Below are 71,912 nucleotides of genomic sequence, written 5' to 3'. Positions count from 1 at the left end.
CCTTACCCCTACTATCTCTTTATAAATATAGTAGACCTTCCCCTTTATACTCTATATATCCTACCTTTATATTTACGTTACGCCCTTATTTTTGCCTACTTACCTTACCTCTACTATTATATCCTATATTTCCTACCTCGTCTTAATTTTATATCCTTCTTTACTATAAAACGATAATATAACTATAAGTATAAATAGCCTCTCTACGTATAAGTATAATATTAGGCTTTATAAAATATCCTTTATAAGTCCGCCGTAGCTCTTATAGTATATACCTACTACCTTTTAATACGCTACCTTATACTCTTATAAAATTACCTTATCTATTATAGGAATAGTATACTAGCTATATAGTTCGGCCTTTACTAGCCTACTTATATTATAAACGTATTTAAGATACTATACTTATACTTAAGCTTTAAAGCCTTAAATTTATACTAAAGCTTTATAAAAATATTATAAGTAGCTATACTATAGTTATTTTCCTAACTACTTAATTAGTAGCTAAGGTAAACGCTTTTACTCTTATTCTCCTATTTATACCTTAGTACTCCTTTTATACTCCTTTCCTCTTACTTACCCTATAATCGTTATTACCGCTTTACTTACCTTCTTACTTTTTCTACCTCTTCCTTACTATAGGATAGTGCCTAAATAGCTACTTTCTTTACCTACCTTTTTTATATATTTTAGTTCCTAGCGCTACTACTTACTTACGTTCTTTCTCTCGCCCTATCTTTATCTTATTTATCTCTTTAATCTTTAGCCTTTATTCCTTAAGGCTTTTTATATAACCTATAAGGGGTTGCCTTACTTATTACGTTATTAAAGGCCTTTTTTCTACTAGTAGAATTACTCTTATATATACTTAGATATTTTCTACTAGTAGATTAAAAGCAGTATATTATAGTAGAAATTACTACTAGTAGAATTACTAAGTACTCTTATATGTATTTAGATATTTTCTACTAGTAGAATTAAAGCGGTATATAGTAGTAAGAATTATAGGTAAGGTAACCGCTTATAGGTTACGTAAAGAGCCTTAAGGGATAAAGCTAAAAGTTAGAATAATAAATAGTAGGTAGGTAGTAGCGTTAGAAACTAAAAGTATACTAGAAGGTAAGTAAAGAAAGCGGCTATTTATATATTATTTTCTATTATAGACTTATAAAGGGAATTAAGAAAAAGAAAAGGTAAGAACGTAGCTAAAGTAGCGCTAAAGATTATAGGGTAAGAGATAAGGAAGGGAATATAATACTAGGCTACGGCGACGATAGCGCGACCCTAGTCCCGGCCGTCTTTATCTTATAGACGTTATCCCTAACTAAGTATTCCCTAGCTACTTAATCTTAGCGGAGCTTACGATATACTTTAAGCCGCCGGCGGGTATCGTGCTAGTCTTAAAGATAACTAAGGACTTTTACTTTATTAGATGCCGGCTAGGACGATCCTACTAACGCCTATTAACGTTAAGATCTAAGCGTAGCGGAAGCGGCTATAGTAGTATAGTAACGTTAGCCGCGAGGGCCTACCGTACGCCGCGGCCTTTACCTATACCGACTATAAGGTATAGGGCTAAAAGCTAAAGGGCATAGCGCTAGAGCTCTAGGGCCCTAGGAGGGGGGACTATAGTAGAAGAGAGGGCGGTGCCGTCGCCGTATAACCTATATAGTCTATACGTATAGCTATCGCGGTGCCTAACGCTCTATAATATTAAAGGTATAAGAGCGGGACCTAGTAAGGAGCTAGGTCTTTAAGGAGATAACGATAGTATAAGCCTATATTATTAAGGTTCTACTATTTACTAAGAATTATTAATAATATTTACGTTACTTTTACTTATTATAATAGATATATTAGTTATGACTAAATCCTAGTTAAGGGTATTAAACGATATTTTACTTTAGTTAAAGAGGTATCCCGACCTATATAGGCACCGTTCTTATATATATAACTAAGACCTTTATCCCCTTAACTTAGGTAGTAGTTAAGGCTAAGAGACTCTTTATAACTATTATATATATAGTATCTCTTATTTCCTTTTAATAAAAGGGACTAACCCCCTTAGCCGCGACCTTATTATAACGACTAAGACGCGTAACGAATCCCTTACTATAGCTAATACGCCTTAAATAGAAAGCTTAGAGAATTAAAAATAAGGTATATATAAAGTAGACCTAGTATATAGTACTAATATATAGCGCCTAGGGTAAAATAGAGATAAAATATAAGATAAGATTATATATTATTAAAGGTATAACGGTTAATAGCCTCCCTTATTAATTTAAGGGTAACGTAAACTATTTTTCCTAAAAGTCCTTTTAAATCGAGGTAAGAATTAAGCTATAACTATTCTATTTACTACTTTCTCTTATATATTATTTAATAGCGCTTAGCTTTTCTTTATTATTTATACCTAACCTACTCTAATAATCTAAGCGGGACCTTATAGACTAACTAGATTTAGTTCCGAAAATAATCTAAATACTTAAAAGTCTCTTTCTTATATTTAGGATAGTTATATTTAATTATCTTACTACGCTACTTAGTATATTTCTATTTTACTAAGTACTAGTCGTTAAAGTAGTTATTCCTTATAGTTAAACGATACTATTAAAACGTCCGCTCTCTAAGAGGTAATTACTTATCGCTAATATAGTCTAGATACTAGGTCGCTTCTATAAAAAGTAAGAAGGGATTAAGTCTAAGCTCTAGCTCGGAACTAGCGTATAGCTTAGGTAACTCTTACTTAATAAACTACCTAACTTAGGCTCTTAGCTAGGTCTAGCTATTCTTTCTTATCTCTTTCTTATTATATAGAGCTACTATAAGTTTAATAGCCTTGATTCTATACTAAGAGATCTCTTTCTTAGTCTAGCTCCTAGGCTAATAGTAGAAAATCTTAGCTAATCTAGCGCGCTTAGGCACGATAGGATCGATAGCTAGCTCCTTATATTCCTCTTTTACCTCTCCTTAAGCTTATACCTTAACGTCTTAAGTTAAACGGTAGTAAAAGTAATACTCGCGATATCCTTTTACGATCCTCCTCTTACGCTTTACCTACTTAGTCTTAATCTTATTTATAAGTTTTTAAATATCCTTCTTATCCTTATAGCTATTAATTCGATACTATCTTTACTTAAGAGTCGCTTACTTCTCTTTTAATATTACTATCTCTAGGTCTAGCGGCGTATTAGCTTATACCTTATTAAGCACTATATCCTTAACAGCCTAAGGGTCGCGGGTAAGGCTAACGTATATAAATATCTAGAATAGTTTATTTTACTTCTCCTTTTTTAAGAAAGCATTCTAGATATTAAACTAAGCAATCTTATTTAAATATATACTATAGAAAGTAGTAAACCTAAGGTTATAGCGTATTATTTAGTTATAGACTATATTTAGTAGAGCTAAACTAGTTAGTATTACCGCTTATTTTAAAAGACCCTCTTTACTAGCTAGTTTATAAGGTAGGGCTTAATATACTATTAATAGCGTTTATAGCGCCTCTCTAAGTAAATCTTAGCGTTTAAAGCTTCTTATATCCTAAATTAAGGCTCTACTAACCTATATTATAATTTAGCTTAGAGTATAGTATAGCTTTATTAGTAGAAAGGGTAGTACTATAAACCCGCTAGAAAACTAATACCTTAAGTATTAACTCCTTTTACTAGAGTAGTATAGATTATATTAGGCCCTAGACCTTCGTCTTAAATATTTAAGATATATTTATTAAGCTTTATATATTAAATATATAGTTATATAGCGCTAAGGTAATAAGAACTATAATAAGGTAGAATATTAGCTTCTTAGTAAGGGTAAAGAAAAAGATAGTTTTAACTTATAATAATTAGTATATACTATAAGGCTAATTAACTAAGGCAGCCTAAGGTATATAGTTTAAGCCTATTATCTACTCCTTTATAGTTAATAAACTTAATAGCTATAACTAAGATAGAATTCTTAGTAGTAGGGTAATAGACGATTATTATAAAGATATCCTTATAGTAGAGAGCTTTAAGACGACTACGCTTAGTCGTCTCTTATATAAGTAGCTTAGCTAGCTAATAAGATACTTTATTTATCGCCCTATTTAACTCTTTCTTACTATTAATTAACTAAACGACTTTCGAGCTAAAAAGCTCCTTAATAGAACTATCCTTTAGATTCTTCCTCTAACTATCTAGTAACTTAGTAGGCCGTGCCTTAGTATAGCATAGAATCTAATAGTAGCCCGCTAGCTAGATATAATAGCGCTTAAGGGTAAAGGTACTAGTATTATATACTATATTAAAGGTTAAGATAACCTAGAGGCTATTTATATTTAGGACTAGCTTACTATTAACGTTAGGCGCCTAGAGGTAAAACTAAGGAACTAAGACGTTATAGTAATACTAATAGTACGTTAATAGACTTAGGAATTAGATATAATATAAGGTAGTACGTTAGGTATACCTTATAGACCTCTTTACTATTATTCCGGTCTATATATCGTCCGGTAATAGTTATATAGAGCTACTAAAACTAATATATATACTCTTTTAATATACCTTATAACTTAACCTTATAATTTCTATAGATAAAGAAGAAGAAGTCTATTATAGTTTTATAAGCTAGGTTTTAGATTATCGCCTTTTAGTTACTAATTTAATTATTAGTATAGTACCTATATTATTAAGTTTAGCCCTTAGTCCGAATACTTAATAGGGATAGTATAATATACTATATTTATTTTCTAAAGATACTAGTAACGTTAATCTTTATTTTAACTAAGTACTTTAGCTTAATAAAATAAATAATATATAGCTACTTTCGGTTACTAGTATACTCCTCTACTAATAATAGCGCTAGCTTTATAACTCTCTTACGCTCTTTAGTAGTAAAACGCTAAAGGAAGTTAAGGTAATACTCTAAGGGAGCGTACGTAAAAGGGTATTAAGCGATCGCGGTTAATATAATTATAAGTAGGTTTAGTAGGAAAGTATAACTACTAGTATTAAGCATTTAAATAAGGGCGTATCTACTATTTATAGTAGATAATAGCTATACTAGCTAGCTAGTAACACGGTATTCTACCTAGGCGGCTATAGTTAGACTCCTTAGATAAGGTAGGCTAAGGGAGTAAGCTAGGATTAGTAGCTCCCTAGTAAAGGGATTATAGGCCGGCGTAGTATATAGCGCTTAGAGGTAAATAGTACTTAGTAAGGCCCTGCTTCTAGCTAGTATACCTTATTACTAAAGCTACTTAAAATAGCGGTATAAACCTTTAGATTAGGCCGCTTTAATAGCGCTTCTTATATTTATATAGTAAATTAACTAAATAATTACTATTAATATATATAACTATAAAGGTTATTATTAATATATATAACTATAAAGGTTACTATTAATACCGTAGGTATACTACTATTAGTTAAAAAGGAGATCTTTTTAATAGTTTTATAAAAATTAAGAATATTTATAAAAGTAAGAATTACTTTTAATTTAATATACTAAGGGTTAAATATAAAGGTTAAGAAAGGAATAAATTATATTAAGAAGAACTACTATAAGCGCTATTTTTATATATAGTACTTTAAGGGTCTAGGCTATTTAATATCTATAATCCTTAGTAGTAGCTATAGTATATTCCTTACTATAGCTAATATTAATAGTATTAAGCTAGTTTTTAATATAAAGTAAGTAAAGGTATATATATAGGTACCGTCTATAGGATAATATTAATAAGCTATATAGAGCTCTTTTATATACGGCTAGCTTATATATATAAATATAGGATCTAGCCCTCTATATATAACTTATATAGCTTAGGCTATAGCCTAAGCCTATAACCTATAATAGTTAAAGACTCTTATATAATACCCTCCTTTAAGTATAGTATAGCGCTACCTTATTAATAGCTTCTATACTATTACGCCTATACCGCTAGCTCTACCCTACCCTTTTCCTATTAATTATACTAGCCCTACTAGCCCTATTATCCCTACGCTTATTAGCCTAGGTAGCTATAACCTAGCTCTATACTTATTAGCCGGCTAGCTATTTAAATAAGGGCGTAACCTATTATATACGCCCCTAGGTAGCTAGCGGCCGGCCCGGACCTATATAAGCCTTAGGTTACCTATCCCCTCGGCCTTAAGTAGCTTCCTTTACTAAGGGGTATATAAGGCTATATCCCCCTTTCCTCCTTTCCTTCCTTTTCTTCCTTCTTTAACTATAGTAGTAGTAGTAATAAGTAAGTTCTACTTTACTTAAAGCGTTAGTTTATTCTTAGCTATATATACCGCTCTATTAATATATACTTATATTAATACCTATAGTAGTAATAATAGCCCTAATAATAATAATAACTTTAACTAGTAAGTTCCCCGCCTTATAAAGCGGGAGGCCGTAATCTATAATACTAACTTCTATACTAAATATATCTACCTCTTCCTCCTCCGCCTCCTCTTTCTTAGAGCGTATAAAGTTATTCGTTAACGCTATACTAAGCACGGCCGACGATAGCTCCGCCGCTACCGCTGCTCCCGCCTATACCCTTACTACCGCGCCTACTACCGCCGCTACTACCTCCGCTACGCTAGCTACCCTTATATCGCCCTTTAAGGTAACGAGGCCGTCCCCGCCGCTACTTATAACGCCTAGCCTTTTAGCCCTTACCTCTATCTCTACTACCCCTATAAGTCTATAGTCGAGCACGCGTAATAGGCGTTTTCCGCTAACCTCTTATAGTATAAGGGCTAAGTATAGGCTAGCGCCGCCCGCTTAGCCCCCTATATATATTATATATCGTAGGAGCTTAACTACTTTAACTAGGTAGGGCGCCGCCGCGGCGGTAGCTACTACTAGTGCGCGCGCGCCGGCCGCGCCTATAAAGCGGCGCCTCCCGTCCTACTCGCTACGGCGTTAGCTTAAAAGGCCGGATTATATAGGTAGGCGTAGGGGGCTACTAAGAAGCGCCTTACCGCCGCCGCTACTATATACCGTAACCTCCGCGCCCTTAAGTAATAGGGCCTTATACCTAAGTAAGTCCTTACTCCTCTACTCCCTTACTTCTGCCTTTAACGTACCTAGCGCTAGGGATACTACCTTTATCGCCTTATTAGCGGTCCCTTTAGCCGTGCCCGCCTCTACTACCGCTACCGCCCTTACCGCCGCTACTAATACTAGCCGCTGCCCCTTTGCCCTTAGAGCCGCCGCTGCTACCGACTAGCTTATAGGCTTAGAGGGCCGCCTTAGCGCCTTAGAGAGCGCCGCCGCCGCTAATAAGAAGGAGGAGGCTAACGAGGATAAGGATAATAATAATAATAATAAAGGTAACGATAATAATAAGGAATAAGCCTAGGTAGTTTAAGGGCTCTACTTTATAATAAACGCTATTTTTATCTTTACTTATACTATTATACTTATATTACTATAACTACCCCTTTTACTTTACTTACTTTATAGTCTTAGCTTAAGCTACTATTAATAGTTTATTAGTCTATTATTTTTATTTATTAGTCTATATAAAGCCTTAAACTTATTAAGGGCTATAGCTCTTATAAACTTATATATAGGTTCCTACGTTAGGTCGAGGTACCTACGCTACCTTATAAGAACCTCTTAGCGTTTTCCTTAGCCAACCTTCTTTTAGCGTATAGCCTATATCTCCTTAACCTTTAATTTATTATCCCCCTTTACCTTAATAGTAAGTAGTTAAGCGTCCGCTACTTCCTATCTAAGTAGCGGGTTAAAGGAAGCTCGGTAAAAGAGGTTAACTTTAATTTTATTATAGACCCCTATTAAAAGATTATCGAGCTTTACTACTTATAGGCTAATAACCCTCTATACTATAAACTTTATATATAGTTAATTTAGCTTTTTTTTCGGCCGCGCTAACCTATAGTTATAGAGGTTAAGCTATACCTTATCTCTTACTATAAACCTATTCGCTAGGGCCCTAGTCTTATTAGCGTGCCGCTCTTAATCTTATACTAAGGCGGCTATCGTAGATTAATAGTATTCTATAGTTTCCTATAGCTTTTATATAAACGTAGAGGCGCGGCTTTTTAAGAATAAACTACTATATTACTCCGCTACTATATCTCTAGTAAATAAGATTAGGTAGGGCGGCTTAAAGCTATACGTAGTAAAGAAAGGGGCTATCTTAATAAAGGCCTATAGTCTATTATTTAACGCGAGCTAGGCTATAGGGAGCTAGCGGTCTTAGTCTACTTAGTTATAGGCTACTACTACTTATAAATATACCTACGCTTCTTAGTTAACCCTCTTAGGTCCCTTATTAGTCTATAAGTAATAGGCCGTACTAAGTAGCTATATAATCTAAAATAGCTAGTATAAATACTATTAAAAGCGGCTAGTTTAGTTTAATCCTTTATTACTTATAATAAAGGTCGGCTAGCTAGTTAAGCGGGCTTAGTACTATAAGAAGCGCTTTATATAAGCTTTTATATTTATAGATAGTATTAGCTTTAGTACTATTAATTTACTAAGCCGGTCCTTAATTACCTATATATAGCGGTTACTACCTTTTATAAGTAAAAGGTCTATTATAAAGTCTATTTATATATATATAGAACTAGTTAAGTACTAGAAGCTACTTAAGTAGCCCTTTAAGCTATGCCCTTTAAATCTTAGTATAGCTATAAATATTATAGTTATAGAGAAAACGGCGAACGTAGTATTATAGGAAGGGCTAGTAAAAATCCCTTATAAGGCCTACTACTATACCTTACCGGCCTAGGTAGCCTACGATACTAAAGTTATAAACGAGCTAGACTAGCTTCCCTTAGAGCTCGTTCTATTTATCTAGCTTTAGTAGTCTATCCTTCTCCTTAGCTATTATAGTATACGGCGCGCCCGGTACTTATAGTCTCCCCCGCTAACGTAAATACCCCTATAGGTCGATATAATAGTTAGCTACTTATACCTTTAGCTTTAGCTTTAGATCGAGGCATCGAGCGCTAGACTTAATAGCGCGGCGTACGCTCTTATAGGTATAGTCTAGAGACGATATCCTATCTTATAAGTATTAAAGGACCTCGTCTTAAAATACCCGCGCTATATATACCCTTAAGCTAGTCTATCCCTCCTCGCTAGGCAAGGTAAAGGTATAAGGGAAAGCTTATCTATTAGTACCGCGCCTCCCTTTACTAGGGAAGCTTTAATATAAGTCTATAGCGCCTTTTATAGGATAAGCTATAGATCCTAGGCCTTAATATCTACTCTTATTAGCTGGTCTTAATCCTACTAAGAAAGCGCGTCTAGGACTATAAAGTCCTACCCTAGCTAATACTTAATTAAGAAGTTAAAGTATAAGAGATACTCTACTTAATAGGCTTACTACTCTAAGAAGTACTAGCGGGTTATAAAGTACTTAAGGTTCCTATAGTCTATAAGAACCTTAAAGCTCTTATAGCTCTAGAGCTCCGCTTACTATTATTTAAAGTAGCTAATAATCGCTAGTATCTCTTTATCGTAAATAGCGTAATTCCGCTTTACTAAGGTTAGCTTATAAGAGTAGAACGCTATTAGTTACTTCTACCTATTTACCTCCTAAGAGAGCGTTCCTTTAAGTACCTAGCCGCTATAGTCTACTTTAACAATATAGACTAGTTAAAGTCCTACTAGAGTAGTACTAGGGCTTATAAGAATAGGTCCTTAAGTATATAAAACGCTCCTTCCTATATAGGCCCTTAATAAAAAGCGGTCTACTTCCTAGTAATCTCGTTTAAGGGTATTATAATATTATAGAAGCCCTTAATAAATATCTTATAATAGTTCGCGAACCTAAGGAAGCTTTATATACCTATTTATATAGTTAGGGCCGCTTAGTCTTAAATCGCTTAAATCTTTATAAGATCCGCCTATATACCTATGCCTATATAAATAATAAAGCCTAGGTACTTAACCCTCTTAACCCTAAATTTATACTTATCTAAGTTAAGGTAAAGCCTATAAAGTTAAAAGCGCTTTAAGACCTTTTATACTTTCCTTATATAGTCCTCGTAAGAGCCGCTTATATAGATAAGGATATTATCTATATATATAGAGGTAAACTTATCGAGGAAGTCTTAAAGTACGTTATTAATATAACGTTAAAAGGTAGAGGGCGCTCTTAAAAGGCCGAAGGGCGTTATAAGCTACTTAAATAAGCTATAGCGTATATAGAACGCTATCTTCTACTTATTACCCTTTAAGATTTATACCTTATAGAACGCTTATTTTATATCTAGCTTCGTAAACTACTTTACCTTTAAAAGGTTATAGAGTATATCTAAGATTAAAGGTAATAGTTAGCGGTCTAGCCTTATAATTACGTTTAAAGACTTATAGTCGTAATAAAACTATATCCCGCCCCTTAGTTTATATATAAATAAGACCGGCGCTCCTACCTTAGAGCTACTTACTCGAATAAAACCCTTATTTAAGAGGTCCCTTAGTATCTTCTTTAGTACTAGTAGCTCTATATATAATATATTATATAGCGGTCCGAACGGTATAGGCAGTTCCTACCCTTTCTTATTAATATAAAGTATAATCTTATAGTTTACCTTTAGTTTATATAAGTTAAGCTTATCTACTTCCTAGGACTTAAATAGCGGTAAGAGGTCGTAAAAGTACTTTAGTATTTTAATAGGGACGAGGGTATATACTTAAAGTATATATAGCACGTAGCTAAGGATTAATAAAGTAATTAACTATATAATTATCTAATTATTAGTCCTATATATAGCTCTAAGGGCCTTAGGTTATAAATATAAGTCTTAGAGATTTCTTTACTTTATACCTTTTTATCTTTACTAGAGTCGCGTAACTAGCGGTCTTTACTTTAAAAGGGAAAAATAAAAATTTAAATTAACTATAATTAAGGAAGATAGTTAATTAAATAATCGAGGTCTTTATAATACTTTTAAGTATACTTAAAAGTAAGTTAAAAGGAGAGTGCTAGGGGTCTTATCCCTTTAATAGGCTAATATCTATAAGGGTATAATCTTACTTATTAAACTCCTCCTTAGCGACTTTCTAACCTAAGATACTAATAAAAAAGGCGCGATAATAATAAGTAAGGCTCTCTTCCTAGGTATATAAGTAAGTAAATAAACTATTAACGGAACTTTTCTCTTTTACTATAATCTTTTCCCTTTATATTATTTATTCCTCCCTTTACCTATAAGCTACTTATTTAGCTCTTTCCTATCTTTACTTATATACTTCCTTCTTTAGATAATTATCTAGTACCCCTTATATATATTCTTAAGTATTCGCGCTTATTATTCTTAGGGGCGTTAAGGAAATAAAGTAGTTAGTATCTTTACTAGTCTATAGCTTTAGGTATAGCTAGATTAAATAAGCTATAAAGTCTTATAAACTAGTTATTATCGCGTTGCTAGTAGTCCTATATAAATATATAGAATTATAGTCGTTAATATCCTAGCGGTAGTTTTAATATATTCCTAGGTTTTTAACTCCTTTAACTTAAGAGGGTTTAAAACCTAGTATAAACCTTATAAGGACTATAGCTAAAAAGGCTATTACTATACTTTATTTCTAAGGAGTAATAGGGCGCGCTATAGGCGTTACTAAGTCTTTAGCCTTAGCGTAATTAACTAAGCGCCTAGTAATTTTAAAGTCTTAAGGCGAGTTAATAGCCGCGCTATCTACCTTTCTTCCTTACTAGCTTCTTATTAAGCTATTAGCGGGGGTACGGTTATAAGTCTTTTACTCCTCTATATATTTAAAGGGGTCGTTAGTAATAGGTAAGGAGTAAGCCTAATTAGCTATATATTTAAAGGGGAAAATAAAGGTATTATTTTTATATAAATAAAGGGACTAGTAAGGGCGCTTAGCTCTCTCCTTTATAGATTCTAGGGTAGGGATCTTATCTTAAGGTTACTTAAGGAAAGGCTACTTAGTTTAGATAAGGAGCTTAATTTAGTTAATACTTAAGGTAACGAAGGTTTAAGCTTATTCTCGATTCCTATTAGCGCGATTAAATAGTTAGCGGTCTTTTTAAGGAGGAGTTTCGTAAAGAAACTATATATAGCTTAAGCGATTAGGTTAAGTTACTCTATAAAAGTAGCTAGCGTAGTTAGCTCTTTTCTCGCTCTCCTTACTATATAAGCTAGTTCTATATCTCTTTAAAGCAGTAGTTTTTATCCGCTAGGCCTATCTTAAAGGTTAACTACCTCTAGGACTTCTTAAAGGTCTTATTCTTCTTAATCTCCTAAAATTATATAGTTATATTAGTAAATCCGTTTATACCTAAGAATCCTTATAAGAAAGACTCTATTAAAAGTTATTAAACCCTAATTAAATAGTATCCTTTATAGTCGTTTAACCCTACTATTAAACTACTAAGAAACTCCGCTACCTTATAATATCGCTTATATATAATTAAGTTTATTCGCCGCGATAGCTTAGATTCTATATATTAGCTTATCGATATAGCCTTTTATACTTATCCTCTTATCTAGCTTAAAGAAATACTAGTCTTAGTATAAGATTTTATCTATCTATAAGGCTTCTTATATTACCTTATACCTTTAATTTAAAATTACTTTAACCTTTAAGTATTACTACTTAATTATCTTAAGATATAGCCCGACTATACTTTTAACCTAGTATTAGATTATTATTAAGGCTAAGTAGCTATATTCTTACCCTTCCTATTAAGCGGTATAAGGGACTAGTATATAGGTAAAGTTATAAGGAACTTAGAGGATATAAAGAAACTACTATTATACTTATTGGAATATATAGAGTCTAGTATACTATCCCTCTTTCTAAGTATTAAAAACGACTAAGTTTCCTTCCCTATAGTTTTAAAGGAACGCTCCTTAGTAAAGTCCCTCTTTATTTAATCCTACTAAAAAGTTAATAACTTTAGTTATATACCTTTATTTATATATAAAGCGACTAAGGTTAAAGGTAGGAGCGGTAAACTTAATTAGATACTCCTTATCGTTTAAGTATTTATAGTACTTTATATATTTATCTTTTATATCTTCGATAGGTTCCCTTTAATAGTTAGTATAAACTAATAGTAAGTAAGGTAAGGGGTATACTACGTTCTTAATACTTTTTATTAAGATCTTAATTATCGCGCTAAGGCTAAAGCTTATAGCCTATTATTTATCGATAGCTTTATAGAGAAAGTTATATATATTAACGATATACTCTTCCTAGTAAGCCTTATTCCTAGTAAATCCGTTTATCTTTTTAATGCCTTTATATATTATCTAAGCGTCTTTAAGGGTAATATCCTACTATTTAATAGGGCCTATTAGTATTAAGTACTAACGATCTCTATAGATATACTAAGGAGGTTACTTCTACCTATAAACGTCTTATTAGTCTTAGTCTATAAACTTTTCCTTATCTTTAGCGTAAAAGCGCCTTTTACTGCCTTTTACTTTAACTTCGCTATAGTAAGTAGGTAAAATAAAGCTCCTACTTTTAAATAGTAGTATACTAAAGAAGATAGTAGTATTCTTAGGGAGGTCTATAGCTAGGCCTAAGATACTATTTAGGTTCGCTACTATATCTTAGAAAAGGGTAGAGTAAGTAAAAGAAAGGGAGAAGATAAGATTAAATAGTTAAGGTAAGTAGTTCTAAGTTATAACGCTAAGAGGCTAAAAGAGTATTATATATATATATAAGAGTTATATTAGTAAAGGGGATTATTATAAGTAAGGAAGCGTATAGAGTATATATATATATATATATATAAAAGGAAGAAGAAGGAAGGAAAAGGGAAGGTATAGTAAGAGGAATAAATAGTTATTAAAGTATATAGTTATTAGTTACTTTAGCTAGCCTCTATAGCGGTAAGGTCTTAGGCGTATTTAAGGGTTACGCTTAAATAGCTTCTTTTATTAGTTATCGATTAAAGAGCTATTTAATCTCCGCCCTTTTCTTTTCCTCTTTACTCTTTCTATTCCTTTTCTTTCTCTTTTCTTCTTTATCTTCTTTATTTTTTTAGACCGCTACCTCTTATCTTTTCCTTTTATAACTACCTCTTTTTCCTTATTATATCTTATAAGACCGCTAAACTTAAAACTAAAGAGCTACTAAATATCGTTAACCTCTCTTTAACTACTCTTCTATAACCTTCCCTTATTACTACTACTCTTTTTACTTAGAATTATTATACTAGGGTCTTTCTTCTTTATATAAAGTACTTTTAAGTAATAACTATCTAACTTATTTAATCTCGCTTAGCTTATTTTAACTATCTTCTTTTATAAATCTATAATTACTTTAAGACCTAGGTCTATAGTAGAAATAATATTAATTACTAAGGGTTTTTAATTTATATAGAAATTGCCTTTTAGTTATAGGTTTTATTAAAAGCTCCTATTATCGTTAAGATTAAAGCGCGTAGTCGCTCTCCTCTCTCTTACTTTCTTAAGAGCACGCTAGGTTAGTATAATTAAATCGTTTTTTATACCCTTTATTATAGATATCGGCTAGTAACCTATATCCTTATAAAAATCGCTTATCTATATAAATACTTCTTTTCTTAGCTTAGTTTAGGGCGGTAAGAATACTCTTAAGTAGTCTTAATTACTTTATAAAGAACTTATAATACTCGCCTTTATTAAGGGTATATTTAAACTTATTAAATAACTATAACTTCTACTTATAAGTATATTATATTTCCTTTTTATAAGTATATCTCTCTTTTAAGTACTATTAGCGGCTCTTACGCTAACTATATTTAGGATTCGACTAAGGCGCTTATTTATAAATAGCGGCACTTCCCTAAATACTATAGGGCTACTTATAACCTTAATAAAGTCGCTAACTATATATATAGTTATAATTTCTATACCGACCTTAAGACTAATAAGTTTTATAATAAGTATATTAGTAATAAGACCGCCCTTTATCTTATTTATAATATCCTTAATCCCTTTAATCTTACTAAGGATTTAAAGAAAGGGAAGGAAATTAACCTTACGCCTATTTTACCTAGAAAGAGATTATATAGGTTTAACGAGCTCTTTCTTAAGTAATAATTAAATAGTCTTTAAGTTCGCTTTATAGTAGTCTATAATAGGTTTACTAGGAGTAGGTAGCCTTATTTAGTCGCTATCTTTAATAGTAAAAGTTTTTCTCTTAAGGTTATATATATTTAATTTAGTAAGTCGAAAATATATTAAAATTTATCTTATAAGCGCGTTTATTTTTACTATAGTAGGTCTCCTTCTTTATAATAAAGAATAAACGTCCTTATTTATAAAGTAAAAAATCCTATTTTTAAAGGAAGTAAGTAGTAAGAATATTTATTTTCTTACTTTATTATTTAATTATATCTTTATTTATCTTCTTTAAGGTAGTAAAAGGTAGGTTATTACTAAGGAAAGGTAGGAAATATTATCTTTATTTACTTAGGAAGCTTTAAGTAAAAAATTTAAAATAATAAGGTAGTAGGTAAGGCGCTTATAAATATCTTAGCTACTATAGTCGTCTTTTAATTAAATAGTTAGATAGTGCCTTAGTTACTAGTTAGATTCTAGCGTGCTTCTTACGATAGTTATAGATTTTTATCTTTATTACCTTTTCCTCCCTAGCTCCTTTTTACCTCCTCCTTTTCTTATTAAATTAGCGTCTTTAGGGCTCCTATATAAAGATCTTTTTTTACTTTACTAAGTTATAGTAGCTAAACCTCGATTATATACCTTAGGCCTTTCTTAGGTATCTATAGTTACTCTTTTTCCTCTTCCTAGCTTTAATCTTACTAAGGTTTATTAAGGAGTCGTTATAACTATAGTACTATTTAATCTAAGGCTTCTTTACTTAGTAGGAGTAGTAAATTATCTACTTTATTTATTATTTCTTCCTTCTTCCTTTTATCGAGAGTAATCTTATCTTAGAGTAACTAGTTATCCTTAGTAAAGTACTACTAACCTTCCTTATCCTTTTTAAACTTCTTTAAATACTCTCTTAGGATTATCTTATTAAGTATAATTCTATTTAAAGTCTTAATCCTATATACCTTAGACTACTCTAAGCGTAATACTACTTAAAAGGGACTATTCTACCTTATTTAATACTTAGCTTACCTCCTTAAATTATTTAATTATCTTATATTAAATAGTAAGATAAGGTCTTTAAGTTATAAGCTTTCTTTCCTTATTATATACTTATTAGCTTTATCTATCCTTTCTATTAATCGATTTTAATATCTTATTACTCTTTTCTTAGCTTCTTTTATATCTTTTTCTTTCTTTTCTAAAACTTATACTTATACTTTAAATAATTCTTCTCTTATCTTTACTTTATCTTAGTTAATTAGTCGCTAAGTTAGGTATTCTACCTTAAGAGGTAGTACTAGTTCCTATTTATATAGTAAGTAGAAAGCTAATATTCTATAAGACTCTTTAACTACTATTTAGTCTATAAGGATTACTTAGTTAAGGTATTTAATCTACTTACCTTTTTTCTTTACTATTTTTATAAGTACTATTATTAACCTTTAGTACCTTTATTCTACTACCGCGTTTACCTTTAGATTATATACCGAAGTTTAAATAACTTTAACGCCTATATCCTTTAGGATATACTTAAAGTCTTTCTTTATTTCCGGCCCTCTATTAATTATAGTATATAGTATTACGCTATACCTATAAATAATAAAGAGTATAAATTTAGTTATAGCTCCTATAGTAATTTCTTTAACTAGGGTTACTTCTACTTATTTAATAAGGTCGTTTTATAATTCTATAAGGTATAAATACCTATAATTAAATAGTATATACTAGCTATTAAAGTAAATCTTACTTATAAGGTAGCTAGGCGCGGTCGCGGTTATAACTTCCTAGGGTCTCTTAGTTATAAAGTATTAGTATTTTTTATAGGAAGAGATTACGCTATAAATATCGTTTTAAAGGCTAGCCTACTAATACTTATTCTTTATAAATATATATATAACTTATTATCCTTTATATCCTATTTACGTATAGTACTTTATAATAATCCTTTTCTATTCTTTTAAGTTATCTATAACTAGTATAGGTCCCTTTTCTTCCTTCTTAGGAAGTTACTAAAGCTTTTAATCTTTAATATAGAAATTTAGACTCTTTAAATATAGCTTCCTATAGTCTTATTTAAAAAGGCCCTCCGGCCGTTTTAACGTTTAAAGGAAGTCTATAATTATCCTCGATTCCTTTAAGTAGTCCCCTTATAGCTTAGTCCCTTATACTATATTTAAGTAAAAGTCTATAAATTCTTTAATATCGCTTTTTATTTCCCTATCTAATATATTAAAAGGTCCTTTAAGCTTTCTTAACAGTCTATCGGCTATACTATTCTTCTTACCTTCGATGTATTATATAGTAAAGTTAAAGAGGAAAATATAGCTTATTTAATAAGTTACTATAGCTTTAAGGACGACTTTAAGGGTACCTTTTAGTTAATCGACTAAGACCTATATATTAGTTTCTAAGATAAAATATACGCTATATAGGTATATTCTTAGTCTCTTAAGCGTACTTAATATAGCCCTATACTCCCTCTTTATTATATTATATTTAGTTTCTATTAGGAACTATATTTTACTTTTAAACTTTATAGGGCGCTTCTTTTTATTAATAATTTATATTAAGACTACCCCTTAGCTAAGTAAACTAGTATTATATATTAAAATAATATCTTCTCTTTTTAAGCTAACGTTAAGAGATACTAGAAAGACTAGATTAATAATAGCTTCCTTAAAGGTAGCTATCGCTTTTACTTATTTATCTCCTTATTCCTAATAAACTTCTTTCTTTAATAGGTCTATAAGGGGTTTTACTAAGATAGCGAACTATTTAATTTAGATTTAATAGTATCTTATAATACTAAGGAAAGCTTTAATATATATTATATTAAGGTATCTTATCTATTCCTTAATTTTAATAAATTTAGCTTTTATAAGGCACCTTTTATTTATTTTATAGATATAACTAATAACTTTAGTTACTTACTAGTAGAATTTCGATTTAGCTCTTATAATTATATAACTAAGGAGTTCGACGTTAACTAAGACTTTATTAAGGTTAATAAGGTATTTAAAGATAAATCTCCTTACTCTTAGCGCTACCTTTTTATTATTATACGTTATATTAGGCCCTTTAATACCTATATTATTAAGGAAATTCCTATAAATATTTAGTATAAGGTCTTATAAGATTCTTTATATTATCTTTATAAATTAGCCGACTAAGTTCGTAGCCCCTTAAGGGAGTATATATATAAATAAGAGGCTAATAAGTATTGTAAATATCGTTAAGTTATAGCTTTTAATATTAAGAGGGATCTAATTATAGCCTAAAAAAGGTCTAGGAGGGAAAGGATCTTATATATTAAGAAGTAGTCGCTAAACTTATCTATATTTAATAGTAGGTTTATATCTCTTATTATAACGGTATTTATATATATAGCAGAATTAATTAAGCGTAGTCCTCTATCTTTCTTTACTACTAAGAAAAAAGGGTTCTTATAGGGCCTATGCCCTTTTTTAAGGAGTCCTATTTTAAGTTTAATTTTAAGGATATCGATAACTTTCTACTCTATTACTTTTAGGATCGGGATTAAAGCTACTTACTACGCCTTATATTCTATTATCCTAATAACCTATAAGGGAGCTATAGCTAGGTCGACTTTGCCTTTTTTTATAAAGTCCTAGGATAATACTACTTCCTTATTAAATAAAATACTATCGAAGATCCGGATTTCTACCTTTATAAGAAAGCCCTTAAATTATTTATAAATTACTTTAAGTCTTTCTTATATTAGCCGCTTTCCTTTCTATATACTTAAAAACTTTCTTATTAAGTATTCTAAGTAAGGTCTAGGCTATATCTTATCTTTAACGGTATTTTATTTAGTCTTCTTTTAGTTAAGGTCCCTTTTTAGTATCGAGCTATTTAATAAAGTATTATTAATAGGGTTAATCTTATTCACTTTTCTTTTAAAGAGAGTATTAACTTTTAGATTATATAATTTAATAGGTCGTTTCCTCCTTATCTTAACTTTAACCTTCTAGATCTTTCTAAACTTCTTTCTAGCTTTAATAATATTTTTCTTAAATTCTCTTATAGCCTCTATAACTATAACTTTAATAATCTCTTTTACTATTTTAAATCTAATAGCTAGAATCGCCTTATCTCCTTTATTTATAATTAATTACTATTATACTAATACTATTAAGGGCTTATTTACGCTAGCGTAGGCTAGGTTAAGGACTTAGTTAGCGCCCCTTCTATAACTAAGGATCTTACCTCTTAGTAAGAGAATCTCGGCCGTTAGGGTATCTATAAGGGGTTCTCTCTATAATTATTAGGTAGCTCCTAGGTTATCTTCTTTAACTTCTATTACTAAAGCCTAAAACTTTTTTCTTAGGAGCTAGGTAGCTATTTCTTATATAGTTTCCTCGAGCTTTAGTCTTTTATATATATCTTTATTAACTATTAAGGTCGTAGTTTAAGAGGATTTTACTATATTAACCTTATCTAGAAGCTCTTATTTAATAGCTCCTACTGCTAGCGTAACTACCTAGATAGTACCGATTTAATATTTAACCTATATATTACTATTCCTTAAGGAATAATTAAATAATATACGCTCGGCTCTAATAAATAATATACCTAAGATAAAGGGGACTAAGACTCTATCTAGTATAATATAAAGACGGATTAGTATCTAGGCTATACCTAGATAGAGATTAGTCTCTACCTCCTTAACTATATTTATAGGGGACCTAGTATACGCCGTCGTTAATACTCTTATTAGTAGGATTTTAAGCCTATATATATTTATATATCTTTTAGTAATAAGGTTTCCTTTAAACCTAGTATTAATTAGGGCGCTTAGAACTTTAGCTTTCTAGCTACTAAGCTATACTTAAATATAAGGTAGGTCTTATATATACTTAAGCGAGCGGAAAGGTATAAGGGCTATATTTATATATATTATAGGAATCGCTATAAGGTCCTCTAGAGTTATCTCTTAGTATTTTATTAAGAGTACTACTTCCTATATAATAAATTTATCTTTTTTTAGTCTTATTACCTCTAAAGTTTATTAATTAAATAGTCTTTAAGCTAGTTACGTTATATTAATCGTATTAATTATAAACCTAACTTCCTTTAGTACTTATTAAACTTTAAGGTACTTATTATCTAATTCTTTATAAGTAAGGTAAGTAAGCTTAATCGGTTCGACCTAATATTCTTCGTCCTATTCTTTAACTTATACTAAAGCTACCGCGAGTTTTCCTTATAGATATTTAAGGAGGAGTAAACTACTTTCTATATTATCTTTAGCTACTTTTATAACTATTATCGTAGCTTTATAGGGTCTTATATTACTCTCTACTTTCTCTAAGGTCTAGAATTTAGTGTTTTCTATACCTTAGGCTATATCTATATATCTTATACTAAGTTTCTTACTTAGTTAAGGAATAAAGTTAATTAAGTAATTTAAAGGGATCGGGATTCTTTTATATATAATTTCTCTAATAATTTTATCTATAAGTTTATTAAACTTCTTATCTAGATCTACTCTATATCTATAATATATAGGGATAATCTTTAAGCTAGTTTTTACTATTCTTATTATCTCGATTTCCTCTATATCCTCTTTAACTCTTTATCTTTTCCCCTTATAAGTATTAATCCCTATCGTAGTTATATAGATTATTTAATTATATATATCGCTTTATTATATATTATTTATAATTATAATAACTAATATCCTTCTTACTTCTTTTCTTATATCGCTTACTTTTAGATTCCTTAGCTTTTATTTATATAGGCTACTATATCTTTAAAACTAGTTTAGGAAACCGGATTCTCTTTTACTAATAGCCTAACTTAAGTAAGATAGTATAACTATAGCTTTAACCTATTTTATAAGTAGTAATATAAAGGAGTTTAGCTATATATCTACTTAGTATATAATAAGCCTTTAAATATATATACCTATTTAAGAAAACCTATTAGTAAGTACCGGGGGAATTACGCTTTTATTATCTTTTCTTCTAAGGTAAAGAGTCCTATTTACTACTTTATATATTATAAATCCGATCTTATAGTCCTAAGAGTATAGCTCGTACTTATTAAGGTAGTATCCTTCTTTACTATAATAGAAGTATCTCCTAGGCCGGTTAAAAGTATTAACCTAAAACTATATATATTAATTAGATAGGTAGTAAAATCCGATAGTATTTACGCTACCTCATTATCTACGACTTAAAGAGTAGCCTTTACTACTAACGCGTTTTTATTCCTCTTAACGTATATAAGCAAAAGTAGAATTTTAGGAAATTAAGGAATCACGTAAAACTACGTAATAGAGGGGAAGACGGGGTATAAGGTAGGATTTTTAATAGAATTTATTAGTAATATATTAGTATATAGAAGAGGTATTAAAGTTAATTATTATTTTTCTATCTACTAGCGGACATACTATCTTATATAGATAATTATAGCTAAACGGAAGAACCTTTTAGGACTAGATTTAGGCTGCTATATAGCCCTAAGACTAAGGAATTTAGTAATACCTCGAGTATATTAGGAAGTGTCTTAGTTCTACTAATATTCGCGTTTAAAGGAGGTTAGTCGTGCTAGTATTCTTAAGAGGTCTTAGCTAGCATTCTAAGCTAGCTCTATTTCTTCGATTCCCGATTATACGATAACCGGCAACCCGTTTAATATATAATGATATATAGAATAACGGGCGATTCTTGCTTTATAATATAGGATTTTATCTATAATTAATATACTACTTATTAGCTTATATAATCGGGAGAGTATATTATAGCTGCTTTATTTATAGTAGGAACACCGTTCCTTATAGCCTCCCTTAAAGAGTAGATTTATATACTCTTTACTAATTTATTTATAGTAGTATATATATAGGGTAAAAACCTAATTTAGGAAAACTATTCTTATACCTTAATAGGATATATAAAAACCTATTCTTTCTTAGGAAAAATAATTTCCTTAGGTATAGACTAATAGAAAAACCTATAGTAGGAAAAATCTATAGTTATAATAATTATATATAGGATAACCTTATATAAGGTAAAACCTATTATTACTAGGAAAATCTTAAGAGATAAAAACCTAGTAAATATTTCTCTAGGAAACCTAAAAAGGAAAAACCTAGTAAAGGAAAGATATAAAAAGTATAAGAAATATCTAAAAACCCTTTTTAATTGCTTAGGAACTTATATTAAGGATAGACCGTCTCTAAATTTATAGAGTAATCTAGGTCTTAATTCCTTCGTAAAATATCAGCTATATTATCTTCTAGTTTAATATAAAAGACTTTAATTTCCCTTTCTCTTATACTAGTTTTAATATAGTAATAGGCTAATCTTATATACTTAGACCTTTTATAAAATTCCGGATTTTCTACTAATTTAATAATAGTAGTATTATCCGTTAAAATTCTCGCGAAGAGAGATACGAGAAGTGTATATAAAATGCACGAAGGTAAAAGTAGAAGTAAGGGGTCGGATAGGCAGGGCAGAGAGATTTAATTCTTATAGGAGCAGCAATTACGGCAGGGGAGTAATTATTATATTGCCTTAATTATCCTTCTTTCCTCTATCTAACGCCCCTCTTTATACCCGTCTAGCATCTTAATTAACAAAGAAGATCCTGCTTAAAGAAGCTACTAATGTCCTTTTAACTACCGAGCTTTTTGCCGGTTTTTCCCCTCCTTTCTAGCCGTTGCCGGCACATCCGTCTTATCTCTCACTACCTCTATAGGAAGCTATCGCTACTTCTACTTCCCCTTATACCCCTACCCTCCTTTCTACACCTCTTTTTAGCTCCTTCTTCCTTCTTCTATACCGGGTGTTTTTAGCTTCCTTAGTCCCTCTTACTAAGGGATATCTCCGAGAACTACGAAATCAGGCTACGCTTCGCGATAAAAATAAGAGGTATAGTATTAGGAATCTTAATAGATAGATCCTTAGTAATATTTTTAAAAAGCATATTTAAATAAATAGCTTCTTTATTTACCTCCCTAAGGCTAATATACTCTACTTTATAGGTAGAAAGGGCAACGGCTTTCTACTTAGAGCAAGCCTAGCTTATTATATTATTATATATATAAAAACAGTAACTAGAAAAGGATTTTCTGTCTATTAAATCCGACGCTTAGCTAGAGTCGGGAAAACCCTTTATATATAGATAGGTAAAAGGGATATTGCAATTATATTTAATCTTTAGGCTAGGGAATTTATTTAAATATTTCTAAATTATATTTAAAGCCTTAAAATACGTTTAGTTAGGCTTAGCTGCGAATCTAATATAGGAAATTATAGAATATAAGATATCTAGCCTAGTAAATAAGGCTAAGTATAATAGAGGTCTTATTTCTTTCTAAAATTATAATATATCTTCCTTAGAAGGTAATTCCTTTGCTTTTATAAGCTTAAAGCCTACTATAGCGGGTAAATTCGAAGTTCCTAAACCTTCTTTATTAAATTCCTTTAATTTATTTAATGTATAAGTTTCTTAGGATATATATAGGTCTTTATTTTCTCGGTTTATTATAATATTTAGACCTAAGAAGTCTTTTATATCTCCTAAGATAGTAAAATCTAGGAATTTAGATAATTCTTTAAATAATCTTTCTTTTATTATAGATTTAGAGGTTTTATATAGGTCTAGGAATTTAGTTAATTTAATTCCTTTAGCTCTATAAGCTAATCTATATTTTAAATAATATTCTTTAAGAGCATATTCTTCGTAGCCTATAGGAAGATCGATATATACTTTACTATCTATATCGGTATATATAAAGGCATTTATTATATCTATTTACAAAGCTTTAAATTTATAGATAATAGCTAAAATAAGTAGAATTCTAATAGATTTAGGTCTAGCCGTAGTTAAGAAGGTATCTAGGAAATCTAAGCTATAGATCTACCTAAATCCATATATTACGAAACGGGCTTTATATTTTATTATATTATTTTAACTATCCTTCTTAATAGTATAGACCTAGCGGCCTCCTATAGCCTCCTTATCCCTAGGGAGGTAGGAAAATTCCTAAGTTTTATATTTAATAAGCTAGATAATTTCCTTAATTATAGCTTCTTTCTAAAATACTACTTCGGAGCTATTTATTGCCTATTTATAGGTCTTTAGAATTTTTAGATCCTAATTTTCTATACTAGCTAGAATTAACTCTATAAAATAATAGTTTAGAAATAAATTAACGTTAGGGTATTTAATATAGTTAGAATCGAACCCTTCTAGCTTCTTAGGTAATTCTACTACTATTTTACTAGTAGTAGGAATAGGATCGTTATTTAAAGACTCTTCTTTTATAAAGGGCGAGGGACTTTTATCTCTAGGTTCTCTAGTAGCTTCCTCTATAAGGATATAGCTTTCTAGCTTATCTTTATTTAGAATAGAATTAAAATCAAAGGTATTATTACTACTAAAAATTTCTAGATTTTTTATAAATTTATTTTCTAGTATAGTTATCGCGAAGCATAGCCTGATTTCGTAGTTCTTAGAGATATCTCTTAGTATAAGGGACTAAGGAAGCTAAAAACACCCGGTATAAAAGAAGGAAGAAGGAGCTAAAAAGAGGTATAGAAAGGAGGGTAGGGGTATAAGGGGAAGCAGAAGTAGCGATAGCTTCCTATAGAGGTAGCGAGAGATAAGACGGATATGCCGGCAACGGTTAGAAAGGAGGGGAAAAACCGGCAAAAAGCTTAGTAGTTAAAAGGATATTAATAGCTTCTTTAAGCAGGATCTTCTTTATTAATTAAGATGCTAGACGGGTATAAAGAGGGGCGTTAGATAGAGAAAAAAGAAGGATAATTAAGGCAATATAATAATCACTCCCCTACCGCAATTACTACTCCCGTAAGAATTAAATATCTCTGCCCTACCTATCTGACCCCTTACTTCTACTTTTACCTTCGTATATTTTATATGTACTTCTCGTATCTCTCTTCGTAAGAGTTATAAGCCCGGGAGGAATAGAATTCCTATACCTTCCGGCTACTATAAAAGGCACCTTTCTTATATCCCTCGTAGCTTCCTTTTACCCCTCTTACTAGAAAAGCCGATTTTTACCCGACTTTTCTACCCTTCCCCGTAATAATAACGAAAACCGACTCCTCTGCCGTCCCTACGGTCCGTAGGACGATTCTTATAGAGCCCTAAGATTAGGATAAGTAGGTAAAGGAGTTACGGGCTCGTATAGATAGAACTATCTACAATTTAGTCTTCTCTAATAAGTAGGACCCTCTCGAGCCCCCTCTTCGTCCTAGGGCAACGGAATTTATAGAAGGAGCTTCCCTCTTCTCCGAGCTAACCTCCGTATAATAGAGAGCTTTTTCTGCTGCCTTAGGTGACTACGAGAGTCACCGTAAGGAATACCTTTACGAGACGAAGCTGCTAACTGCCCTACGCACGGCAATAACGGAATCCGTTAGTGCCGTAAAGCTAATATCTCTTCGAGAGGAAGAGACTCCTAGGCAGTAGCTTTTAAAGCTCGAGACCTCGATAGCTCCCTCGAGGGGCTATATAACTAACCGTATTAGGAAGACCTATACGGCCTACCTAGGAGCTTTTTCTGCTAGGAACCTGCTAGCTTCCTCGTGGCTAGCTAAGTAGGAAGAAATCCTCGAAGAAGCTAACTAATACTTCCTTATAGAAGCTCTTTCCGGCTAGTAGCTACGGGATATATCTCTACTAATAAAGCCTATTAGTAACGGTTACTCGACTATCTTTCGAGAAGCTAGCTAGGAATTAGACGAAGAGGCTGCTAGAGTACAACAGCAAGTAGTCTTATTCCTTCGTGGCTAGCACTCGACCTAGACGGCTCGACCTGCTGCCCCTGCAGCTGCTGCAGCCCCTGTTGCTGCGGCTCCTGCTGCTGCTGCTGCGGCTGTTGCTCCTTCGGCTCCTCCTCCCTCGAGAGCCTCGACCCCGTCTTCAACGGCTGCCCTAGTCCCGGCCCCGGCTCCGCCTTTTGCTCCGGGCCCGGTCCCGTTAGTTAGACCGGCCCGACTAGTCCCCTAATAGACCTTTTAGTCCGTTAGTCGAAAAATCAGGGAACTAGTCGAAATCGAACCTCTTCGTCAAAATCAGCAATAAGGGGTAAAAAGGGGAGGTTTTTAAGCAGACCTTCCGGATCGGGACAAGGATTCCTTAAAGAAATAGAAGACTAGACGACGAAACGGCTGCCTAGCATGCAAATCCCTAGGTTATCGATTATTACAATGCTAGCAGGTCTTTGAGGAAAACCGACCTAAAGGATTTAACCCTTTAAAGAGGCTATAAGAAACGATATAATAGTCTCTTAAGGAGGACCCCTCGTTATAGAAGAAGATAGACGAGATTCGGGTTGCTAAGAAATAGTAACTAACGCCGCTGCCCTTATTCGAGCCGCAAATTCTAGGAAAAATCGTTAGTATACTAAATCCGGCCTTCGTCTTCCCTACGGATTAATAAGGCTAAGACTAACCGTTAGAGCCCTCCGATTATCCCCTACGAAAATCAGCTATCCTTAACTCTAGTGCTTCCCTCGATATCTATAATATACTCTTACGATTCCGGTCCTTTAAGAAGGCACGGAGGGAATATCTTATTGCCGGGGAATTAACTATACGGATAGAGGGATATAGAAGGGTAAATTTTACGATGAAATTACCTAACGGGTCTATATGAATTCTTCGACGAAAAAGGGTAGCTTTTTGCCCTCGATTTTTAATAAGCCTAATTTCCTTCCGCCTTCTTCGAAAGGAAGGGATCTTCTAAGATACAACGTCTAAGCCTACGAGGCTAGTCTAGAAGAATTAGACTATTAGGCTTATCGAGGAGAAATTCGGTTAATTTATTCTCGAATTCCGACCTATCCTTAGGAAGGAATCTCTCGAGAAGTTAGCTTTCCCTGCTCGAAGGAGGGTAGGTTTAAAGGACCCTCTTCCGGCAGCCTAAGGAGACGGTCTTCTTTAGCACGCACGACTTAGTTACACCCCCTAGCTTTATATAAGCTAGGACAATAATAGGGCGTACGAATAAGGGGCCTAAAGACCGTCGAATGCGAACACTATAGCTAAGGAAAGACTAGGAGACGAATTTCTAGACGAATGCCTTTACGGCCGGACTAGCCGTATAAGGAAATTTAGGTCGACTAGACCGACGTCTCTAGGGATTAGGAAAGCTTCGTTAGGGTAATGTTTTTTATAGACGCCTTTTTAGGGATGGTTTTCCCCTATTTCTTACGGACCTACCTAAGTAAGCATAACTAGTCTACCCTCCGGGACTTCGTTAACTAGATAAATTCCTACTTTAGCTATAAGGTAAAGAAGATACGGTCTAACGGAGAGCTATTTATAAAGGATATCTTAAATTAGCTTCGAAAAAGGGGCATTTTACCCCTCCCGTTAGCACCGAATACCTAGGCCTAGAACGGAGGGGCAGAAAGATTAGGGGGTGCAATAATAGAAAGGGCCCGTATAATAAGACTTACTGCAAAGCTTCTATACGACCTTTAGAGGGAAGTCGTTAAGACCGCCTATTACCTACGGAACCGGACCCCTAGGGACCCTAAGGACCCTAGGGAACTAAACTAAGGAATAGACTAGAAATCCCCCCTCGAGCTCTTTACGAAGAAGAGGGCCTCGCTAGCCTACCTTCGTGCCTACGGCTGCAAGGCATACGCTATAACTGCCGATATATAGCTAAAAAGGAAGAAGAAAAGAAAGCTTAATCCGAGAGCCTTTATTAGTTACCCCGTTAGTTATAATTCTACGAATATCTTCCGGATCTAGATTCCTCTTCTATAGAAGGTTATTTCGACTAGGGATATGATTTTCGACGAATATAGCTTCTTCGATAGAAAGAGGGATTAATAGCCCCTCTTACTCTCTTAACGTTAGCTAATTTAGAAGATTTAAATCCCCCCTTCCTAATAGTTTTAAGAAGAGGTCCTAGACGAGGAAACGGAAGAAGAAACCGACGTCGAAGTAGTCGAGGATAACGCCGACTTCGAAGAAGAGGAAGAAGAGGAAGCTGCTAGATTAGATAATCTAGATAAAGAAGGAGACTATAGGAAAGCGGTAGAGCTAGAATACGCTTGCCTCCCTACGCCTCCTCTTACGGAATAAGAAGAAGATCTAGAAGCAGCTTTTTCGGTTAGTCTTCCCGTCTCGACCCCTAAGGGGGTAGGAAAGGCACCTCTCTTAAAGGATTACCCGGCTGCCTTTTTGTCCCTGCTTCGAGAAGCAAAGGAAGGTATAGGGCCCGATACGGATACTAAAGAAGACTAATTACTCCCCTATTTCGATCGTTTTTCCGACTTCTATCTAACGCTTATAGAAGACGGTTCCTACGGAGCATTTATAGCAGGCCGGCTTTTCAAGCCTCTATTAGCAAGGAAGGTATATAAAAGAGACCTCCCGGACCTACTAGCAAACTAAAAGCAGCTAGAAAAACACCCCTTAAGAGACTAGTTTTTCTAGGCCTAGAAAGACTACCTAGCCTTATACGAGGAGATAGGGTCTTTCGAAGAGGTCCTTAAGGAAAAGGCAAGAGGAAAATAGGTCCTTAGCTATAAGTAGGTCTTTATCTATAAGACTAATAAACACGGCTTCCTTTAAAAGTATAAAGCCCGGCTAGTTGTCTGCGGGAATTAATAGGAAAAGGGGGATCTACCTACTAGGGCAACCACCTTAGTAGGGATGTCTTTTTAGACCCTTATAGCTATAGTAGCAGAATTCGACCTCGAGCTCGATTAGATAGATATAGTTAACGCCTTCGTTAACTGCCCTCTCGAGGAAGAAGAAGTTATCTATATACGACTTCCTCTTAGTTTCTAATAACTAGGAAAGGTTCTATAGCTTAGGAAAGCTCTATACGGACTACGAAGATCACCCCTTCTTTAGTAATAGTATTTAATAGGTTCCCTTAAAGCCCTAGGCTTTACGAAAGTCCCTTAGGAACCGTATATAATATAGAAGGGTAAAATCACGGTCTTCTTCTACGTCGACGATATTATCTAGGCCTACCCGAAAGAGGAAGAAGCTACTACTAGGGAGGCTATATAAGGCCTATAATAAAGGTATAAGATAACTAGGCTTAGGGAGCTAAAGTGGTTCCTAGGAATACGAATCCTTTAGAATAGGTCCTAACGGACTATCTAGCTTACCTAAGACGCCTATATCGATAAGGTCGCTTATAAATTCCTCCCTAATTTCCTCGATAAGAAGCTTCCCTCTACGCCTATATTAAACGAAGAGCTTTTACCTAATCCGTCTATTTAAGCTAGGGAGTAAGAGAAACACTAATATTAATAGAAGGTAGGCTCCCTGCTTTTTTTAGCTATTTCTACTAGACCGGATATCTCTTTTACGGTCTCCCGGCTAGCTAGGTATAACTAGAATCCTAGCCCTAGGCATTAAGAAGTAGTAGATAGAGCTATCCTTTATCTCTATTTAACGAGATTATATAGTCTGCGCCTAGGAAGGTAGGAAAGGAAGAAATTAGCTGCCGAAATCTTCCTTTATTTAAGCGATTCGTCCTTTATAGATAATTCCTTAGATAGAAAGAGCTTATAGGGGTATATTATATCCCTTTTTAGAGGAACTATTGCTTAGAGAGCTTCGAAGTAAGCTACCGTTACGACTTTTAGTACGGAGGCAGAGCTACTAGCTCTTTTAGAAGCATTAAAAGAAGCGATTTTCCTTAGCCGGCTACTAATATCGTTACGACTATAAATTCCGACCCTATTAGCTATAGAATGCGATAATATATAGACTATACGAATTCTTACGGAAAAAATAGTAAGTTATTAACCCAGCTACGGTATATCGATATCTACTAGCATTAGTTACGCTAAGAGGTCTAAAGGGGACTTATTTCCGTCCGTTAGGTTCTAACGGTATTAATAAAAGCCGACGGTCTTACGAAGCCCTTACCGAAGTAGAAGCTAGCTGTCTTTTTATAGTAAATTAGGCTAGAAGACGTTCGAGAGAAGCTATCCTTAGAAGCCCGCCTTAAGAGTCTACGAGAGGAGCTAATAGCACGTAGGAGGGAGGAGACGTCTATAGCCGAAGAGAGGAATTAGGACTTATCCTAAAGGAGGGCCCCTAGCTTAATTAGGACTTATTCTTCTTAAAGGCCCCCTTTTTAGGGACTTGTCCTTAGAGAAGCCCCCCTTTCTTATAGGACTTAATATCCTCCTTAAGGCCCCTTTTCCTAAAGTAGGTCTAACAGAGCCCGGGGCTAAAACCCGGATTTCTTAAGTAGGGGATAAGTATAGACTAAGACCTCCTCTATACGCTTACCGGCCTAGGTATTTAGCTTTACCCTTTCTATAAGGGCAGGCTATAGCTAAGGGGGTATGTCGCGAAGCGTGGCCTAATTTCGTAGTTCTTAGAGATATCTCTTAGTATAAGGGACTAAGGAAGCTAAAAACACCCGGTATAGAAGAAGGAAGAAGGAGCTAAAAAGAGGTGTAGAAAGGAGGGTAGGGGCATAAGGGGAAGCAGAAGTAGCGATAGCTTCTTATAGAGGTAGCGAGAGATAAGACGGATATGCCGGCAACAGCTAGAAAGGAGGGGAAAAACCGGTAAAAAGCTCGGTAGTTAAAAGGATATTAGTAGCTTCTTTAAGTAGGATCTTCTTTATTAATTGAGATGCTAGACGGGTATAAAGAGGGGCGTTAGATAGAGAGAAAAGAAGGACAATTAAGGCAATATAATAATTACTCCCCTGCCGCAATTGCTGCTCCCGTAAGAATTAAACATCTCTGCCCTGCCTATCCGACCCCTTACTTCTACTTTTACCTTCGTGCATTTTATATGCACTTCTCGCATCTCTCTTTATAAGAATAGTAATATCTTTAGAGATAGTAATCTTTCTCTTAGTAAAATCCTAGATTTTATATATATTTTCTAAATAGCCTACTATTCTTCCCTTAAAAGCTTTATTATCTAGCTTATCTTTAGGGTCTTTATTCTTATAATATATAAGGCTTCTAAAGGTCTTAATTTTATTTAAGGTCTTAAAGGGTAGTATTATATTATCCCTCTTTTTTATAGGACTTTTATAAGGAACGGTGTTCCTACTATAAATAAAGCAGCTATAATATACTCTCCTAATTATATAAGCCAATAAGTAGTATATTAATTAGAGACAAAATCTCATCCTATAGAGCAAGAATCGCTCGTTATTTTGCATGTCATTATGCATTAAACGGGTTGCCGGTTATCGTATAATCGGGAATCGAAGGAACAGAGCTAGCTTGGAATGCTAGCTAAGACCTCTTAAGAACACCGGCACGACCAACCTCCTTTAAACACGAATATCAGTAGAACCAAGACACTTCTAGACTTACTCGAGGTATCACGGAATTCCCTAGTCTTAGGGCTATACGGCAGCCTAAATCTGGTCCCGAAAGGTTCTTCCGTTTAGCTACAATTGTCTATATAAGACAGCATGTCCGCTGGTAGGTAGATAGGAAAAAAAATTAACTTTAACACCTCTTCCACACACTAATTGTCGCGAAGCGTGGCCTGATTTCGCAGTTCTCGGAGATATCCCTTGGCACGAGGGACCTAGGAAGCTGAAAAACAGGTTTTGAGGAAGGAGCTGAAAGGAGGTGCAGAGAGGAGGGTGGGGGCAGAGGGAAGCAGAAGTGGCGATGGCTTCCTATGGAGGTAGCGAGAGATAAGACGGATGTGCCGGCAACGGCTAGAAAGGAGGGGAAAAAACCGGCAAAAAGCTCGGTAGTCGAAAGGACATTAGTGGCTTCTTTAAGCAGGATCTTCTTTGTTAATTAAGATGCTAGAAGGGTATAAAGAGGGGCGTTGGATAGAGGAAAGAAAGACAATCAAGGCAATACAACAATCACTCCCATGCCGCAATTGATGCTCCCGCAAGAATCAAATCCCTCTGCCCTGCCTGTCTGACCCCTTACTTCCAATTTCACCTTCGTGCATTTTCATGCACTTCTCGCATCTCTCTTCGCGAGAGTTATGAGCCCGGGAGGGGATGGCACACCACCCCTGCAACTTCCGGTAACTGCGCGCGGTGCGGGGTTCAATCCCCCGTAGACGACTACCTCTCTTGGATTTCCTTGGGTTATTGGCGTGGCGCTTGGTGTTCGACTCCCGCGTCTTGGGCTATAAGGTCCAGGGCTCCCGGCGGAGCCGCGATCCCTGAGGGGGTGTGTCGGAAGACGCGGTTGTCAGTCATATGTGTCAATTGCAGCGCACCTGTCGGAGCGCGCGTTCTACTTTTGCCTGCGTGGCGCAATGGTCTTCGCGACACTAATACACTACCAATAAATTCCGTTGAAAATCCTACCTTATACTCCTTCTTCCCCTCTATTACGTAGTCTTACGTGATTCCTTGATTTCCTAAAATTCCGCTTTTGCTCATATACCTTTAGAACTTTTTAATCCTATCGTAGAATACCGTAATCTATTATATTAATAGGTAGCTATTAAAATAGCTTCTCCCTATAGATATTTAGGAAGCCTAGTAGTAAATAAAAGAGCTCGTACTTTTTCTAATATAGTACGATTTATTCTTTCTATTCTACTATTAGATTCCGGCGTCCTAGGAGGACTAGAATTAAAGGTAATTCCTTCTTTCTCGTAATAAAGCTTTATTTTATATATAAATTCTTTAGTATTATAGAAAATGCTTCTTTAATCCTAGTATTTTTAGTGTTATTTTCTACCCTATTTTTAAATTCTAAGAACCTATCTAGAGCTTCCCCCTTTTTTTAAAGAAGGTATATTTCTAGATATTAGGTTCTTACGTCTAGGAAAGAAATATAATAGTAATATTTATTATAAGTAGGTACTTTAATTAGCCCCTAAATATCTAATACTATTTTTTCTAAATAGGTATAAGACTTATATAAAGGTTATTTATTAACCTTATTTATTACTTTAGCTCTAATATATATTTCGCATTATCTTATTTTATTTTCCTCTTTTAGAGGCATTTTTATATCCTTATTATATCTTTTTAATATTTCTAAAATAGCCCTACTATTTATATATCCTAAGCGTAAGTACTAGGTATAAAAATCTATATCCTTTGCCTTTAAAGACGTAATAAGGATTAATTAGCTTTCTAATAAAGGTTCTATAAGAATATAATATAATTTATTTCTAAGAAATCCTTTAGTAAGGACCTTAGCCTTATTATCTAATAAAAGGACTTTATTTCCTCCTATTAAGGCATAGATATTATTAAAATAAGATTAGGATAGTATATTTACCCTTAATTTAGGTATATAAAAGCAGTCTCGAAGGATATACCTTTTACTATTATATAGGAACTTAAATACTAAGTCCCCCTTTCCTTTTACTAATATAAAGGAAGCTTTTCCCTAGTAAACTTTAGACTTAATTTCTTTATAGTTAATAAGGAAATTCTTATTTAATACTATATACTTAGTAGCTCCGGTATTATAAATAAAATTAAAGATCCTTTTATTCTTATAACTAGGAAATCCTCCTTCTCTTACCTTTAAAACTAATTCCTTTATTCTAGGAATCGAGGCTTTTAAAGGTCCTAAAAGAGAGTCTTTATTAGCTTCTACTATAGGGGTATTTATAGAGGTTAAAATTACCTTTAAATCCTTAGACGTTTATATAGGGGTCGGAGCCCTAGAAAGGTCTATAAGGTTAATATCTAGGTTAATATTTTCTTGCGAAGCTATATTTAAGACCTTATTACTATCGTCCGAATTAGACTCTAGCTCTATAATTCGAGCCTTCCTTCTTTTATTAGTAGTAGAAACACTACTAGAAGGGGATTTCTTCCTAGAAGAAGAAGATAAAGAAGAAGATTTTCTCTTCTTAGAAATTCGAGTCCTATTATCGTTTTTTCCTTTATTTAAAACCTAATAAGTAGGAGCCTTATTCGGGTATAATTTATAGTAATTTACTATAAAATGCCTTAGTTTTTTATATTCCTTATAATAAGGAGTATCTATAGAATTTCTATAGGATTTCTAAGGCTTCCTTTATATTAAGAAGGCTTTCTCTAAAGATTTATCTATATCCTTTATTCTTCTAGCTTCGTCTAAAAGACTAGCTATTAGGGATTTAAGGGTAAACGCTATAGAATTATACTTAAGGCTCTACGTAATATTTATAATATAGCTTTTAAATTCCTTATTAAGGCAATTAAGAATCTATACTATAAGGATAACTTTTAGAATTTCTATCTTATAGGATTTTAAATCCTCGTAGATTTCCTTTACCTTATAAAGGTATTTCTTTAAATTAGAGCCTAAGGGACTAAGATTAAAGAGCTGCTTTATAAGTAAATAATTTAATAAGAAATTCGACGGATTATATAGCTTTATAAGCTTATCCTAAGTAGCTTTAGTATTTATTAAATACTTAATTTATTTTAAAGGGCTATCTTCGACTTAATAAAAAATCTAGGATAAAGCTTCTATAGTCTTTATATAGTTTTCTTACTCTAAGGTAGCGATAAGCTTTTCCTAAGTAAGGATAGCTCTTATCCTTATAGTCTAAAGAGTATAATTTAAATTTCCCTTAAGTCTAGAGAATTTATATTCTTTCTATCTACCTATTTTATATAAACTCGGTATTATTTCGTTCGTAGGGATCGAGAAGTCTAGACGGGAGTTTAAGAGCATAGGAAGGTAGAAGAAGTCGGTAGGGGGATTTTCGAAAGGAATTTTAATCGGGTATTTTAATAAGGAATTTTAAAGGTATAAGTCAATTTCCCGGCTTAAAAGGAGTAAGCTAGGCTTATAACCTCTTAAGGTATATAAGTAAAAGCGGAATTTTAGGAAATTAAGGAATTATATAAGACTACGTAATAGAAGGGAAGAGGGAGTATAAGGTAGGATTTTCAATAGAATTTATTAGTAATATATTAGTATATAGAAGAGGTATTAAAGTTAATTATTATTTTTCTATCTACTAGCGGACATACTATCTTATATAGATAATTATAGCTAAACGGAAGAACCTTTTAGGACTAGATTTAGGCTGCTATATAGCCCTAAGACTAAGGAATTTAGTAATACCTCGAGTATATTAGGAAGTGTCTTAGTTCTATTAATATTCTTATTTAAAGGAGGTTAGTTATGCCGGTATTCTTAAGAGGTCTTAGGTAGCATTCTAAGCTAGCTCTATTTCTTCGATTCCCGATTATACGATAACCGGCACCCCGTTTAATGCATAATAATATATAAAATAATAAGCGATTCTTACTCTATAATATAGGATTTTATCTATAATTAATATACTACTTATTAGCTTATATAATCGGGAGAGTATATTATAGCTACTTTATTTATAGTAGGAACACCGTTCCTTATAATTCCCTATTAAGCTAGTTAAATATCTACTCTTACTAGTAAGTAATATTAATCTTTATATCTTTAAAGGCTTTTATTAGGTCTAAGATCTCCTTTATAGGCTATCTAGGTTTCTTATCTATTTTCTTTAACTCTTTAAGAAGTTTTCCTTTGCCCTTATTAGATTCGGCTTCCTTTATTACTTCGTTAATTTCCCTAAAGAGCTAGTCTTTCTTTAGGTTCTTAAGCTTCTAATTATAGACTTTAGATACTATATCTTATCGCTTAACGTCCTAGTAAGGTGCTAAGTAGTTATTAATTATATAGATAAGGCTTTTATATAAGAGTTTTAAGATATCTTTAAATATCTTCCTATTTCTTTCTATAACGTTAATAATAAGCTCCTTTAGTATTATATAGTAAATAAAGTATAACTAAACTATAGATTCTTCCTAGCCGTTAGGTTATACCTTACGCTATAGGTATAAGTAAAGACTAAGCTATTCTATAACTTTTATAATAGTCTTAGGCTTTTTAGTATTATAATAGTTTAAGCGGTCGTTAGTAGTTTTTAGTTATTTAATATTATATACGTAGTAGTATTAAAGGAGTCTCTTCTTTGCTTCTTTTTAAGTAAGTCCGTCTATAAGAATTTTAATAGTAAGGGCTTATATAAAGGAGATATAGACTTTAAGCTAGTTTATTTTATCCTCGTTATAAATATAGTTAACGTATATCTCTTATTTAAACTTCTTAAGGAATTTAGTTATATTTTTACCGTTAAATTTACTAATAGGTAGGAGTTATAGTTAAAGGAGTCTTCCTATAAGGTTATCTTAGCTTCTAATAAGTATATCTCTAAGTCTATTAGTAATCTTATTAATATTTACTTTAATTTTCTTTATATCGCTAGTAGTAGGATTAGATAATCCCTCTTAATAGCTAGCGTTTCTAAATATAGTATACCTATAGATTATAAGGTTACGAAATTTAAAGTTAGAGTTTTTAGAGTTAAAAGATATCTTATTATAACTATCTTATTACTTACTTTCTTATCTATTAGCGGGAGGTAAGCGTTCTTTATAAGCTACTATATAAAAGAGAGCTAAGGTTAAGGTTACTAAGGTATCCTTTATTAATACCTATATTAGTATTATTAGTATATATATAAGTAAGAGGTCTTAGTAAGGTTCTTAAATAGTCTAGATTACGCTATTATTATTATTTATATCTTTTAAAGTATTATATAAGGATCGTAGTTTCTTAACTAAGTCGCTAGTATTAGAGGTTATAGGGCTAATAATAAGAGCTTAGGGTTTTTTAGTATTAGCTTATTACTTTTCCTTTACTACTAGCGAAGGTATTATCTAATTATTTATTTCCCGGTAAGTCTATTACCTTATTAGGTCCCTAACTCTAGCTATTAAGGTAGTTACTACTTTAATTATTAAATCCCTAGATTTTATTTTTTCTAAATAGTACCGTCGTCCTCTAAGTATTCTCGGCTTTATAAAGCTACTTATCGCTGTATAAATAAAACGGAATAATAAGTTTACGCCCTAGAAACTAGTTTTAATAAGGATAAGGGTATATACCTAAAGCATACGTAGTATATAGCTAAGGATTAATAGAGTAATTAACTATATAATTATCTAATTATCGGTCCTATATATAGCTCTAAGGGCCTTAGGTTATAAATATAAGTCTTAGAGATTTCTTTACTCTATGCCTCTTTATCTTTACTAAAGTCGCGTAATTAGCGGTCTCTACTTTAAAGGGGAAAAATAAAAATTTAAATTAACTATAATTAAAAAAGATACTTAATTAGATAATTAAGGTCTTTATAACGCCTTTAAGTATACTTAGAAGTAAGTTAAAAGGGGAGTACTAAGGGTCTTATCCCTTTAACGGGCTAATATTTATAGGGGTGCGATCTTACTTATTAAAGTATCTACTACTATAGCTTAGAGGGCGACTTTAGCTTCTTTATCTAAAAGGCCTTATCGATATCTACTAAGCTAATTATATAGACCGCTACGTTAGCCGCTACCTAGCCTTCCTTCCGCTCTACCTATTATATAGTTCCTATAAAGATAGAGGTAAGGACTTCTTAGGCTAAGTATAAAGCTTATACGCCTAGTCTAACGCCTATAGAACTATTATTATAATAGACCTACCGTTATATAGGCCTAAACTATAGCTTCTTTTAATATAGAACTAAGTATAACTCTATATATAATAACTAGGGTTTCCTAAGGATTAAGGGAAACTTTAGTTAAGGGATTATATAAGCTACGATAAGCTTATAATAACCGTTAATATTTATAGCTAGCTATATAATACCCTTAATTACTATACCTTCTATTACGCTTAAGGCGCCCTTTACTTACCTTAGGGCGATCTTTTTTACTAGCACTTATATCTCTCGCGTAAGCGCCTTATTAACTATAGCGTAGTACTAATAGCCCTTATCTATAAGGGCGGCGATAGGTAAGGAGTTATTAATTATAACCTATATTAAAGTAGGCTCCTCTTTTATATAAGCGGATAATTCCTCCTTCTCCTTTACTAGTACTAGTAATTAGGGCTCTAAAGCCCGTCTTTATTCTAGAGCTACTCTTTTTCCTCTAGGCCTAGGGGCGCGGAGTCCTCTTCGTCGTTTAAGGTAAAAAGCGGTTCTATCTTCGCCGCTTAAACTATTATAGGCCGTTTAGCTAAAAGGAAAGGGTATTTTAATATAAAGTATATAAACGCGCCGTAACGTAAGTAGCGGCCGTTAGCTTTCCTTTTCTTAATTTCCTCGCTAGTTACCTACTTCGCCCGCTACTTAGAGTATAGGATAGTATAAGGGATATTTAATAATAACTTCCTACTATATTTAGCTTAGTCTATATAAATAGCCGATATTAAGGTATCCTTATTAGTATCGATAGTTAGCTATTCCTCTTATAAAGGGGCGGTAATCCTATTACCGCTATATAGCGTACGCTTATAAAGCTTCTAAAAATATAGCGTCTACTTATAGCCCTATACTACCTTTATTAACCGGCTTATATACTTACTATAGTTAGTAAGTATAATTATAAAGATAAGTAGCTCTTATAAAGCTAGCGTAATTAAGTTTTATAGCTATATAAGCTTCGCGCTATCTTCCTATACTATAGTTCCCGCCGCTTATAAGAGCGTCTTTTTAAAGTTAGGGAGGAATTCGCTAAAGGTCTACCTATCCCTTTACCTAAGGGTTTATAGCCTATCCTATGCCTTCTCCCGCTCCTATACGTTGCCGAACGTATATATAAGGTATTAAAAGAAGTCTTATAGGTCGCGTTTACCCCTAGGGCCGCCCTTATCTTAGAATCTAAAGATCCGCTATATCTAAGGCTCCGGTAGCGTATAAAGGAGCGAATACTACGCTATATTATAATAGCTATTTAGGCCTTATTTCTCGTCTATTATAAACTTTATCTATAGCTAGCTAAGGAAGAAGTAGAAGGACTTAAGCTTACCGTCCTAAGTTAGCTAAGGAAGCGGCTTTTATATCGGTAGTGCCGCTACTATAACTAGTATTATAGAGGTTATAGGGGTTAACGCTAGTCTCGTAGATAGCTCCCTTAGTATAGTAAGAACCTTATTCTTCTTGCTAGCTATCGCGCTTTTAATCGCTTCTAGGATAGCTACGATACTTCCTATCCGCCTAAGGGGTAGCGGGGTACTCCCTTAAGGAAGCGGCACCCTTTCTAAGGAGATATCTATTAGATCTATTAGTTAATAGCTTATACTATTACGGAGTAGGTAGAGGCGTATATATAGGTGCCGTCTATAGGATAATATTAATAAGCTATATAGAGCTCTTCTATATACGGCTAGCCCGTATATATAAGTATAGGATCTAGCCTTTTATACGTAACTTATATAGCTTAGGCTATAGCCTAAGCCTATAACCTATAATAGTTAAAGACTCTTATAGTTTCGTTCTTTATAATAGTATCTTAGTACTAAGCTAGGGTATAGGGCCTTTCTTCTAGGGTCTTTAAAGGGTGTTAGCCTCTAAGGCCCCGGGGTTAAGGGGTGCGTAGCCCTATCTTAGTCTCGGCCCGGGCCGGGGCCAGGGCCCCTCAGGGGGTCCTGGGTTAGGTCGGGGCTTAGTTCCTCCGTAAGCGGGGGGTACGTATCCTTAGTCATCGGGGTGGGGTGGAATTTTCCCTTCGTAGAGGGGAAAAGCGGCTCCAACTGGGCAGGTTCGGCGCCATATTGCGCGCTCGCTAGTGGCTGCACGAGGCTGCTAATGGAGAGGCGTAATAAGCGCTTAAAGACGAGTCGTTTGGTATATTAGGCGTGTATTTTATCGCGGTTGCGGGGGTTCGGTCGGAGTCGATCCGCCACTTTATTGAACTTAACTCTTTATTTAAGTCGCAGGCGCAAGCTGCACCACGTAAGTTCTCCTAGCAGACTGATTATTCATCAAAAAGGCGGAAGTGGCCAGGCCACCCCAAGTTGCCTGGATTCTCACTACGCGCGCGGATCCTGCCCGACTCATCTTCACAACGGCTTTTCCACCACGCCTTCAGACGCCGCCCATATCACGCGCAACCACCGCCAAGATGCCTAAGACTTCGACGCAGGAGCGCAATGACATGGCGCGGTGTTTCTTTGCATTCCTCGACAAGCACGACGGGGACCACGCCATAATGAGAGACCTACGTAAGTTCCTCCAAGGCAACCACGACTTTTCCCCGGCCGTCGACCGAATGCCTATGGACGAGTACGAGGAGCGGCTCAGACTTGTCTGCGCTCTCACGGCCGTGATTGAGGTCAAAAGCTCTATTGCTCCGACTCTGAGGGCTGCCGAGTTCTCGGCATTCATGGTTGCGCCCCTAGGACGACTGCGCACTATGCTCCGCGCCGGTGACGTCGACTCGTTGCCCTACGACACTGCCCTTCATGTTTTGACTGCCTTGCACAGCACGCATAATCTATTGCGCGTTTGTAAGCATATCCCGAGCTCGCCGCGTGTTCCTGGCCATTCTCGCTGACCATCAATGACATAGTTCTCCGAGGCCCAGGCACTATGGCACCAGCCACCAGTAGCCTGTCGGATTCAACATCGCCCAGGCCAAGAAAAAGGGCCCGTTCGGGCAGCAACCTGCGCTGGACCTCGAGACCCGGCAGCGGGGCGCCCTTGGATCCATCGCAATTGCAGGCTCGTGCGCGTAGCAGGGCCGAGAGACAGCGCGCCTTCGTCCGCGACAAAGGGCTATGTGTCATCACCGGCACCTCGTACCCGCAAGTCTGTCACATTGTGCCCTTTTCGTGGACTGAAAGCCAAAAGAACTGCGATATTTTGAAGGAAGTCATACTTATCCCTAAAGATGTCATATGGAACGACGACGACTTGCCCTCAGAAGCTTGGACGGCGCTGTGGCGCGAGCCCGGCTCCTGCGATAAGAGCTGGAATATGCTCTCCCTAAACCCGTTGTTGCACGTGTGGTGGGCGCGCTCGTTCTTCGGGCTCGAGTACCTAGGACGACTCCCCGCAGAAGAGGACGGCGACAAGGCGGGTGCCGTCATCCCCGTCGAGTTGCGCTTCCGGTGGCTCCGACGACACCCGACCGCAAGGCCCGACATGGTTATCAACTTCGACGACGAGCGCGACTACGCCAACTGCTTCGTGTCGCGGCTCTACGACAGCCCAACGGACCCGGCCACGGCCGAGCGCTTCGTCGTGTCGGGCCAAAGCGTCCGCACAGGGCACACCATCTGCGTCCGCGTCCCCGAGCCAGACGCCGACAAGTTCGTCGCGGCCGTCAAGGTCCAGTGGGCACTCACCCAGATCGCCGCCATGTGCGGCTTTGCCGAGACGTGCGACGACGACTACGACGACGACAACCCCCAAGCCCAGCGGGCCAGCGAAGCGAGGGTCTGCGAGTGGCTGCGCGACGTCCCGGCTGCCGGTGATCCCTCACCTCGCCAGCCCGAGCCAATGCCCCGAAATCCCGAGCCCGCCGGTCCCGTGGAACGCCACGGCAACGTGCCCAAGCCGTCGGGCCGCCCTGGCGACCAAGGGAAAACCCGGCCAGGCGGGCCTGATCCCTTCGGCTCCCCGACTCGCCCAGACACGGGCGACGGCGCCTCTGGCAAGCAGGCCGAGCGCTTCCCGACTGTGAGCCCGCAGCGTACGACTGGCGCGCGCGCATCTGCAAGTGTCGGGCCGGAAAATGTCCCCCCTTCAGCGCGCAAGGAGGAGAAGACGGAGGAGTAGGGGACGCCAAAACTAGACACCGCCAAAAAATAGGCACCTATCAATATCCACGTGTTACTTTCCACATCTATAAGTATTCACTCAGTGTTGCTTTCATTAGCTTTGGCGAAACCTTCATTCGTCCGTCGACCATGGACCTCGCCAACAACGCCACGGGCGATGCGGCAGCTTTCTCAGGCCGACCAGTCTCTTACGGGGAGCGGCGGCGTCAACTTAAGCGGCGGGCAGAGACACAGAGTGGTGAGTACTTATTCTGAGCCATATGATTATTCAAAGTTATCCAAGATGGGCTCCGTGCTCAACATCTTCTGTTTTGTAGGCACCGGCCAGGGCAGTCTATTCGCGCAAGCCCTGGCTTGTCCTTGACGACGTCTTTAGCACCCTTGATGGGCAGACTTGGAGGGTTGTTTTGGCGCGTCTATTTGGGGACGACGACGCGCTGCTACGACGTTCAAAGACGACGATCGTCATGGCCACGCACTCACCTAAGTTGTAGACAACATACAAAAGAAAGTCAACCTTCTAAATCGTGCCCCAGTCGATCATCTCTCTCGCGGTGACAAAGTCCTTGTCCTCGACGGGGCGGGCAACGTAAGAGAGCAAAAAGGGTCCAGCTACGAGGCCAAGGAAATGGCCAAGGAGCTATTGCAGCAAGATGAAGACGAAATCGAGCATGAGCAGTCGCAGAATGCTTCTGCTCCGGCGCCCAATCTTCTCCCGGCCCGAGCACAGCCCACGGCAACCAAAAACTATTTAGAACGCCAACGGGTGACATGAGACTATACGGCTTTTGCATCAAGTCCATTGGCTCATTCCTCTTTGGCCTGTGGCTTTGCACCGTGGCCATCTCGGCCATCGCGGAGAAGACGCCCCGTACGTTTCGCCCATTCTTCTTTAGATAGTTATAAGACTGAACTTAAGAGATAGAAATATTTACCCACATCTAGCTCGAGAGGGATCTTGAGAACAAGCGATATTTCATCGGATACGCTGATCTCGGCGTGTCATGTTTAGCATGCACTTTGGCAATGCTCGCGTGCGTTTTCCATGAATTTTATCTTATAACAAAGACATAAGACTGATAAGTCAGCACCCCTAGCTTCCGGCACCCCCTACTTCCGGCACCTCCCCACATCACCATCGCGTTGACTACCCACTACATCGTGACCGCGTTTTCTCGTGCATCTCTTATTCAATAATTATAAAATAAATATCATTCGAATCAGCGATGCCTCGTCTTTCTAAATATACCGAAAACCAGCTCCAAGAAGCGCTCGAAGCTATTAATAATGGCATACCTCAGCTCCAAGCTAGTCGCAAGTGGGGTATTCCAAGAACAACCCTTCAGACGCGTCTTAAAGGAGCCCTACCTATGAAGGAGGCAAAAGAGGCATCTCAAAGGCTTAGTCGAGAGCAGGAAAAACACCTCTGTGAATGGGTTCTTGCCCAAGCGGCCCTTGGGCTGCCTCCAACGCATTATCAACTCAGGAATTCGCCGGCCGCATCATCGTGGCTAGTGGAGACCCCGCCCGCTTGAAAACACTGGGTTTCGAGCTTTTAGCCCGAAACCCAGAGATTAACACGATCAAAGGTAAATCTCTTGATTCTGCCCGTATCAACGGCGCCTCTGTTAGCGGGATCAAGGAATGGTTCCAATTGCTCAAGCTGCCGGCTATACAGGCAATCCCACCGGAATCACGCTTCAATATGGACGAAACAGGCATCCTCGAGGGCCTTGGCTGCAACGGGCTAGTGCTAGGGAGCTCAGAGAAGAAGGAGGCTATCAAGAAGCGGCTTGGATCGCGTTGTTGGACTACAATCGTCGAATGCGTCTCTGCAACGGGCCAGGCCTTGACCCCCCTTGTGATCTTCAAGGGCCAGGACCTCCAACAGCAATGGTTCCCTGACGAACTCGATTTTCTAAAGGATTGGGACTTCGTCACTTCCCCAAAGGGCTGGACAAGCGATTCTATCGCCATTCAATGGCTCAAGCAGGTGTTTATCCCCCAAACAAGGCGCCACCCACAGGGGAACGTTCTCCTTATCGTTGATGGCCACGGGAGCCATTAGACCGACGATTTTATGTATGAATGCTTTAAGAATCGCATTTATCTTCTTTTCTACTAGCACACTCCTCCCACGTCCTCCAACCTCTTGATATCTCGGTTTTCTCGCCGATCAAGGCTGCCTACCGACGTCAACTCGAAAAAATCGTATCTTTCGACGATACAGCGCCAATTGGCAAGGCTACCTTCCTCCAAGCATATTATCAGGCCCGGCAGGCCGGTCTAACCGAAAAGAATATCAAGGGCGGGTGGCGTGGGTCAGGACTATGGCCAGTTAATATGGCAAAGCCCTTGCTAAGCCGGTTCGTCTTGCCGCAGCCGTCAACGCCGTCAACGCCGTCAAAAAGAAAGAATTCTGGTACCCTAGCTATTTACAATGCCCTCAAAACGCCTAAACGATCACAAGAAGTCCGTCGCCTTATTATGGGGCTAGAAAACCGCGGTCAAGTTGACCGTACGATCCGACTACTCTTTGGCAAGGTTGGCCGCAGCCTTGATGAGCAAAATTGGCAGCTTGTAGCCTCCCAACTTCGAATACAGCAGCTAGAGCATCAATTACATCGTCTACGGCCTCAAAAACAGAAAAAGGTCCCTCAGGACCCTAATGGGCGGTTCGTACAGATTGAACAAGTTATAAAGACGAAGAAATAGCTCGAGCGCACGCTTGAGCCGGCTGCCGCCGCCATAGCCAATCAGAACGCAGGATTTGAAGCTCTTTGCAATAGCTGGCAGCTAGAGTAGCCAGAAACACCAAATTTAATTATCGTGATGTTAAAATGCGGCTTCAATTGCGTTTGGAATGTGCCTGCCTTGGTGCTGCGAAGGGTGCCGGAAGTGGGGGGTGCCGGAAGCTAGGGGTGCTGACTTACTGTTGATATAGCTTTTATCTGCCCAAGCTGGTTCCTAAATTTATAGTGAGCCTGCACTAGATGTTTCTCGACCGCCTCATGAGGCAAGTTTACTATAGAAAAATGATATTTTATTCCACCTAGAGAGTACGCAATAATATTAAAGCGTTGGCCGTAAGTGTTTAGAGTTAGAAAGAATTAGGGACCCTAGTTAAAACTTTTCCACATAGAATCGTAACAGGTGTACGGACCGTCCGAACAGTCGAATTCGATGTTGCTACGACCCGACGAACCTTTACCAGGATGCCGTTGACGATTGTGATTGCATGTCAGGACAGTGCCTATTTCGCCTGCACAGGGCTGCTGGCGATTCGCACAATTCGAAAAAGCCGCCACAACAGTTGCACTTGATATGTCCTCATGGCCCTTTCCACTCGAGACGTTGACTTTCACGTCATATTTGTCGCTCCGAGAGTCGATAACGTTCCAATATGTCCAGGCGTTTTTCCTACAGTGAGGATTGGCCAAGACGGCGCTGATGAGCCAGGACGAAATCAGCCACCTGGTCATTTTCAAAAGCATGCTGGCGGAGGAATTTTTTGACGTTGGGGACGGGCGGTGGAGCGCGACAGCGAACAGCTGAACATGTGAGGTTTTCTCAGGGCAAATAGGTTGGGAGTGGGAGATAAAGAGGCATTTTCTGCCCGAATCAGGGTTGAGAGAAACGAGCTTTCCCTAAGGATATCTGCGAAGGAGAAGGGAATATTCAACTGAGTATGTCTGGGACATCGACGCCTTAATATAGGCATTTGATCCAGGCGAGCCGACCTTTCTTTTTCTCCGCAGGTTCATCACTCCAAAACGCTGAGGGAGGTCGGTTGGTTGTTCGCATAAGCTGCATATGACGGCAGGAGAGCAAGGGGCCCGATTACGGTACTTGTATTTTTGGCGCGTGAAGCGCAGAGCCTATGAAGAGGGGAAACGATTCAGCTCTATTTGTAAAGACTTGGCGTATTGCTATTCGGCCAACATATTTTCTCTGTTCGGCAGCTTTCCGCACCCTCCAACCACACTCACCGGCGCCAGGCCCCGCCACCAAAAGCCTGTGTACTGAGAGTGTCTCTCAAGGTCATCGGAGCCCACACATATACACACACACACCAAGGAAAAGGGGTCAAGCTACGAATGTTGATACCGAAAGAACTTTAACACGGAGGGCTGGGCGGGGACCCCTGCCACTGTGCAAGCCACGCTTACCACCGGATTTATACCGTCTTGTGTTACCCTGCTCGAGAAGCTTTAATCCTAGTAAATCCACTAAATTGTGTGTGTAACCTCACTGTTTCAAGGACAGCGAAGGATTTTAACGAAGACCTCTCAAATATAAAGTCAAGCAAACAAGGCCAGCACAGTCAACAAGGCAGCCAATGAGGCAGCAGCCCCAGCCGCCTGACCGCCCGCGAGACAGCTGCCTTATTGAGCCAGCCTGATACATGGTGAAGCGGCAGACTACTAAAAAAAGGCAGCAAGTTCGCGGCAGCAACTTGTCACTCGATGGCGTGAAGCGTATATGGCCCTCCCACAGAAGAAGCTGCAGAGACTTGTCGAATGAACGCCTGGTCATATACAATGGGTATATTTCTGCACGGCGGCACCTATTATGGGGAAGGAACAGCCCCGACCGAGCTCTTGAACGAAGAGAAACAGGCTCTTTGTAAAGAGCTACAGTCATTATTATTACAGTATTTGCCTATTATTCCAGATTATTATAAATGCTCTGATTAGGAAGACTTGGATGACTAGATAGCTTTACTTTTCTAATTAGGCAGTGCTACATGCAAGCTCTGACTTACACGATGGCAGGGGCTCCTGCCCAGCCCTCCATGTTAAAGTCCTTTTGGTATCAACCTTTGTAAGGCAGCCTTTAATTCACTCAAATAACGCATCTTCGTAGCTAATACAAAAGCTAATACTCAATGAAATCATGGGTTCCTAGATGCCCCTACCACCGTAAAAGAGCTGCCACGCACAGTATGCTCGAATGATTACTCGTAATTACTTTTATTATTTACTTTACTATATTACAAGAAGGGATCATTTTCTAAAAATAAAAATAAATTTGAGTTGTAGCCGTAGGCCTCTAGAGGACCGGCGCCACACCTCCCTACTCTTGGTGCGCTCGTTATCCAGAGCCGTGCGCTTGGTAGTCAAAGCTAACTTTTTGTTCCTCGACGAATTCCCGTTGCGTCGCTGCCTTCCTGGCAGCAGGGCACGGCGCCAAGCCAAGGGATTCGATGGTGTTCCTGATGAGCTCGAGGGACAGGGCTTCGTTCCGAACTCGGCTAATCGACTTGGCACAGAATGCGGCGTTCTTGATCTGCATCGAGCACCGTGAGTAATGTGACGGCTAAGCTTCAAAGCCACTAAATAAAAATCCTTACTTCTCGTCCGCTCAGCGCGTACTCCTCAGCTAGCTGCCCAATTCCATCCTCCTCGTTGCTCGCCCCAAGGCCAGAAATGTCAGGCCCAATAAAATTCTTCCATACCGCAAGCCGTACTGAGGAACTCAGGTCGTTGTAATGAAATTTATAGTGGATACGACCTAGACCCTCGATCAGCAAGCGGCGAAGATCAATAGGGGGGTGAATTGGGGTAAGAAACACTCACTCATGAAAGCGATGTCAATGTCTAATTTTCGGTTGGTCGTCAAGATTGCAACTCCTTGGAAATATCTGCAGTGCGCAAGTTGATCAGTATAGCTTACACCAGAAACACGACGAATAGGCGGGACGGACTCGAGGCGACGCAAGAAGACGCTCACGATCGCGTTTCGCCCTAGGTTGTAGTCGTCTCGTTTGTGGAGAAAGACCTCAGCCTCGTCAATCAACAGCACACAGCTCCAGCGACAGGTTATGTCGAGGGCCTTGCCAAGCTGCCTGTCGACATCGCCGGCCGAAGTGCCCAGTTCCCCGGCTGAGACGCTGTACAACGGCCGGTGCGAAACCTCGACAACCGCCTCGGCCGTGAGCGTCTTGCCTACGCCCGGCCTCCCGCTCAACAGACCGACCATGCCCCTCCCTTTACCGTCGATGATGTCGTCGAAGCCGTCGTCGTTGTCGCCGTCGTCGGTGCGTGTGCGGTAAGAGCGAATCAGGTCCTTGATCAGTCCAAGCTGCTTCCCGGGCAGGACGACCCTGTCGAAGGCGGCCTCGTTCCACCTGGGGTCCTTGAGCTTGGAGACAGTGAACGCGCCCCATTGTTTTTCGTCAAAGCTGAAGCCGAGAATTCGATGGTTGCAGAACATCAAGTCATCATCCTTGACCGAGCTTAAATGCAGCTTGTTTGACTTTCTGTTCCTGACTAGTGGCCAACGCAATTTGTCCAGGGCGTAGCTATGGACCATCCAAGTTGGTGGGTCGATCATGACACGCCGACTAGCCAGGAACTGGACTTCTTCCCAGGATGCTCCCACCCGTTCGGAGCGCGTCGCCGTGGTGCCGTACCATTTGCATGTCGGCTTTTCAAGAAGCTTGATGAAGCTTCGTCCGCGGTCGGTTAGCTTTTGTCGAATCGCTTTCTCCTCAGGATGCATGTCAAGTGGAAACACCAGCAGATCAGTGATTGCCATATTGCCTTCGAACAAGGGCAGTCTGATGCTCTTTTCTCCCCAGCCAAAGACCTCCGAATCATGTGTAATCAGGGAGGCGTGCACTCTGTAAAATTTCTCCCCGGTTTCTCTGTCTTCTCCGTACGCGCCATGCTTGAACTTCATGACTTGTGCCTCCCCCAAGTCGTTTTGATCGCCATAGATTGCAGAGCTTGGCATAAAGATGCTCCACAAGAGATCATAGCTGATCAGGCCATCGGTGAGGAGTCCCCTCAGCTCGCTGCGCTGTGACCCAAAGTCTTGGTCCAGATAGGCCAGTGCAATAGATATATCATCGACAAGCTGACTGTCTGGTGGCTGTCTGGCGCTCTCCTGGGCTTGGCGGGCCTCCAACGACTCCCAGGCCAGGAACAGAGTGGTCGGTTCCAACTACGTCGATGAAGGATGCATCTTAGACTTCATATTTAAGTACGCAGTTGCGTGCTTTTTACTCACCTCTGGTGACTTGTTAGATGGGGCCAGCATCAACTGGTCGGCGTCCCGGAATATGTCTTGCAAAACCGCTGCTAATTTTAGAGACTTGATGTCAACCACGGTACCTTCTGGTATTCCTCTGTAGCTGATGATCCTTCGTATCACGAGGGTGTGCTTCTCCAGCCTTTCTCTTGTTCTCTTGTCTCCCCTTGCTGTCTTCGCGAAATGCGTCTGGCGATCTTTCCTGGAGATGAGGCCATGACATGAGAATTTATTCGAAGTGTAGAAATGACGGACTTACCTGCTGTAATACTGATCTATCCGAGAGATCCTCTTGTCCGTGGCCGTTGTGTTGTCGATGCTTATGGTGCCTGGTAATGCGGACGTCACTTGAATACTCACATCCATTTCCACTAGAGTTGAGTTGAACGTGGCAGTGGCCGAGGACGACGGTGTAGTGAGTGAGTGCAATGATATGCTTCTGGATGATGTTCAAATAAGGGAGCTGAGGCACGGTAGGGGGTGGGGGGGAACTGGGTGGATGACCGTCCTCCCTGCCAGATGTTTGTTGGTGCACTTGACAAACAAGTTTCACAATTCCATGTTCCAAAGTGACCCTGGGAGAATAGTTCACAAATTTGCAGCTGGCGTGGCGCGGGATCAGGATCTGCTATATAGGTGGCCCATGATGCCTCCGCCGGTTTGGATGCTTCTGTTGCCTGCTGCCTCCTGCGTGTATGATTAATCGGGCTGCTTCTACTAGTCGGGACGCCTCTGCTTCTTGCGAACATAATTAGCTGGGCTGCCTCAGCTAGTCAGGATGCCTTTTCTGCCTCCTGCCTCCTGCCTCCTTCGAACATGATTAATTGGGCTGTCTCAACTAGTTTGGGATGCCTATCCTGCCTGCTGCCTGCTGCCTGCTGCCTCCTGCGAATATGATTAGTTGGGCTGCCTCAACTAGTTTGGGATGCCTATCCTGCCTGCTGCCTGCTGCCTGCTGCCTCCTGCGAATATGATTAGTTGGGCTGCCTCAAATTACTCGGGATGTATTTCCTGCCTGCTGCCTGCTGCATGCAATAGTTGGGCTGCTCTCGCCAGTTGTGATTCGCCTGCTGCGTCAATCAGGCTGCATCAGCTGAAATGCCTCCACTGACCGTGATGTCTGTTAGTCGTGATGCTTCCATTGGCCGTGGTGCCCCTGCTTGCCATGATACTTATGATACCTGTTCGTACGGCTTTCGCTTTAGGTATATGTCGACGTTGGTGACATACCCACCCACGGCTCCGTTCAACAAGGGAGATACACTGTACACCTCTCACCATCTATTAACAGCCGCGCTGTATTCCGCCCCTGGCTATCGACTCGGTGAGTTGGCCTGCAGCTGCAGAAGACTCATGTTCTAGAATCAGAGCTGAAATCGTGGCTTCGCGACCCTGCTAGTGCTCTCTTGACGCAAGGCTCTAGTCAGTTGGTTGGTTCCTATGGGACAAGTCTGTCGAGATTCTCAGCCTTGGTGAATGCCTCACCTATTCTAAGCTTGCGATAATTCCTCCGGACCTTGGCGTCAGGCGCAGGCTTAGAAGGCGCGGGCTTAGGAGGCGCTACTGCTTAGCTTCACTGGCTCTTGGTAAAGAAGTTTTTTTATAAGTTTAAAAGACTTATATATATATAAATTGAAGGTCTATAATCTGCACTTTATGGTTTAGCAGGAGTTGCCGTAAGATCTCTTCCAGGCCTAGGACATATGTGCGGACTTGAGACACGGGATACATTACGTATTAAGCAAGAACATTGGATAAACTCCCGACTTAGTGGTTGCACAAGTGTGATCTAAGCCAGAGGCGGCAGTCAGTTGGAAATTGTTACGCCGGCCTAGTACTGCCTATTCGGCAGCCGGCTGGAGGCCCAGTCAGTCTATATTAAAGCCACATAGCCCATGGACCACCCGTCCTCATCCAACTCCGCTGCATACACGTTTGTCCCTTGTGTAATTTTTTTCATATATCTTGTTGCTCACGAAACCACATTTGACGGATCCCCAATATCTGAATTCAATTCGATACCCCAGTCTTGGGCTCTTGTTCCTGTCCCACCAGTATTGGCTGTCCTGTCAAAGGCTTCCTGTCGGGGAACCTGCTGGATCCCATCATGGTACTCGGAATGATTAACGGACTCGAGATTGTCTCGCTTATCGATGTCTCCATCGACATCATAAAATTAATCAGTGAGCTTCACGACGCAATCAAGTCGTTCGAGGGACTTCCAAAGGCATTCCAACACGTCAACGAGCAGCTCCCCCTGGTGCTGGACACGCTCACGCGCGCCAAGGAGAGAGTCCCCCAGCTTGAGGCCACGACGAGAGTCTTTGTCAAGGAGAAACTGCAACAATGCGAGAAGAAGGCCTCGGAGCTCCTGGAAATATTCAAATATCTCAAGGAGACCCAGGGAAACTCAATCATGAATGTATACAAGCGAGTGGTGAAAACAATTGGAAAACGCGGCCGAGTCGAAGACCTGATGAAGGACATCTTATCAAGCGTCAAGGAGCTCTCGGAGAACCAGGTATTTCAACTTGCAGGTCAAGTCGACAAGTTGCAAAATGCCCTCGACACCTTGGCCCAGGTGATCCCGTCCCTCGCGGACAGCGAGATGGAGTCGATGAATGGAGGCACAAACCCTGAGCAATTTGGCGACAACAACGTACAGAACTGGTCGGTTGGGGATGGAGATGCCTGGAACGTGACAGGCGTTGTCAACAGAGGGCAGAACTTCAATCAGAGCAACCACTACGGCAAGTAAGTATGCAACTGGATGATCGGCCCAAAACCTTGGGATCCGGGAACCTTGGGCATGTGATTCGGGCTTCGGGCATAAGCGGCCTTCCGCGGAAAGCTCTAGCAGTTGTTCTGAGTGATACAGGCTACAGGGTCGAGACTGACACCGGAGGTAGCATGATCAATACCACTGTGGCCAAAGATCCATGTTAGTCAAAGTCTTGTTTCAGCATATTTTAACAATCAATTGAACTTGGTCTATTCTAACTGTTGCGTGCAACTCATCACAGCGAGACGGCACGACGTGATCAATTGGCTCCAGCATCAGATGCCAACCTATGACACGAGCGCAGTGGATTGCTCCCAAGACGGCCAACGAGCCAAGCACGCAGGTCATATTCTTCCAGGAACAGGGGCGTGGCTCTTGGATAATCTTTCATTCAAAGATTGGCTGAAGCCAGGCTTCTGGAAGAAAGTGTTCTGGCTCTTCGGCGAGCCTGGATTTGGGAAATCTGCCCTCTGCGTCCACGCAATTGAGGCCTCGGAAAAGCTTTTTAGAGACCGTAGCTCGCGCTCAGACCCAGCGGCGTTCTACTTCTACGACTACGGCGAGGAGCCTGAAAATGACACAACAGTGTACCTCAATCTGGCTGACAGCCTGTTCCGCCAGAAATATGCCTTCGGGGACCAGGTTTCAGACAAAATCTTTGCATTTGCAGGGAGTCGGGCGACCGGACCTTTGCTCAAGGAGTTCATCAAAGCCATCATCGAGGAGCTCCAGGTTGCCTACATCTTTCTTGATGGCCTGGACGAGGTCTTACATGACTCCCTAAGGGCCAATCGTGCCCTCCAGACACTGAATTTCTGCCTCAGCCTGACTGAACAGAAGGAGTTCGATGTCAAGGTCTGGTGTAGCTCGCAGGACCGGGTCAAAATTCGCACGGCCATTGAAAAGTATAATGCTGGCTTCTGGCTACACCTCACTGGCGAAGAAAACGCGCCTGACATCGAGATTCTCGTCAGGACATCGGCTGAGCAGATGCAGAAGGACGGCCCGGATGGCATGAAATTGCGGCATTTGCACGAAGTGATGCACACCATCAAGGGGAACTTTCTCTGGGCCAGTCTGGCCGTGGATTCGATCGTGCAAGCCGGTACGAGTTGGCAGCTCGACGATCATCAGCCGCTTAAAGAAACGCCCCAAAGCTTCGGAGAGTACCTGACTAAACGGATCAAGTGCATTAACCCGAAGCATCACAAAATCTTTAGGGCCCAATTATCTATACACCTCCTTTTATTAACTGTACACCAAAAAGTGGATCAACTGTGGCTGGGTCAGGCGCAGTGCCGATGCCGCTAATTTTGGTGCGCCCATTCCCGGCCGGCCAGCTGGCCAGTTCGTGATGCTTGCGTAACAACATCCTGTAACCGTAACTATCAGCAATACCATCAAAACTGAAGCTATTCGCACCGCGTTTTCTGCCCTTACGAGCCCGAATCATGGAGTCGCTTACGAAGACACTATTCCCGACCTTCCAGGCCGCGATGGAAGCCGCCGATACCGTTGCTGAGGCTGAGGGCTACGCCCTACACATTCGAACATCGAAGCGGGATAACGCTGGCCAACGCAAGTCTGCACTTGTTCGTTGTATCAAGGCCGGCCCCTACGAAAATCGGAAGGATAAAGCTGCTCATATCTCTCGTCGTCGCCTCAATACAGCAACCCAGAAAACAGACTGTGAATTTCGCCTCTCGTTGAAGGAAAAACGCGGTTACTGGACTATCTCTTATCTTCACGATGTTCACAATCATCGCCTTGTTGATGACCCGATGGTCTTTCCGAAGTACCGGGCGCTTGTTATCCAGAAGTATCGCGACGACATTATCCGGAAGTTTAATAACAATACCCGGCCGACCGATATTGCTGGCGAGCTTCGTGACCTGGTTCACGACGATCCTCGTTTAGCCGGTATCACGGCTCAAGACGTGAGTAACGCCTTGGCTAGGCACCGTCAGGAAGAACTAGCTGGCCGTACGCCTCTTCAGTTTCTCTACGACCGGCTAGATAAGTCCGACTTCTTTCATCGAGATAGTCGTGATCCCCAGGGCCGGCTAACTGGGCTATTTCTCGCGCCTCGTGCTACCTTCCATCGATGGCGTCAGCATCACGATGTCCTCGTCCTCGACTGTACCTACAAGACGAACCGATTCAATATGCCGTTATTGAATATCTGCGCGGCCACTCGAGATAACAAAACGTTCTCTATTGCCTCTATCTTCTTGAACGGCGAGACCGAGTCCCATTACTATTGGGCTATCTCGTTGCTGCTAGTCCTTTGCGAGAAGGAGTCGATCCCATTTCAAGGGTCACTGTCACGGACCGAGATACTGCGTTGCTTAAGGCGTTAGATAGCTTTCGCGAGCTTCAAAACAGTACTAACCTTCTCTGCACGTGGCATATTAACCAGAATGTCGTTGCGAAATGCAAGCAATTTTTCCCTAAGGCATCAAAAATCGGCAATCGAGTCGTACGGGCCCGGCATTCCAAGCGTTTCTACAAGAGTGGAACGAGATCGTCAAGTCACAAGATGTGAATAGCTTCAACGAACGTTTACGCCAATTTGAGACACCAGGCCGCCACCCGCTTGCAGCTATACAATACTGTTGCAATACGTGGCTAACGCCTTGGAAGGAGAAGTTTGTATCTTGTTTCGTTAATCAATATCGCCACTTCGGGCGTACAACGACCTCGATCGTCGAGGGACTTCACTCTCATATGAAGAAGTTCCTTTGGTCCTGTACGGGCGATTTGACGACCGTTTTCCAACGATTCGAACGCTTCTGGGGCCATCAGGCTGCTCAGATCACAGCGATAGAGAATCGAAACCTCCACAAGATATCAACGTTCTCCCTACAGGCGCCGTATATGCCGATCCGCGAGCGAGTATCGTCATATGCGTTAAAGCTACTAATAGATGAGCATCGCAAGATCCTCTAGACCCCGAAGTCAACGGGCCAAACCGCCGCCAGGTCAATGTCCTTGTAATTGGGCTACTAGTCGAGGGCTACCGTGCTGCCATCGAATCTTCGAGTCTATCAACACCAATACCTCCCTTACACTCGACGACTTCGACCCATTTTGGTATATTCCGATCGATACAAGCGCTCAGGGCACAAGCCCTACTCGGGCACCATACGAGCCACAAGTTATCAGGGCTGGGCCGCCCCAGGGCTCACTCAACCTCGAAGAGTCACGGCGGTCAAGATCAACGCGGCGGGATCCGTCACATCACGAGATCGCTGAACGGCATGAGCGGGCTGAGGCTATACGACTGCCTCCTCCCTCAACGGCACCAGCGGCGATGACGGGTACGGTAACGGCCGCGATGACTTCAACGGAACGAGGGCTGCGGCACATCGAGGAAAACGGCGATACGTACGAGGCAGGCACACGGATGCAACGGGCGTATCAACAAGCCGGGCGTCAAACGCCAGTCTCTGATGATGACGATCAGCCGGTACGGCGGGAGACCCAAGACTGCATCTTCGTCGCCGGCCTCACGGACGATGCCGCCCTTGAGGATGTATGGGATCAATTGGAATCACAGTTAGATGAAGCGGATCAGGCACGTAGTGCACTCGAAGAAGGAGGCCTGTTGTAAACACCAAAGAATAGTCTCATCAGCATAGAAAGCGCAGTACGAATAGCTTCAATTTTGGGTGCCTTATCGTTGAAGGAGAACTGTTACTACCTGGCTCTACTTATCGTAGAGAATGTGTGCATACAAATTGGCGGTATCGGCCCTCTTCGGCCGTCAGCCACAGTTAATCCACTTTTTGGGTGTACAGTTAATGAAAGTGGGTGGATAGATAACTTGGGCCAATCTTTAGGTACGTATGCATCACTATCCGCCACATCACTGATAATCTTGAGGATCCAATAGATGTATGAATTGCTGACAAGGGCTCTGTGAAGCCAAATTCTATCATGTCTTGTCTATGCAAAGCGCCCCCTCTCGTCCGAGGAACTCGGCGAGGCGATCACTATGTTCCCACTTCCTCCTAGCCCAAATCAAGATCTAGACCCAGACAACTCCTGCCAAGTTTTCAACTCACCGATCACAGATATTTGTTCGCCATTTGTTCGTAGGAAGGAGCTGTCAAAAGGAGGCACGCCCCAGATCTTATTCAGTATTTACCACACCTCCGTTTGCCTGTTTTTCAAAGATAACCCCGACATTCTTCAACAATGTGGTCAACAAAGCGACAAAGATGTCTCAATATCACCTCGCCTCCTTGCCCGTGCTACGCTGCGGTACCTTCGGCAGCCCCGGTATCGATGCCTTCTACACTTGAATGGGACGGGCGCGTCGGCCACGTTCCTGACAACCTGCGATTCAGACATTATGAAGCACCACCTGCTCATCTACAGCGTCAAGTATTGGGCCAAGCATATCGACGATTTTCACAAGACAGCCGACTCCAAAGAGATGTGCAAAGAAGTGGATAGCTTCATTCGTTCTAGAAACTTCGGCACCTGTGTACAACTCCAGAGTCTTTTTGTTCAGTGTTAGTGAAAGCCTTGAGACGCAACCCTACTGTTGACTCGTCACCGAGGCTTGCTAACCCGTCTGCAGGGAGATTCTCAATCTGGTACATCGATTGGGAAAATGGAATATACTACACGAGCGAGGTCGAAGACAGGAACAAGAAAAAGCACTTCAGCAGGGGCTTGCCGTCGTGTTATACCGATCATGACTACGGAAAGCCCCCGTTCCAGGAATACAACGAGGCCATCGCAGAGTGGGGATATTTCCTCAATTCCTCGTCAGTCATCCATGGCAGCCTCCGCGGTGAGATTAATAGGTGTCAATGGCAGAGCCTCGGGAAACGCAATTTCATGCATTCAATCCACAGTCGGCTGAAAAGTTATCGATTGGAAGCGGGAGAGGGAGAAGAGGTCTCGCCAAGCCCAAGAAAGACCTCGTACTTCAACAGTTACGGACCCTGCGCCCAGGACGTTCAAGTTCTGTTGTTGCACGAGCGGTAAGTCCGGCACTGCCGACTTTTGGTGGCGCTTTGCGACCACAGCTGACGACTTGGAAATCCAGCCACGAGCAGGAGGGCATGCAGGTGGAGGCACAGCGGTGGACGGTGAAAAAGCTAGGTCATCGACACAAGCTACAGACGAAGAAGCAAATACTCAAAATCACGGACGAACAGCTCCGCCTGTACACCAGGCCGCTCCAGGACCGCGAAGCAGGTCGAGCAACACAGGCCGCCATCACAGGCTGCGGCGGCCTCCTCCGAATCGGGCACAAGGTATACGCCCAAGATGACGCAGGCCTTTACCGTGTGCTTGAAATGGGCGACTCCCGGATTGCGTACGTTGAAGAAATATGTTGCATGGGCCCGTTGATTGCCATCGTCCACCGTCGAGGAATCAAAGTGGCTGAATCCCTCAGCAGCAGGGACGACCGGCCTTGCGACGAAGCGGAGCACGAAGAAGTGCCTGCCGCAAATGGGATAGATGACGATAATTCGACGGCTTCATCCGAAAGTTCCAGCTCCAGCAGCAGTGATAGTGACGACGACGAGGCACTTGACGAAGCGAATCCCATCCAAAGCCTTGGCGAGGTACAGGGATGTTCGGCAATGGAGACTCAACTCGACGCACAAGAAGACTCTGAGTGGTCAAATTCGGCAAGGGCATCTCACAGCGATGGTTCAACCACGGACATATCGGATGAGATGCATGATGATGAGTTTTGGGACGACTGGGGCTCCGAGGATGAGGACATGGAATTCAAAGACATTGACGCGGCAACCGATGAGTCCTCAGCCAGTGCATCGAGCATGATATCCGAGTGGGATGGAGGCCCAGGGGATATTCCCATGCACACGGATATTCACGACCTCGAGTTCGATCTCGACGGAGATAACTCAGACATTCCGAGTGCCATCTCCACTGGAGCGTGGGCTGACAGTGACAGCAACTCACAGGAATCGGAAGACGGGCCTGGACCCTTGCAGGAAGCCGAGACTACGGTCAATCGGGCATCCGACAAGCGCGAGCTCGTCATCTTGTTTCACGACAGGTCCAATAACTTGGCCCGTCGTGTTTTCCGGTTCGCCTATCGGTGGGCGGGCCAGCTGTTCAACTCGCCGCCCGTCATACATCCGACACACGAGCTGGCCGTCTGGCCTTTGGGGAGAAACGAGATCCTCTTCGCCAACTTCACCAAGCACACATACTTCATCCGATCCCTCAAGTGCGGAGCTAAAGACATGTGCCACATTTCGATCCAGGCAAAGTTCTCCGACTGTGGTCGGTTCTTGCACCTGGCCTGCCTCGACGGGTGCTTGGGCAGCAGCAGCAACAGCCACCCGAGCCATGTCCACACCAAGAAAGCATCACCGGCTCTACGTGGGCTATATATACGCGTGTCCACGTACCGACTGTCACAGGGCAAGCCTTCGAGGAGCCCGCCCAGGCTTGTGCATAGGGCCTCGGCACCGCTGGACTGCCACCTACTGCGCCAAGACGACGGCCAACAGCTCCCGGCGTCCCCGCTTCCCTACACTTTCACGTGGACCGCGGACCACCTCTACGCCGCCGAGAGCTACAGGGTCCTCCGCGTGTATCGGGTGCCGCTGCACCGTAGGGTCGAGGAGCGCGACCTCCAAGAAGACGCGCAGCAGAACTCGGCTGAAAACAAAGAAGTACCTGGCTCGGACGACGTGGATGGTTCCAAGCCGGCACAAGTCGTCTTTAGCAACGAGGCCGAGATCTTCCTCCCAAAATCAGCAGACAGCCGCTCTGTACTCTTCTTCCCTGCCCCCGACGGAGAGGCCGACACCAAGACAACCGAAAAGAAGGCCAAGCGCCGGACGAAGTCATCCACATCCACGACCAAGAAGAAAAGCGACGGGGACCAGGTCGTCGCCACGGTTATAATCTCATCAGAAGTCAGCCTCCTCGCCGGGGTTCAGCCCTATGTCGGGCCCCCTCAAGTCGTATACCTGACTGCCGCTGAGTTTGGATCCTGGCGGCGGCTCTGCGGAGACCCCCGGGGCTCGGGGGAGGGAGACGCGTGTGCCAAGACGTGGAAAGGCGGTCAGCTGGAGGCGCGTTACGAGAAATTTGATCATATGCAGGATTGTGACATTGTGCCGTTCTTTAGATAGTAGAGTCAGATGCTGCGAATTCCCCGCCGCTCCCACTGCCTTCCCCTTTTCTAGTGACGAATTTACAGTTCCATGCCATGTCTGTGGGCTTCTTAATTTGAACCCAATGTGTGCCGGAAGCTCCTGCTTGCTGTGCGTATTGCAGCTTGAAGACGGGCATCTTTCCAAGAAGCAAAAATAGGAGAAGGTGTAATTATACGTTATCTACAAATATTAATATACGGACGCGCTCGGCAACTTAATAAGTGCTGACAACTACCCGACGCCTTATCGTATCGACTACTAGGCGCGACTCCAAGTCTAGACCATCTAATTATAGTACCGGCTTGAACGAGATTTGTTTGGGTGAAGTCGGTCAATTCTCAACAAGGACGACCGGGTTGTTTCGGAGGGTTGTGTCTGCAACGGTTGATAAAGCCCAGTACACACTATTTGCGGTGAGTGAGGGAGTTGTGATTGAAGTTCAGTCGTCAATGCACGTAGCGGCTGAGGGGAAAGCACGAGACAACCCCGTTGCCGTAAACCCGGCTCTGGTCGCCGTACTCTGTCAGAACTGACATACCGAGACGAGCTCGGCTAATAGCATTCACGGGAAGCACTCAACGGTCGAGTTATAAACCAGAGGCCTAGTCCGACGCTGAGAGACTCGCTCGGGCAATACTTTCGGCCCTCGAGTGAAAAAGCAGAGGCAAGAGCCGCAAGTAGAACCCGGTAGAAATGTTGCTGTTGCAACGGCAGTGGGCTCGAGTATACAGAGCCCTTGCGTCAAACTGTCGCTGAGCCGCATCGAAAGCCGAGTAGGGCAGCCAAGTGTGAAATAATCCTTTTTAAGTTTCAATAATTGCCGTTATGGTTTTAAGCTTAACGGCCTTTGATCCAAGGATTTCTTGCCTCGCTATGACCACTGAGCAAGATCTCTTTTTTCCGTATATTATCAGGTTACTTGGCTGTTCAAAGCGGGGAACTTGGCAGTATGTGACTGGCTGATAACGCTTACTCTGTGATGAGCTCGCGCAGGTCCAACCGGGTGGGGGGTCTGCTCGTCTTATGTCCTTAGCCTATCTTCGTGTTTACGTGATTCTCACACCGATATATGTATTGATGGAAACGATTCCGGGTTACAAGATATGAGTGTCTCATCAAGGAGACACATAGAAATATGGATTGGACGTAAAAGCGGTTTCCTTTGCTCATAGCGGTTTCCTTTGCTCATACATCAAACTAACCCGGCTATGAACAACCCTTTTCTCCCCTGCTACCTCGCCTTTCCGTGTCCACGGCCCCCTCGTCGTTGTACGTCATGGGCAGGGACAAATGGATCGATCCCGGTCCCCCCTTTGCAGGCAGCATCAGGCTCAGGGCTGTGTAGAGAAGGATGGAGAGAATGAAGCCAAAGAGCCAGTTGACAGAGTACAGATTCTGCGCCCCCTGTGAGACGCTCACCGCCGACGGCCCGCTGATGCTCAAGGCAAGCCCCGGAAGCAAGGGCGCCACGGGAACTAGAAAGGCGACGGACGCGCGCCAGTTACAGCCTCCGACGAAGCGGTAGCGGCCATTGGGATCATAGAGTGCCGGGATGTCGTAGCGTCGCCTATTGACGAGCCAGTAGTCGGCTACCATGATGCCGCTGATGGGGGCCAGGAAAACTGCAAAAGTTGCTTAGCACTTACTCTAGACTGACGAACGTGTTTGACGATGTGTCTCGGACCAATACGTGCCAGCGTAGCCGCCCATAAAGGACAGAAAGGTGGTTGCGGAGCCCAGAATCTTCCACGGAACAAAGGCCCAGCCCCCGACGAGGGCAACAATGACGGAACCCCTCTTGATGTTGATCCAGCGTGGGAACATGACAGTCAAGTCGTTTGCGGCCGAGATGGAGTTTGTCGTGATGTTGGTGCCAACCTGAGCGATATACCAGGCCAAGGCGGCAAAAAAGGCCGCACACCGGCCGCCGCTGCCCAGATCGAGCCACATGGCGATGATGTCGAGCGGGTTCCAGACGTAGGTGCCGGTAAAGACCTTGGAGGCTGACGTGGTGACGATACCCAGCACGCCGCAGAGGGTGAAAATGATGGGCAGAAAGGGCATCTGCACGAACTGGCCGCGGCGCGAGCGCGCATATCTGGTGAAGTCGGGGATGTTACAGGCCATGGTGGCCCACGAGCCGGTTATCGTGGTCATGCCGGTGAGCCACAGCAGGGTGTAGGAGTTGCCGGTTGCCTCGGCTTTGAGGGCGAAGATGTCCCCGGCACCCCCGGCCTGACGGATGCTCCACCCCATGGTGGCGATGGCAGCGGCGGGCGCGCTGAAGAGCTTGATCCAGAAGATGGGCCGCAGCTTGGTCGGGTGGATGAGCAGCAGGGGCAGCTGGACGACCCAGAAGATGAAGTACGAGCAGAGGCCCTTGGAGTCGATGCCCGCGTCGGCGGGCAGCACGTTGGGGATGTCGTTGTAGCCGGGAGCGAGGGCGCGCAGCATAATGGTGACGCACTGGGCGCCGTTGGCCGACTGGATGCCGAACCAGAACATGGCGAGGACGGCGCGGCTGACGACGCAGAAGTAGCGGAGATAGTAGCCGAAGCTGGCGGCCGTGATGACGGCAAATGGGATATGCAGCGTCGAGCCAATGGCCCCGTTGAGCACCATGGGCACGGCCACGCAGACGGTGCCAACCACCATGCAGGGAATGGCTTCTCGCCACGAGAGGCCCAGAGATAGGATGCCAGAGGCGACCTGCCAGGTGGCCAGGTTGACCGTGTCGGTCATCCAGTAGGCCATGATGACCCAGATGGACCAGGTCTGCTCTTCGGGGGGAGTCGGGTCCATGTCATGGTTGGTCTGTTATTTGACCAGGTAAGGCGTCAGCAGAAGTCCCATCAATGGCTTTCCTCGTGCTTCCTCGTGATTCCTCCCCTCGTCAAGGAACATACCCAGACATCCTTCGGAGCCACGGCACTCGTCTGCTTTGGTAGCTCCCAGGCGCGAGCCGACGTGAGCCTCCGCCCGACCTTGTCTTTTAGTTGGTCCATGACGGGACTCGGGACAGAAGGGGCGCAGTTTCGATGCAAGTTCCCGTTGACAAGCGAAGCTTGCTAAACAAGTGGACTTGATCCAGATAACCGCTTTGTTCCCTCTCAGGCTCTCATATATAAACCTTGACCCGCGAGGCCCGGGCATCGAGTTGACCAGAAGCCCTTGCATGTAACCCTATACACACAAGCATAGCAAGGGGGTCAAAGAGCCGGTTCTCCTGTTACGCGCTAACAGAACACTAGCCCATCGTCCGCCAGTGACGCCACGGAAGATTTCCGCTGGATTTTTAGAAACTCTACTATTTATTTGTCCTACAACTGGTTGGCCGTGCTGTTTAACGGTACAAGCTCAACTCCGTCTATCCAATTTAAGCTGTGCCTCTGGCAACGACTCAAGCTTTCGTCCCCGAGCGCCGTTCGTGGGGAAAAGCCAAGAAGCGTAACCGTCCAATCGAAACCTCTCTCATCCCAGACCAGGGGGGGGGGGAGGAGCAATAGTCAAAGTAAGGCTGGCAGCGGCTCTGATGCTTTGCGACCAGCGGTGTCGCGGCGAGTCTATCGTACCAAGCATTGATGCAAGACCCTCAGAACCAAGCTACACCGAGCCGCGTAATCTAGCCTTTGGGGCCTGTGTCAAACAAGGCAAAGGCTTAGATAGAATTTAGCACGGAATCTGAAGGAGAACATTCTGCCAGGGACAGGGGCAGTGTCTGGATCTGGAAGGACGCGCCTATTTGTCGAGCCCGCTATTGTCTCGGCTTCCGTGCGAGCCACTGTGGCGTCAATGCGTCACTCCTGCTACGATTCCAGACTTCTGCGAGCCGGAGAAGCATGTACTTACTAGTCTTGACACGCGGTTGCATCGCCGTTTCCAAGTGAATATCTTCATGCTGAATATATGTATCTGCGCAAGTGGCCAGTATATGCACGCATACATCACTGTACATACTCTACGGTGAGCCTTGAAAAGTCTGAAAAGGCCATTATCGACGTATTAAGTTGATCAGCCAGTCTTCCTTCAGCAGGAAAGGGCCATTGGAGGCTGGGAAACCACCGCCTATGCAGCCACGGACGCACAACCTCTCCTACCAGACGACCCGTAGTTAATTGCCGACTCTACTGCCATTGCCTAGGGCGGCTTCCTTGCTAGGTATTTGCTAGTGTCATCTCACGTTCGAATCGTGGCCAAACTTTATCTCTTTTCTCCGAGAGACCCACGGCGGCTCACCCCTAGCCGCAGTTCGCGCGCGGTGCCCGAGGCATCCGGAATAGCCTGAAACGGGACCGGCTGCTCTGAGTGTCGTTCGATCGTGATGGGCATTGGGCCCACCTGACTCATGTTTCCGCCGCCCACTTCCTCTTTACAACGTCAATGTCATGTGGTACGTGGGGACGAAACCGTGCTGGTAACGAGCCTCGACTCGTCAACAACGAATGGAATCAACTCGTTGTCGGTCCGACAAGCTGAGCTTGACTACGCCAAGAGTATGCCAAGAGTATGCCGACACGAGCATCTTGTATCCTCCTTGACATGGGATAGGTCTCTCAAGTTTGATATCTTGACGAATGAACAAGCCAGGAGACCAAGTCCCGTTCAATTCTCACCCCCGGGTATCCTGAGATTTAAGAGTAACCTCAACACGCCTACGACTGGATTGCAGCTTCCCGATTGGATGGGGTCACAAGGGGAAAGTTTCCGGCGCCTTTCCACGTTTTTGCTCCACCTCTCTTTCGCGTGTCTCTTGAAGTTTTGTGGAAAACTCATTTGCAAGACTCAGTTCACGGTGGTTCGTTTTGCTGCAGACTTGTCCAAGGAATTAAACGGTAGACAAGTAAATCAGAGGCCTTCGTTAGGCTAATCTTTTCCGGATATCTTCACCCAGTCAAGGTCTCGTCACGTCGACGTGGATTCAACAAATCTTGTATCAAACATTCTAACTCCAATTCTTTATACTAGTAGCCTATGGTTCTTGCATTCCTCCAAGGCATCACATATGACGAACTTGGCATTAAACCCTCAAGTATAAGCAACTCGTCCAAGAGTCGTACTCCAAGACCTGGGTCAGCATTTTAAGTTTCCAATTGACCTCTTGTAACCCGCTCCGGCGACTCCGCTTCCAACGCCCATTGCTTACACGCCCCTCTGTGGCAATCACCCACCAGGGCCCATACGGAAAGGGGGCCGCCGACCCAGTGTGCCTTGCCATCTCTAACCCCGGCTGCCCCCACACGCCCCTCTTCGGGGAAGACCAGCCCGAATATTCCCTCGGCCTTGGACTGTGTTTAAATGCCAGTGATGCCAACTCTGAGCAACGTCCAAAACTGTCGGGGACTCTGATGCTTGCAGTTCGAGTAGACGCCACGCCTACAACGTCGAATCCCGTTCAAAATGGCCAACACCGAGACGTGGCTTGCCAAGGCCCAGATAGGCCGCGACGCCCTCGAGCAGTCTATTCCCCGGCACTTGATCGCAGGAATATCCAATTTGCCGGGCGATGACCAGAGAAACGTTTTGCACTTTCCAGAGGAGCGTGGCGTGCTCACGCCAGAGGAACTTGACATGACGAGCCAAACTGTCGACGGCCTACTGCAAAGATATCGGACGGGCAGGTGGACAGCCGAGGCAGTGACATTGGCATTTCTCAAACGAGCGACTATCGGCCAGCAGCTAGTAGGTGAAGCGAGAAACAAAGCAAGCCAGCAGTATACGCGATGCAGTTATCTGACTGATCGAAACAGCTTAACTTTGCCGTAGAGTTCTTGGCCGACCCTGCGCTCGAGGCCGCAAGAAGCCTGGACGAAAAGTACAGGCAGACGGGTGCCTTGGTTGGGCCTCTGCATGGTGTTCCGATTTCCGTCAAAGTATGCAATCGCACTGGAGACTGAGCGTCAAGTTTTCCAACTGACAAGCTTGAACTAGGAACACATTGGCATGAAAGGAAGAATATGCAATGCAGGCTTTGTGTGCAACACCGATTCCATTCCCGAGGAAGACGCACACATTGTCCAACTACTCAAGAAAGCTGGGGCAGTCCTCCATGTCAGGACGAACCAGCCTCAATCCATCATGGTAAGGCTATACGAGCCTGTGTGTACGGAAACCAAGACTGACGTTTCCTGTTCCGCAATAGCATCTAGACTGCAATAACAACATCACAGGCATGACGCTGAATCCCCACGATCGTCGCCTCTCGCCTGGCGGTTCTTCGGGAGGCGAGGGTGCTTCTGTTGCTTTTCGGTGCTCGGTGCTAGGTGTCGGCACAGACATTGGGGGCTCGATCAGAGGACCTGCAGCCTTTTGCAGCGTCTACGGTTTCAAACCCACGGCTCTGCGGAACCCAGGGCATGGGCTTGCAGGAATATTCGGTGGCCAAGAGTCAGTCCACGGCTGTGTAGGGCCCCTTGGTCAGTGTCTCGGCGACCTGATTCGATTCCAAAAAGCGGTGCTGGACCAAGAGCCCTGGGAGACGGAACCTTCTTTGATGCCGCTGGGATGGAGAGATGTAACCCTTTCGCCTCCATCTCTCACCGTTGGCATCATGCTTGACGATGGGTAAGTTGTTGTGTGCACGTATGGGATGCGCAGTCTGGGCTAACAGCTTCATCAAGCCTTGTCCAGCCCCATCCCCCGATAACAAGAGCTCTACTTGCAGCAGAGCAAAAACTTCAAGCTGCCGGGATAAAATCGGTGCGCTGGCAGCCGTACCAGCATGCCGAAGGCTGGGACATTGTGGTACGACAATGTTGAGGAGCAAACCCGAGTGCCGGCGCCGCTAACATTTGTCGTTCTCATAGAAGCAATTATATTTCGCCGATGGAGCCATCAGGCTGCGGAGCGCCCTGGAATCATCAGGAGAGCCGATGCTTCCGCTGACAGAGCACGTTCTAAGCTTCGCGAGCCCCACAGACTTGACGGTTCTGGATAACTGGAAGCTCAACTCTAGACGCGACAAGTACCGCATGGAATATCAGGCCTTGATGAAGTCCCAAGGCGTCGACGTGATTCTTTGCCCGACTTACGTCGGCGTCGGGGCGCTTCAGGGGCAGCCAAAATACTGGGCGTATACCGCTGTCTGGAACATCCTAGACTATCCGGCAGTCGTTTTCCCGAGCGGGCTTTGCGCCGATAAGACGACCGACGCCTTCAACTCGGATTACCAGCCTAGGTCGGCGGAGGATGAGAGGGAATGGAAAGCCTGTGAGTAACGTGGCCGCCTTTTCACCGCAGTTGGTTGAGTTAACAGTCCCCCAAGATGACCCCGAGCTGTTTGACAGCTTGCCAATATCAGTGCAACTGGTCGGAAGACACTGTCGCGATGAGGAGGTCTTGCAAGCCGCAAAAATAGTAGAGGAAGCTATCCGCAAAGGCGCCAAGGACATATGAGGTCCACTGGTCCAGAGCAAACTCTATATTCGTCACAAAATCTACTTGTAGACACCGCCTTTTCGTTTCATCCTTTGCACTATGGTACTCGTAGACGCTCCATAGGACTGGCCTAACCTTTCGGTGTCAAGGCTCTTGGTGGTTACCTCCCCTGTCGACCACGGCTCACAACTGTGACTGGCGATATAGCACGTTTAGTCATGGCTGAAGAGTCCAGGGCCCGTGAAATTGTGTGCCCCTGGAACCAGAGTTCTCAAACGCTGCTTTCATCTCGACCTCACCTGATCCTGCCCATCCTGCCCACTCGTGCTGCCTTGGCCCGACCGCCGTGGGTCGCACATGTGCGGATTGCGACCGCAATCTCCCCCAGTCATCCTTCACGGAAAATCAGTACTCCAAAGGCCCCGGGTGTTTCGCGACGTGTGACCTGTGTCCAAAGGCATCACCCCGACACCCAATCCGCAAGTTTGTCTGACGGCGGCAGATATAACAAGTCCGGTACGAGCTCCACCCCACAGTATTTCCTAGAGAATCCCTTTGCCAAGGTGCTTTTCGTTGGGTGGCCGAGGGAACCTACGCTTCAGGACCTCGTCAGGGCCGGGCATGTGTGGTCACCGGGCGCAGCCTTTTCAGACGATTATTTCACTCTCGACATCAAAGCCGTCGATAGGGCCTTGGGCATTGCAAACTAGTTCAATCAAGCGAAAATCATCGACCAGGCCGTCAAAATCGACGTGCTCGAAGTATGGTATTGTCAAGCTGGTAAAATACCGCTACACCATGCAAAATGAGGGCACCCCCGATAGAGGTGTTACTAACGCGTATCATAGGCCCTTGTCCTGACAGGTATTTACCGGCGCGAGTTCCGACAAGTGGTTAGGCCAGAGTCATCTTGCGAGCCTTTTATCGAAGACTTCCAGAAATTCAATAGCATTACTGGATGAAACGACGGTTCTGAGGACTAAAGAAAGGTTATGCAAGCCCTTAGCCACTATAGCTATCACGTGACGGATGGGTTTCACGTTCTCTGCGATCTCCAAGGGGGCATTTACCCATACGAGGCCATCCTCTTCGACCTGCTTATCCTATCTCGGAACCGCGAGTTCGGCGTGATGGATCTCGATTCAGACGGTATCACAGCATGACTGCAACGGCTTCTGTCTCCCCAACTGGGCTCGACCTGCCAACCCGGTTCAACATGTCCCCCCGTCCCCGGCACTAGACTTAAAAATACCCATGGGTATTTGCTTATAGGCTACCTATACCTACCCACGGGCTATTTTAGGGCCACTATAAATACTTAGTAGGTAGGTAAATTTAAAATAGGTACCTAAAAATATATATAGGTATATTCGGGCTACCTATAGGCATTACCTATTTAGTTTTATTATATTAATCGTTTATACTTATCTTAATACGAGGCACCTATAAAATATATATAAGCTATATAGCTAAAAGTAGTATTAAATTAAAGGATAAGATCCTATAGATATTATTTACTCTCTACCTTAACTATCCTTTTAATATTTAAAGTCCTGTCGTCGCAGTTAAATATTCTCCTTATATCTAGTTCTCTTTATAGAGGAGGCGACTATTGCCTCTATTACTATACGGCCTTTTCGCTTTTTCTTATAGCTTTAAACTTATTCTTCCCGATAAGAGTTACTTTCCTCTATCTCCTCTACTTCCCCTATTTCCTTTACTTCCTCTATCTCCTTTACTTCCTTTAACTCCTTTACTTTCTTTAACTTATTATTACTTAGTAAAGTAATATTAATTATATTATGATATTTATCTCTTCTTTACTAGCTTTATATTTATATTTAAAAAGAGTTTATAAAAAGCTTTTATTAGATAATACCTATAGGCTATAAGTAAGTATAAAATCTCTTACTTTAATCTTAATCTTCTTTATATAGTATTATAGCCTCTTTATTAAAACGAATTCTATTAAAAGGATTCTTATTTCTAGGAGTATAAGTATAAGAGTCTTTAACTATTATAGGTTATAGGCTTAGGCTACGGCCTAAGCCGTATAGTTATATATAGAGGGCTAGATCCCGCACGTATATATACGAGCTAGCCGCGCATAGAAGAGCTCTATATAGCTTATTAATATTATCCTACGGACGGCACCTATGTATACGCCTCTGCCTACTCCGTAATAGTATAAGCTATTAACTAATAGATCTAATAGATATCTCCCCGGAAAGGGCGCCGCTTCCCTAAGGGAGCACCCCGCTACCCCCTAGGCGGATAGGAAGTATCGCAGCTATCCTAAAAGCGATTAGAAGCGCGACGGCTAGCGAGAAGAACGAGGTTCTCGCTGCACTAGGGGAGCCGTCTACGAGACTAGCGTTAACCCCTACGACCTCCGTAATACTAGTTACGGCGGTAGTACTACCGATACGGAAGCCGCTTCCGTAGCCGACTTAGGACGGTAAGCCTAAGTCCTTCTACTTCTTCCTTAGCCGGCTATAGATAAAGTTTATAATAGATAAGAAATAGGGCCTAAATAGCTATCGTAATATAGCGTGGTATTTGCTCCTCTATACGCTACCGGAGCCTTAGATATAGAGGATCTCTAGATTCTAGGATAAGGGCGGCCCTAGGGGTAGACGCGACCTATAGGACTTCTTTTAATACCTTATATATACGTTCGGCAACGTATAGGAGCGGGAGAAGGCATAGGATAGGCTATAGACCCTTAGGTAGAGGGACGGGTAGTCCTTTAGCGAATTCCTCCCTAACTTTAAAGAGACGCTCTTATAAGCGGCGGGAACTATAGTATAGGAAGATAGCGCGAAGCTTATATAGTTACGGAACTTAATTACGCTAGCCTTATAGGAGCTACTTATCCCTATAATTATACCTACTAACTACGGCGAGTATATAAGCTAGTTAATAAAGGTAGTATAGGGCTATAAGTAGGCGCCGCGTTTTTAGAAGCTTTATAAGCGTACGCCGTATAGCGGTAATAGGATTACCGCCCCTCTATAAGAGGAATAGCCGACTATCGATATAGATAGGGATACCTTAATATCGGCTACTTATATAGACCGAGCTAAACGCGGTAGGAAGTTATTATTAAATATTCCCTATACTATTCCGCCCTTTAAGTAGCGGGCGAAGTAGGTAACGAGCGAGGAAATTAGGAAAAGGAAGGCTAACGGCCGCTACCTACGTTACGGCGCGTTTATATACTTTATATTAAAATGCCCCTTCCTTTTAGCTAAGCGGCCTATAGTAGTTTAAGTAGCGAAGATAGAACTACTTCTTACCTTAGACGATAAAGAGGACTCTACGCCCCTAGGCCTAAAGGAAAAAGAGTAGCTCCGGAGTAAAGATAAGCTCTAGAGCCCTAATTACTAGCACTAGTAAAAGAGAAAGAGGAATTATCCGCCTATATAGAAGAGGAGCCTACTTTAATATAGGTTATAATTAATAACTCCTTACCCGTCGCCGCCCTTATAGATAAGGTATTACGACTACGGCTACTAGGCCGCTAACGGTCGACCGCGTTAAGCACGTAATACGGTCTAATAGATAAATAGTCGGCACGACTATCTAATAGATATAGGATCGAGGGGATCGTAGAGATCTAAGTAATCTAGGATTAATAGGATTACTACGCTCTATACGATCTAACGTTAGGGATTATAGCTAGGCCTATAATCTAAGGATAGTCTTTATAGGTATATATAGCTACCTACTTTTACTCCTTTAGATAGATAGCTCTCTAGCTTTTAATATAGATCTTTATTACGATTCTATCTCTAATTCTAATTACCTAGTTATAGTCTACGGTCTACGACCTCCGACTTATTACTAACGTAATATATATATTATTGCTTAGACCACGCCTTATTATATCTACTAATATAAACCCCTCGATAGGTTTATCCCTTAGGAATAACGCCGGTCGTTATACGTTAAAAGCTCTTATTTAGTATAACACCGCGTTACTCTAAGTAATATCGTAACTATTAATATACCTATATAGTAAACTAGATTAACTAACTCTAGAGCTACTATATCGCCTTAGGATATAATGCGCGAGATTATTACCCTTCGATATAAGGTATAGTTACTTAGGAACGGAGGAGGCAATAGATAAGTTAAGGACCTCGGAGAAGTAGTTAAACTAAAATAGCTAGGACTATTCGACGGTACTTATAGCACGCTTTAAGACTTTCTTACCTAACTTAAGGCCTACTACCGGTTTTACCCTATTAAACTTTCGGACCTAGTCGAAAAGGTACTCTATATAGGAAATTATTTATCTAGAACGGCACTCGCTTAGTTTAGACCTATTATAAGGGATTTTCTCGATAACTAACTAGCGCGACGAGATAACGAGATAGACGAAGTCTTTGCTAGTTTCTAAGGATTCGAAGAAGCTATTATAAAGGTATTCGGAATAACCGATAAGGAATAAGAAGCTAAATAAAAACTTTGAGAACTCCGATAAAGGATCTTAGTATCGGATTATACTACGAAGTTCCGCTAAGTTACCTTAAAGCTTAATTAAGACGACGAACCTCTTATATTACGATTCTATAACGGGCTTAAAGAAGAAGTTAAGGACGAACTCTATAAGGAAAATCGACCTAATAACCTCTTAGACTATATTACTATAGTAGTACGAATCGACGATAGATAGTATACGCGATGCTAAGAAAAGAAATAAAGAAGAGGAAACTAGAACCCTTCCTATAAAAATAACTTTAACCGACGCGCTAACTATAAAAAGAAGCGCGAAACTCCTATTACCTACGCCCATATAACTAACCTAGGTAGGATAGATCTAAATATAATATAGAAAAGTAAAGGAAAGTGTTTTAACTATAGGAAACTTAGATATTACTCTAAAGAATATAAATAACCTTATAAGGAGAAGAAAACCTACTAGGCACTAGCCTTAGAAGTTAGACTATATACTACGATAATAAATATATAGTATACTTAAGCGATAAGAACGGTACTAAATAGTTCCTAAAGCTACTAAAGAAGACCCTTATAATAATATAATAAAGGGATCCTAAAACATAGAAATAAGTTAAATTCGTAGAACTAAAATACCCCTATCCTAAAGGAGTCTCCTAAGACTAGATTAGGAAGAACGGCAAACGATTCTAGGAAGATATATAAAATAAAAATCGATATTAATAATAGGCAGTCTATAAATAATATAATAAAGAAGATATAGACGTAGCCCTTATACTTATAAAACTCGGATAATAACCTAAAGAGGAATAACGAAGTATCGACGATATAAGCTCTAAAGAATAAGAAATACCTAGAGAAACGGAAGACGAGAATAAACTTATACTACTACCCTCGTTACTAAGGGAAAATACTACGATTAAAGAATACGCTCTATACTTCGAAGAATTTAAAGAAATACTTAAAATTAGAACCTAATAAATACCTTAAATTCTTATAGAAAACTAATAAGCTATATTAATTCGATATTAACCGGTACTATGCGGAGGAGACTATACTATAGCTATCGCTATAGTCGATACCTTTATAGCTCTATAACGAGAATAGTAACTACGAGGAGAATTTAGAGACGATCTATAAATACTACTTACTTATAAGCACTATAAGTATATTTTATAGATATTATACGTCTACCTAGATTATATAATATACTTCTAGATAAAGGTACGATACGACGCCTTCTTAGTTAGGTTCGAGGGATAAGTACTTTCGAAACCCTACTTAAGTATAGAACTAGACTACTAGAAAATCGATTAACGCTACCTAAACGACTAAGTTATATTATTAGAACCTAATTACGGCACGCTACTTAAATACCGCGATAATTATAGTTTATTAACGAGATATCTTTTAGAGATATATAAAATCTATAAATACGCTAAAATAAAAGAATAGTATAGCGCTACTCGCTCTAAGGTATCTAAACTATTAATCTTCTA

The 71,912-nt window shown here is 41.1% G+C and overlaps 7 protein-coding genes across 7 annotated transcripts; 5 read left to right on the top strand and 2 right to left on the bottom strand.

The window, feature by feature from the left end:
- Positions 1-39,935: 39,935 nt before the first annotated feature.
- Positions 39,936-41,593, top strand: HRG_01997 (HNH endonuclease domain-containing protein; the record flags this gene model as incomplete). The annotated part of the gene is made up of 2 exons (XM_044860468.1): positions 39,936-40,320; positions 40,383-41,593. The coding sequence occupies 2 exons, from the start codon at positions 39,936-39,938 to the stop codon at positions 41,591-41,593; spliced, it is 1,596 nt and encodes a 531-aa protein (XP_044724101.1).
- A 1,434-nt stretch (positions 41,594-43,027) lies between these two features.
- HRG_01996 (DDE superfamily endonuclease domain-containing protein) lies at positions 43,028-43,663 on the top strand (the record flags this gene model as incomplete). The annotated part of the gene is made up of 1 exon (XM_044860467.1): positions 43,028-43,663. The coding sequence occupies one exon, from the start codon at positions 43,028-43,030 to the stop codon at positions 43,661-43,663; it is 636 nt and encodes a 211-aa protein (XP_044724100.1).
- A 3,026-nt stretch (positions 43,664-46,689) lies between these two features.
- On the bottom strand, positions 46,690-48,996 carry HRG_01995 (ATPase family associated with various cellular activities (AAA) domain-containing protein; the record flags this gene model as incomplete). Its single annotated transcript, XM_044860466.1, has 6 exons — positions 46,690-46,884; positions 46,949-47,109; positions 47,175-47,239; positions 47,303-48,543; positions 48,610-48,832; positions 48,890-48,996. The coding sequence occupies 6 exons, from the start codon at positions 48,994-48,996 to the stop codon at positions 46,690-46,692; spliced, it is 1,992 nt and encodes a 663-aa protein (XP_044724099.1).
- A 1,741-nt stretch (positions 48,997-50,737) lies between these two features.
- Positions 50,738-52,664, top strand: HRG_01994 (uncharacterized protein; the record flags this gene model as incomplete). The annotated part of the gene is made up of 4 exons (XM_044860465.1): positions 50,738-51,384; positions 51,540-51,571; positions 51,777-52,517; positions 52,633-52,664. The coding sequence occupies 4 exons, from the start codon at positions 50,738-50,740 to the stop codon at positions 52,662-52,664; spliced, it is 1,452 nt and encodes a 483-aa protein (XP_044724098.1).
- Positions 52,665-55,769: 3,105 nt separating this feature from the next.
- On the top strand, positions 55,770-58,551 carry HRG_01993 (uncharacterized protein; the record flags this gene model as incomplete). Its single annotated transcript, XM_044860464.1, has 7 exons — positions 55,770-55,932; positions 56,001-56,190; positions 56,362-56,409; positions 56,475-56,747; positions 56,832-56,861; positions 56,925-58,024; positions 58,085-58,551. The coding sequence occupies 7 exons, from the start codon at positions 55,770-55,772 to the stop codon at positions 58,549-58,551; spliced, it is 2,271 nt and encodes a 756-aa protein (XP_044724097.1).
- Positions 58,552-59,781: 1,230 nt separating this feature from the next.
- Positions 59,782-61,580, bottom strand: HRG_01992 (permease for cytosine/purines, uracil, thiamine, allantoin; the record flags this gene model as incomplete). Its single annotated transcript, XM_044860463.1, has 3 exons — positions 59,782-60,197; positions 60,270-61,389; positions 61,482-61,580. 3 exons carry the CDS (start codon positions 61,578-61,580, stop codon positions 59,782-59,784), a joined length of 1,635 nt encoding a protein of 544 aa, XP_044724096.1.
- Positions 61,581-63,972: 2,392 nt separating this feature from the next.
- On the top strand, positions 63,973-65,967 carry HRG_01991 (amidase domain-containing protein; the record flags this gene model as incomplete). Its single annotated transcript, XM_044860462.1, has 7 exons — positions 63,973-64,254; positions 64,323-64,445; positions 64,504-64,653; positions 64,715-65,136; positions 65,193-65,316; positions 65,379-65,781; positions 65,837-65,967. 7 exons carry the CDS (start codon positions 63,973-63,975, stop codon positions 65,965-65,967), a joined length of 1,635 nt encoding a protein of 544 aa, XP_044724095.1.
- Between the last annotated feature and the right edge of the window lie 5,945 nt (positions 65,968-71,912).

The sequence above is a fragment of the Hirsutella rhossiliensis genome (assembly GCF_020360975.1).
Source record: "Hirsutella rhossiliensis strain HR02 chromosome Unknown scaffold00002, whole genome shotgun sequence".
NCBI classification, from domain to species: domain Eukaryota; kingdom Fungi; phylum Ascomycota; class Sordariomycetes; order Hypocreales; family Ophiocordycipitaceae; genus Hirsutella; species Hirsutella rhossiliensis.
The sequence above is the reverse complement of the archived record's forward strand: the minus strand, read 5'-3'. Positions and strand labels throughout refer to the sequence as shown.